Source organism: Choloepus didactylus, chromosome 19 (assembly GCF_015220235.1).
Source record: "Choloepus didactylus isolate mChoDid1 chromosome 19, mChoDid1.pri, whole genome shotgun sequence".
Lineage (NCBI taxonomy): Eukaryota > Metazoa > Chordata > Mammalia > Pilosa > Megalonychidae > Choloepus > Choloepus didactylus.
In genome coordinates, this window is record NC_051325.1 from 42,130,458 (window position 1) to 42,201,452 (window position 70,995).

General features: G+C 48.4%; 2 protein-coding genes across 2 annotated transcripts in view; both read left to right on the forward strand.

Annotated features, from left to right (window-relative positions):
- The first annotated feature begins 26,314 nt into the window (after positions 1-26,314).
- On the forward strand, positions 26,315-52,698 carry BPI (bactericidal permeability increasing protein). The gene is made up of 15 exons (XM_037812017.1): positions 26,315-26,463; positions 28,802-28,916; positions 30,105-30,230; positions 31,685-31,846; positions 33,025-33,088; positions 37,549-37,612; positions 39,012-39,103; positions 41,383-41,559; positions 42,600-42,659; positions 43,641-43,808; positions 44,883-44,950; positions 47,096-47,138; positions 49,743-49,806; positions 50,735-50,811; positions 52,330-52,698. The coding sequence occupies exons 1-15, from the start codon at positions 26,355-26,357 to the stop codon at positions 52,366-52,368; spliced, it is 1,428 nt and encodes a 475-aa protein (XP_037667945.1). The 5' UTR covers positions 26,315-26,354; the 3' UTR covers positions 52,369-52,698.
- An 11,909-nt stretch (positions 52,699-64,607) lies between these two features.
- Positions 64,608-70,995, forward strand: part of LOC119515850 (lipopolysaccharide binding protein) — an 18,793-nt gene continuing 12,405 nt past the window's right edge. The window contains exons 1-5 of the mRNA XM_037812059.1: positions 64,608-64,765; positions 66,651-66,765; positions 67,880-68,008; positions 70,017-70,172; positions 70,740-70,803. Of these exons, the coding sequence (XP_037667987.1) occupies positions 64,648-64,765; positions 66,651-66,765; positions 67,880-68,008; positions 70,017-70,172; positions 70,740-70,803 (582 nt within the window). The 5' untranslated portion in view covers positions 64,608-64,647. The remainder of the gene's footprint in view (positions 64,766-66,650; positions 66,766-67,879; positions 68,009-70,016; positions 70,173-70,739; positions 70,804-70,995) is intronic.

A 70,995-nucleotide genomic window follows, 5' to 3' on the forward strand; every position in this document is an offset into this window, starting at 1 on the left:
ACATGGTCTCAGATCACCCTTCACAGTACAATGACAACATCTTTTTTTTGACATCCCTATACAAATCCCAGTGAAGACCTGGATTGGCCTTGCTTAGGTCAGTCACACATGCATTCCTGAACCAGTCGCTTGGTCAGGGTAATGAGGGCATTCTGAGTGGCTGGAATAGAGTCTATGCCCATCCCTGGGTGGGAGCATCATGATGGTTGGCTCTGCAAGGACCACTGCAGTGGGGAGAAGTTAAACCGGAAAGCCAGGAGAAGGGGGCTGGGAACACAGGCTAAGTCAAAAGTTTTGGTGATCATTGCCCACTTCATAAACACTGGGAGGTAACAAGACAGAAAAGACATGGTTTTATCCCTCAATGATCTCTCTTCTCACAAGGGAAAATATGATGTTTAAATGAGTTTCCCAGCTTCTGGGATGGGAGTGAGGGACACCTGTGGACACACAGTCCCATCCTCTCTTATGATGCTGACAGTCTGGTGGAAGGGGCAGAGATGGAAACAACTCATGGGAACCAAAACCCTCAGATTCCCTAAAAGGCACTTAAAAATGTACCTTGTTGGCTCCTCCTGGATCAAGATGGTAGAGTGAGATGCCTCAGGGCTCCATCCCACAGAAGTTTTGAACAGCCAGTAAGAACTGGTAGAAACATCTTTCTCAAAGCTCCAGAAAACAGTTAAAAGACCACAGCAACTGGGCAAGCACTGAATCAAGCAGAAGGCTGTTTAAAGGCAGTAGGATCTCATGGCACCCAGGCTGGTTCTCCTCTACCCTTCACCAGGTCAGCACAGAGCCGGAGATGCCAGTGGGATCTTTCACACCAGTTCTGGAGGGAGCAGAGTAACCTGTGCACTTTCTGGGAGCACGTATGTCTAGTCCAGTCTATCTGGTGGTGGCCAGAGGGACTTGTTGTTCCAGAGCTCTCCTACAGAATGCCGTGGGAGAGGTGTCAAGTCGTGCTGCCTGGGCAAAGGATGGCCAGCTGTAGGACATACGGGGTAGTGCCTGGAACCGTGAGGAAACTGTTTCTTAGAGAAAAAAGGATACTCAGAGACGTGTAAACAGGGGAATTACTAGGGCCCAAGCATGCCACAGACAAGACACACAGACAGAAAGTACTAGGCAGAATGGGGAGTTAGTGCATAATGGGTGTAGGTTTTCTGTTCGGGGAGACGGGAAACTTTTAGTAGTGGGAGGTGGTGAGGGTACCTTGTGAATGTGATTAATCCCTTTGAATGGTATGCTTGGGAGCGGTTGAGATGGGAAAGTTTGTATTGTATATATATATTCCCACAATTAAAAAAAAAAAAAGAAAAAGCAACTAGGAGATAATGACAATTAATTGCAATACAAGATCCTGGATGGGATCTAGCAAGGGAGGAGAAACAGCTCAAAAGGACATTGCTGGAACCAAGGACAAAATTGGAATATAGACTGTAAGCTTTATACCAATGTTAAATTTCTTGATCTTGATAACTGTACTTCAGGCAGTTACATAAGTGAATATCCTTGTTTTTAGGAGAGTACATGGCAGTATTAAGTGTTCAAGGAGAATGATGTGTACAACTTATACTCAAGTGGTTAGTAAATGAATTGGTAAATAGATTGACAGACAGACTGATAGACGGATAGAGAGAATGATACAGCAAATGTGGTGAAATATTAAAATTGGTGGATCTGCGTATCTGAAGGGGAAGAGGTAGGTTGGAGTGCTCTGTGTAGGGTTTGTGTATTTATTTTTGTAAATGTCATGTATGTTTGAAAGTATTTCAAAACAAGAAGCTAAACAACAACAAAAAACTGTCCTGGTTTATGGCAGGGAGATACACCCAGACAGAGATGACACACGCAACGTCACACTGTCCAGCCAGGGACAACTATTTTTCATACTTGGCCTGCTCCCCAAACTGCCCTCATGGTGCAGGGGCTCATGGTATACATTTAGAGGCCCTGAGTTCAAATTCCTGCCTGCCTCTGATGCTCTGGGAAATCTTGGGATTTTGCCTAAAGTCTCTGAACCTTAGTTTTCTCACCTGTATAAAGGCGCCAACATCCTCTGCTTTGCTTCCCTCCCATGGCTGCGGTAAGGCAATGGCCATGAACAGTTGTCAAGTCCTGTGAGGGGTGAGGCCATGAGAGGCAGTTACCGAGGGCCCACTCTGGGCCAGGGGCAGTGTGCTGGGTACTGGAGGGATGAGGGTGAACTTGACAGGCAGCCCCTGCCCTCGTGTGGCTCACAGTCTAGTAGGGGGGTCAGACTTTAATAGTGAATAATGCATCATACAAATCGTGGTAAAAGTTCACATATCAAAGGAAGCAGACAGATTATGGGGGGTCTGGGGGAGCTACCCTGGTTGCTTAAGCTGAGATCCATAGAGAGAGGAAGAGTTAACTAGAGAAAGAAGTCAGAGAAGAGCATTACAATGAGAGGGAACAGCATGTGCAAAAGTCCTGTGGTAGGAGAGCATATTGGAGGCACTGAAAGAGGCAGCGGGTGGGGGAAAGGGGCACGAGAGGAAGTGGAAAAGTAGATAAGGTTTGCAGACAACAGAGAATAGTTTGAGTTTTCTCTTCAGAGCCACGAAAAGCCATGGCAGGGATTTAAGGAAGGGAGTTACATGATCAAATTAGTTTTTTCAAAAAGATTCCTCTAGCTGTTGGATGGGGGAGACAGTAGAGGAGGGGGCTGTGGAGACTTTCCAGCAGGAAACATGCGATGGGAACCGCCAAGGACAGTGGAAGCCAAGAGCCAGAGCTCCAGGGGAACTGGGGGCTGGAGGCCCCAAGGCAGGGTTCTCTGAGGGCTCTTATGCACCCCCTAACCCATCCCTTAACCCCCACCCCTCTAGGCCCTGCAGCCCCTGGGGTTTCTCTTTTCCTCCCAGTTAGGCTCTTTCTTGTTATTGTAGGACCGACTCCATGGATGACTCATCAGGGACTTGGGTTTCTTGTCCAGACGTCTCTCTTCTTCTTGCTCCTTTGGGCTACTCGAGGCCTGCAGGCCTCACCCCTCAGCAGCTGGGGAGACAGCCAAGGGTGCCCCCCAACCCCAGCTGTGGGGAGGTCTAAGAGGAAGTGCTGGGACTCTGCCAGCCTCAGGCACCACTCATGCTTTCCTCCCTCTGGTTTTTCTCCCCCTCTTCCCTACACCAGGCGATTCCCTTTCTACACGTTCTGTTCATCCTTCCAGGACCACCTCCTCCTGGAAGCCCTGCCTGGTGCCCCAAGCATCTTCCCTCCCCTGCTCAGTGACTTGTCATCCACCCTGTAGAAATGATCCAGTCCCTGTCCCTGCCCCTGGGGAGCTCACCTGCTGGCGAGGGTGGCAGAGGCGTGCACTGATGGACCTGTGAACACAAATAAGGAGGGAACCAGTGACTTCCCCTAAAAGTGGACTTTAGAGGAGGTTTCCCAGAGGAATGGATATTTGCTCCTGGGTTTTGAAGGAGGAGTAGAAGTTCACTATGGGAAGAAAGATGAGAAGGCATTCCAGGTCAAGGTAACCGTGTGTGCAGTGGCACAGAAACATAGAAAAGCATGTGTTTGAGGTAACTGCAAATCATTTCTATAATGTGTGGAACGGTTATGGTGCAGAGAAATGTTTGTTGATTGAAGAATGAATGTTTGGGGAGGGGACATTGAGCAGTTCAGTGTGGCTGCCTCAGAGCTACAAACTGGCAGCATATGGACCAAATGGCAACAGTAAGTGTGAACAAACAAACTACAACAACAAACTTGAATAAGTAGTCAAATCCTAAAAATTGGAAGGCTTCACATAAAGTTCTAGGGCTGGATGGCAGCTTCTCCCTTCAGACAGGCAAGTGCTATCCAGCTCACCACAGTCCCCACCCGATTTACTTCACTCATTCACTCATTCACCTGGTGGACATTGGAGTTTGCTACCCTCGGTCTAGATGACATACCCTCAAGGTTCTGAACCACGAGCTGCTCACAGCTGGGCACACAGCAGGTGCTCAATTCATGTTTGTTGGCTGCATGGATAGATGGTGGTGGTGGTTTTAAAGCATGTCCACAAGTTTCTTAGCACTTCTCCCTTCAAAAGGTAGAGCTTACTTCCTGGTTGGGCTTAGAGGCCCACTTTTTTTTTAAATTCAATTTTATTGAGATATATTCACATACCATACAATCATCCAAAGTGTACAATCAGTTGTTCATAGTACCATCATATAGTTGTGCATTCATCACCCCAATCTATTTTTTTTCTTGAGTTATTTTTTTTATTAAATTCAGTTTTATTGAAATACATTCACACAGAATACAATCATCCATGATATACAATCCACTGTCCACAGTATGATAACATAGTTATGTGTTCATCACCACAATCTATCTCTGAACATTTTCCTTACATCAGAAGAACCAGAACAAGAATAAAAAATAAAAGTGAAAAAAGAACACCCAAATCATGCCCCCTCCTACCCTATTTTTCATTTAGTTTTTTGTCCCCATTTTTCTACTCATCCATCCATACACTGGATAAAGGGAGTGTGAGCCACAAGGTTTTCACAATCACACTGTCACCCCTTGTAAGCTACATTGTTATACAATCGTCTTCAAGAGTCAAGGCTACTGGGTTGCAGTTTGATAGTTTCAGGTATTTACTTCTAGCTATTCCAATACACTAAAACCTAAAAAGTGTTATCTATATAGTGCGTAAGAATGTCCACGAGATTGACCTTTCTACTCCATTCGGAATCTCTCAGCCACTGAAGCTTTATTTCATTTCATTTTGCATCCCCCTTTTGGTCAAGAAGATGTTCTCAATCCCACGATGTCAGGTCCAGATTCATCCCGGGAGTCATATCCTGCATTGCCAGGGAGATTTACACCCCTGGGAGTCAGGTCCCACGTAGGGGGGAGGGCCGTGTCAAAGGCCCACTTTTAAGGAATTGAATGTGGTGAGAGTTATGGTGAGACTTTCACGACTGGGTCATAAAAGGCATTGTGGCTTCCACTTTGCTGTCTGGGAGCACTTGCTGCCATGCTGTTGGGACCCTCAAGTGGCCCCTTGGAAAGGCCCACGTGGTGAGGAACAGAGGCCTGTGCCAGCTTGCCAGCCGTGTGAGCAAGTCACCTCGGAAGTGGCTTTTCCAGCACAGTCAGGCCTTCAGAGGATGGCGGCCCCAGCCGACACCCAGTTACAACCTCCTGAGACCCTGAGCCGGCACCACTCAGCTAAGCTGCTTCCAAACACCTACCCACAGGAACTGCTGAGACCATAGATGTTTGTCGTTGTTCTAGGCTGCTGAGTTGTGGGGTAAGTTGCTAGGCAGCAATAGTTAATTAATACAGATGGATGGATGGATGGATGGATGGATGGATGGATGGATGGCAGGTATGTTGGATGTGGAGGAATTTCCAGTGGGAATGTAGGGAAGGGTCAGATTCCAAATAGGTTTGTCATCCTGGAGAGCCAGAAGAAGCTTTTAATCCTGGGGTGCCATGGTCCTCTCTAAGTTTTAGGCAAGTCACTCAGGCTGCCTGGTAGGGGAAGATGAGTTGATGAGCCATGAGCCGGGAGATCAGCAGGAGGCTATCCTGTGTCTCTAAATCCAGCTTCCTCAAGCAGCAGTTGCACCCCAGTCCTTCCCACCCTGTGGTCCTGGCTCTGTCTCCCTGGGCCCCAGCTGGCCCTCGAGTGGTGGAGGAGGTCACGACTTTGGCATTTCTCAGAGGCCAGTCCTCCTCCTCACTCAGAGCCTTCTTTGTGTGGAGGAAGCGGTTGCTCCCTTGGCTGGTGGGGACCCAGGGCAGGGTCAGGGGCCCGTAGGAACCCGAGATGCAGAGTGAGGAGCTTCTGGCTCTCTGTGGAGACCCTGCTAGGGTATGACCGGGAGCCACAGCCACCAGCCCCCCATGGGGTCAGGTCGACTCTGAGATCCAGTGTATCAGGTTTGATTAAAATGGACCAGCACGTGCCATGGGGATTGGCACCTGCCCACTGCCCCCTAGTGCACATCTGGCTGAGGGGCATGGACTGGCTACCAACTCAGAAGTTTCAGGTCATTGTGACAAAGGGAAAGAGAATGCAGCAAATCGTGCACTGGTTTTAAGGACTTTCACCTAGAAGTGACAGAGATAATTTCTGTTCACATTTCATCAGACACAGAAAGCCATTTGAATTTTGAAGTCTTAGGTCAAAAAGGACAATGTAAAATGTCTCATTAATAATATTTTAAATTCATTACAGTTTGAAATAAAATTTTAGATATAGTAGTATAAATGAAATATCTTATTAAAATTAATTTCCCCTGTTTCTTTTTAAAATATGGTTACTAGAAAATTTTAAATTACCTCTGTGGCTCACATTGTATTTTTATCAGACAGCACAGCTCTAGAGGAATATTCTCCAGGCAATTTTCCATGAATATAGTTTCTCATGGTCACCCTTCTTATGAGAATTAGGCAGCAGAAAATGCACAGTTGTACAGTTAGACAAAAACTTGGTCTGTACCATAAACAAAGTCAAAAGACAAATGATAATTTGGGAGAAATTATTTGCAATGTAGATATGAAATAAGGCCATATCTAATATACAAAGAGCTCTTTAAAAATCAAGAAAAACACCAAACACCTAGCAGAAAAATGAGCATGACATGACCAAACAATTCACAGAAAATGTAGATACAAATGGGTTTTACACTCATGAAACGTTTTGATGCAAATCAAAACTGCACAGAAATACCATTTCTCACCTATCAAATGGGCAAAAGTTCAAATATTTGACAGGATATGTGAGCTTTGAGCAAACAGCCACTCTCATACATGGTTGGTGAGAACGCCAACTGGTACAATCTTTATGGAAGAGAATTTGGTAATCTCTAACAAAACTACATATGCTTTTACTCTCTGACCCAGCAATTTTACTTTTAGGATTTATTCTGAAGATGTACTTCCACAAATACGAAACAGCTTACTCCTTGCAACGTTATTTGTAATAGCAAAATGTTGGCAATACAAGAATGTCTGTTCACAGGACTTGTAGGGTGAATGAGCTGTGGCAGCACTTGATGGCTACAGGTCATACAAATGATCCTATGAACAGATAGGGAATGACTTCCAGGACATAGCATTAAGTTAATATCAGGGTGTAAAGGGCTGTATATATAGTATGCTACCTTTCATGTAAGAAAATTTAAATATGTATATTTTAATTAATTAATTAATTAATACAAAGAACTCAGGAAAGATAAATCAGAAACTTATTAAAATGGTTACTCATAGGGAGTTGGTGGGAATACAATGGAGAAGAAAGAGATGGGAGGGAGATTTCTCTGAATTTTTTTTTTATATAGTTTTGATTTTGAGCTATGTAACTATGTTTTCAAAAATAAAATTCAATAAAAAAGAGAAAAATGTAAACCCTAAACATGTATCCAAAGGGAAACAAGTGAGCTTAGCCGTTTGTCAAATTAATAATATAATCACCCAAAGAAAAGAATTAATTCAAGTATCTTTGGCCCAAAGATTCTGACCCCTTAGTAAGGTGTATTCTAAGGACAAGGAGAACTACAAAGAAATCCTGAACTTCACTTATAGTAGTTGGTAGAGATATTCATGTTATAACTCTGAAACTATTATTTGCATATTATGTGATAGAAGAAGTAGGTAAAAAATATTGACTGTGGGAACCAAGCTGTAGAGAAAAGAAGTTAAAAACATGGACCTGAGGAAAAATCTGTGGATTTAGTTTTCAACTGGAGACAGGTGGGGGGTGGAGGGGGAGGGTGTCCAAGGCAGCCAGCAACTCGGCTTCCCCAGCCTTGCTTTCCCGCACTCTGGAAGTAGGTGTATGAAATGGGGGCGCTCCTTGCGCCCCAGCCCCCGCCCCCACCACCGCGGCAGCTTGGCCTGCTTTCCCACGTCCCTGGGATTCTCAGGCATTGAAATGCCTCCTCCTCCAAGCTCGGGCTTCCTCTACTCCTTTCTCACGGGATGGCCCTTTCCCTCTGTGGCCCCAAGAACACCCCAGGCCTCTTCGCTACGTGTAAAAAACCAGGCAGATGCTGCAGCTGTGGCGCCGCAGCGGGGAGGGCTGGGGTCACTCCCGCCGGGCGGAGAACTCAGCCCGCCATGAAAGGCCTGAATTGTCCTGTGCAGCTGTGCTTGCTTTTCCTCCCCTTCCAGTCTGCTGCCCCGACAGGGGAGGAGCTGAGGGGAGACGGTCACTTTTCTTCCTGCCTGTGCGCCCCCACCCCCAGGGAGTCTTCCGGGGGCCCTCGAACACTGCTTTCCCCTTGTGAATTCTTGCTAAAGCCGAGTATCTGGTGTGCAGAGTGGGCAGGGGCCTTGGAAGCCACAGTGTCCAGCTCTGTGCCCCCAGGGGGTGCATTACATGCAGATGTCCCCCTTCCCCCACAACGGGGGCAGAACCCCCAGGGCCAGGGCCCGGAATTACCATTTTATTAAATACAGCTGATTAGTTAGACCCCAGGATCCACAGATAGGGAAAAGCTGGAAGCTGGGGCCAGAGAAGGACGGGCACTTGCTCAAGGTCACAGATCAAGTCCCCCGGCTGGACCCAAGGAGATTCATTCATTCACTCATGCAGGCATTCAGGCAGCACTGACTGTTCCAGGCCCTATGCTAAAGATTTACCAGTGAGGGTGTTTGCTCACAAGATGTTCATAATAAGCAAGTGAGCAAACCACAACAATGCTTGGGTTTGTGTGTTCATGAGATGATGTTTTACACTTCTTAAAAGTGCAGTGACAAGTACAGCAATCAAGAGATGTCCAAGACAACTCTAGCAATGGGGGGGTGGGGGGGTGGGGGAGAAGGGATACTAAAAACTAAAAAACTTGACAGGAGGCAGAAATCCCCAGGGCTGGAGGTCGATTGACTAATGGCAGGGGAGACGGAGATGTCCCGGAGATAGATCATCAGGTAACAGGTGGGAGTGGGGCATCTCTTAGATAAGGGCACAGGAGGAAGAGCAGGATTGGGGAAAAGACACATTTAGTTTTGACTCCTCAGCCCCAGGCCCCTGTGGGACATTAGAGATCTGGGGCTCCTGGGGCTATAGAGATCTGAGCTAGAGAAGGGGGTTGGAGAGTTGGCAGCAGGATGGGGGGATGGGGAAAGAGCTTGAGATGGCTCAGGGCGCTGAGAGGGCAAAGAAGGGGGCCCAAGACAGAACCCAGGAAGTCCCAGGGCTTAAGGGGTGGGATAGGCCCCCATTAGGGGAAGAGTTGTCTAGGCCTCAATGAGATTAAGTGAAGCCAAAGGATGTTTCCACGGAGAAGAGATGGGCAGTGTAACAGCTGCTCAGAGATCTACTAAATCAACTACTAAAATATGACCACAGAATTTTGTCAGGTGTTGAAGAGAATGGCATAGCTCTCTATGGATTGATTTGGAACTATCTTCAGGGTTGTATTAGTCATCTACCACTGTGTAACAAATTACTCCACAACTCAGCAGCTTAAAGCAGCAATGAACATTTATTATCTCATACAGTTTCTATGGCTTAGGAATTCAGGAGTGGCTTAGCTGAGCGGATCTCACTCAGGGTCTCTCAGGAGATTGCAGTCAAAATGTTCACCAAGGCTCCAGTCATCTGAAGGCTTGACTGAGGCTGACAGATCCACTTCCAAGGTGGCTTAGTCCCATGGCTGATGAATTGGTGATGGCTGTTGGAAGCCTCGGTTCTTCACCCCATGGAACTGTCCGTGGGGCTGCTTGAGTCTCCTCACAGCATGGCGGCTGGCTTCCCCTAGAGCAGGGATCCAAGAGAAGGCAAGGCAGGAGCCGGAAGTTCTGTGACCTAACCTCAGAAGTCACACACACTCATTTCCACAGTATCCTATCATGGTCAGCCCTACTCAGAGAGGGAGGGACTCTGTGAGGGAGTGAATTCCAGGAGGCAGGGACCATTGGGGTCATCTTGGGGGCTGCTTCCTCGGGTGAAGGAAGTCAGAACTTCAAGCGCCTTCCTATTTGTGGAAGTTTTTAAAAGGCCACCCATTGACATGAACATATGATACGTATTTGCTTTTACTTTCATAGAATATCTCTGGGAGGATATGCTTTTCACCGTTTACCCCTTAATATTTTCTACATTTTTTCCTATTCTAATTTATCCTTATCTATCTCTCTATGTATGTTTGTGTATATATGTATGTATATATCATCTATCTGTCTATCTATCTATCTATCTATCTATCTATCTATCTATCTTTCTAATTATCAAATGATCAAAAGGAGTGTTCAAGTGTTCATTGAGTTTGGCAACAAGTTCTTTCATTGTTCCATCAACAAATATCTATTAAGTTCCTGTTGTGTTCCAGCACTTTTCTTGGCCCTGGAAATGGCGCAGAGCAAAGCAAAGTTCGGTGAGCCAAGAGTCCCACTCTCATAGGCCAGACAATCTACTGGGGAAGTCAGATGGTAAGCAAATAAGTTTATAGTATCTAAGGGGGTGAGGAGGGTACTGAGAGAGAAAGTAAGGCAAGGCAGCCTGTACGCCAGGGGGAAGGTGTTGCTATGATACATGGGGTGGGAGGTTGGGGGTCTTTAGTGCGATGGGTGGCCTGAGGGCAGGAAGTAGATGCAGAAGGAGTGGAGAGTCCGGGCCAGGGAGACAAATGAGGTGTTGAAGAGGGGAAGCTGAAGAGGGGAGAGAGAGTGGTAGCTGGAGCAAGGCCTGGAATCAAGGGGGAGTTTTATCTAATTTTATGATGGGAGAGTCTTGGGAGCTGAGAAGATGCCAGAAAAAAAGAGGCTGGTGATTTAGAAAGGGAGGGCAAGACCCCAGGTGGAGGGCCGAGAGAAGGCAGGGAGGAAAAGAGGGAGGTGTGTGCATGTGAGTTAGGGTGTGGGGTGGAGGAAAGCGAAGTTGAGCCGCTCCCCTTCCGTGGTGACAGAGGCAGACGAGGAGGAAAGGATGTGACCTGCAGAGAGGACAGTGGAGGGGCAGGGGCTGGCAGGTTTGGGAGGTGGCTGAGGGGCGCAGGGAGTTTGAGTGTATGGGGGACTCCCAGACCTCCCTCTCAAGCCCCCACCAACCCTGTAGATTCTTTCCTTCCTGTTTCCACCTCATCTCCCCCAGGGACCCTCCTTTGACGTGTCTGTGGGCCCCACCCTCCCCACAGCTGTCCTCTCTGATCAATGGATGCTGTGTTCTCCCCAGCCCCCCACTCCACAATGTGTCCCCCTTTGCAGGGGTCACATGGTCCCACCCCCAGACTCTCAGGCCCCAAAACACAGACCCTTGGTGAAGACGATCACCATCTGGCCGCGGAGACGTTCTGCCTCCACATCTATGACAATATTTGAAATTCTCAAGATGCTGTATTTATGTCTTATCATGTTCTTCAGATTCCGGCCTCCCAGTGGCTCCCCACTGGTCAGAGAACAAAATCCAAACACTAGCCTGGTCTCCAGGGTCCTGTATGGTTTGGCCTCTGTATTGCTTTTAAAAATACATGTATTGTGAAATCATTTTAGATTTACAGAAGTTGCAAAGACAGTGTAGAGAATTCCAGTATACCCTTCACCCCGCATTTCCTAATGTCAACATCTTACATAACCATAGTATACGCTAAATAAAAACCATTGTGGATTTTTTCATCTTCTTTGTGAAATATGCCATAGATATAAAGGCATATATGTAGTTTGAAGAATAGTGATAAATTCCCTTGAACCCACCAATCTGCATTGTCCTTGAAGCCCCTTCCATCAAATCTCCTGCCTCCATGCCCCTGCCCCAACCCAAGGCAATGTATTCCCTTGCTTTTCTCTGTATCTACACTTACCCCCTATATGAAGATCCCTAAGCAAAAAATTCTTTAGCTTTGTCTGTTTTCAAACTTCTTATAAATGGAGTCAGACTAAATATATTCTCCTGTGACTTGCTTTTCTCCCTCGACATTCTGCTTTCAAGATTCATCCATGTTGACACAAGCAACTGAAGTCCATTTTCATGGCTATCTAGTATTTCCTTGCCTGCATTTTATGCAGTGTGTCTGTTTTCTAATTTTAATTGATTTTTGAGTTGTTTCCAGTTTTTTGCTGGTATAACAATGCTATTGTGACCATTCCTGTATATGTTGCTGATATACAGATACGGGGGCCTTTTTTTGGAGTAAACACACTACAGGGCAGGCATCTTCAGATTTACCAGAAAACAGCAAACTGTTTTCTAGAGTGACTGCCCAGTTCACACACCCACCAGCTCTCTCTGGATCCTCATCATCCCTTGGTGTCCTCTGACTTTTTAATTGTTGCTAATCCAGTGGGCATGTATTGATGTCTCATGTGGCCTTAATCTGCATTTCCTTGAATGATAATGAGGTTGAGCATCTTTTCTCATGTTTATTGATTATTTCTAACCTCTTCTTTTATGAAATTCCCGTCGTATCTTTTGCTCATTTTCTATTGTGCATTTATTAGAATGTTTCTTGTTGATTCATAGGTGTTTTTATATATTCCAGTTACTTAATCTTTGGCTAGTTATGTGTGTTGCAAGTAGTTTATTGCAGATTATGACTTGTCTTTTCATTCTCTTGATGGGGTCTTTTGGCGAACAGAAGTTTTCAAATCTAATGTAGTCAAACTTATCAAATATTTTCTTTGTGGTTTAAACTTTTTGTATCATTTAAGAAATAATTCCTAAAAGCATTTTCCATGAAGATACTCCCCTACATCTTCTTCTAAAGTTGAAAAATTTTCATCATTTACATTTAAATCGTTAATTCATCTGGTATGGATTTTTGAATGCAATTTTATTGGGAATATTTGCACACCATATGGGATGGATTTTTAATACATGGTATGAAGTAGGGAGTCATTTTCTTTTTTTTACCATATGGGTTGCCAATATTCTGGCACCATTTTATTGAAAAGACCATCCTCTCCTCCCATATCTGCAATACAGGTTGTGCTGTTTATGAGGTTTTTATATATGTGTAAGGATAAAAATGTTAAAGAAAATGTAAAACAAAATTAAATGATATGCAACTGTTTGTCCCAACCATTCTATGCCTAGGAATTTATCCTAAAGAAATAGTTGTAAATGTAAAAAAAAAATTAGCTCAAGGATGTTTATTAGAGGAAAAAATTGCAAAACAATCTAATTGTATATCCAATAAGAGTGGATAGTTTAAATAAATTTTTTGTATTTCTAAAATAGAACATTGTGCAGTAATCTAAAAAAAATGTGGTAGCTCTTAATATGGTCATGAAAAGAAATGGAGAAAACCAGATTGAAATGTTCAAAATATCAGATTTAGAACCACATATCTAGTATAATAATTTTTCTGTAATCTAGAGGTAATATATGTTGATAGATGCATTACAAAGAAGGAGGAATTTAGGTTAAATGTTAGCACTTTATCTGTATTGTTTGATTTTTTTTTTAACAATGATTTTGGACAGCCATAAATAAAACACATTAACTTTTTCCATGTTAAAAAAAAACGATGTTGCATACACTCCTGAAATCCAGCAATTCCACTTCCAGGCATTTACCTAAGAGAAATGAAAATTTATGATCACACAAAAACCTGTAGGTGAGAGCTTATAGCAGCTTTATTTATAATCATCAAAACTTGGAAACAATCCAGAAGTCCTTCAACTGGTGAATGGATAAACAAATTGTGGTACATCCATATAATGGAAAATTACTCAGCAATAAAAAGAAACACTGCTGATACACACAACAGCACGGGTGAATCTCAAATGCAATTATGACAAGCAAAAGAATTTAGACTCAAAGGCTACATACCTTATGATTCCATTTATATGACATTTTTGAAGAAGTAAAAGTACAGGGACAGAAAAGATATCAGTAGTTGCCAGGGGCTGGACAAGGGGAGGAGTTGACTAAAAAGGGTCACGGAACATTTGGGGGTGATAGGACACTTCTAAATGTTGATTATGGTGGTAATTACTTGACTAAGGGTTTGTCATAAAAAGAACTTGACACTAGAGAGGGTGAATTTTACTGTATGTCGATTACACCTCAATAAAAAATGTGAATTGTAAAACGGTGTTGTGTATAATGCCTTTGTAGATCAAAATAAGCCAATAAAATGAAAACCAAAGAAAAACAGATTGCATAAGAATATTTAGTGATACAGAAAAACATCCACAATATGGCCAAATGAATAGCCACGTCACACAACTGTATACCAGCCTTTCATGGGCAGGCAGACACACGACATGTACACTGGTAGAAAGAAAAACTGCTAAACTCCAAAAATGGTGTCCATGAGTCTCTCCGGGTGGATGGGTTATAACTGATTTTCATTGTCTTTCGCTCCCTGTATTTTCTATTTTTCCCACGATGACTATACTTTGTCCTGGCTCCTCGGAACCGCTGGAGTCCAGGGCTGACTCGAGGCTCCTGGGAGGGGACAGACACACCACAGCTGGGAAAACAGCAGCCCTTACTGAACAGAGCCTTGTCCTGTCAATGTTTATATTTCCTCTCTGGGGGGACAAGGCAGGAGCTTCTAAGAGGTCCTTTCCCTCCCTGGCTGCTTGGCTCCGGCAGATACAGTGTGAGCTCAAGAGGATGGACTCTGGTGCTAACAGGTTTGAGTCCATCACATATCAACTGAGTGACACTGGGCCAGTTACTCAACCTCTCTGTGCCTTGGTGTCCTCCCTGGAACATGGGGATGTTGAGTGTGTATGTGAGCACATGCACTCATGTGTAAAGAGCTTAGAGCGACGCCTGACATCATGTAAGTGCTCAGTAAAGGTTTAGGGAGATTGTTGTGTAAAACCCAGCTGATAGATACATGAGTCTACTGATCCCATCTCCAGGAATGTGGTGGTCACAGTCATGGTCTTGACACTCCCAAAATATTTTTACTCCTGAAAGCCCTTCACTTGTGTTTTGGGGTCTCCTAAAGGGAATATTCCAGTCTGCAGAAATGCTTCCTATGTTTCCTCTCTTCAACCACCCTCTTCCTCACCACAATGGCCACCATTGCACTGGGGATCTCCTGCTCCAAATTCCCTTCATTCCGCCAACACGTGTTTATTGAGCACCTAGTATATGCCAGATACTGTTCTAGGTGCTTGGGGTAGATCAGGGAAGAAATCAGATAAAGATCCTGTCCACAAAGAACCATTTCTGAGAGCCAGCCCAGATCCTTAGTCTTCTCTCCCTGCCCCTTTCCTCCTTATTCTGCCACCCAGAATCCAAGAAAATCATGCCACCCTCCTCAGCAGGTGGGGGTGGTGATGTGTGTGCAGAGGAAGCGGCCAAGTCAGCAAAGCCAGAAGCCCCTTCAGCAGACAGGGCTCCAGCAGAGTCTGAGCACCCTCCGTCAGCAACAACCTGTGCCCCAAACGAAATGGAGAGTGCCAGCACCTGCCTGTCCTGCAGTATGGGCTCAGCAAGTGGAGTCTCAATTTACAGTGGTCCTTCTGCCCCGAGTTGGATTGGCAGCAATTTCCAGATGCAGAGCCACACTGTTTTCATTCTTTGGGGAATTACAGCACAGGGCAAGATGCATAGTAGGCTCTTGGCTGCTGGCAGGGTGCTCTGGGGTGCCCCATGGGCTGATCTCTTGCAGAGGCCATGGATGGCCCAAGTCAGAGTCCACTGGTGTGCTGGGGAGGTGATGGGGAAGCTCACCAGCTGCCAGGGATTTTTTCTGTGTACATAACAGCACAGCCCTCCATACCCTCTGGCACCCTCACCTGGCCGGTCTCCACCCATGTAGTCCTCAAGGTATCTCTGTGAGCTCCATGAGACACCAAGAAAGACATCAGGTTTGGACTTATTCTCAGCTCAACCTGTCAGTAGCTCTGAGACTTGACAACCTGCCTGACCCTCAGGGTCTTTATCTGTAAAATGCGAATGTTAGCCACTACTTTGGTGGAGAGGATTAAACGAGATGGTGTACGTGGAAGCATTTTGCAGATGCTTATTTTCCCTTTTCTCTCAGAAAGGAAGCCTCCACCTTCGGACTACTGGGCCCCTGGCCATGGACCCCAGGAGACAACTGCCTTTTGTGGTTCTTGTCACCTGTGGTCACCTCAGTTACTCAGAGCTACACCTGCATTGTATCAATCAGGGTTCCTAATTGCCAGCAACAGAAAGCAACTGCAGCTCCTTTGAGAAAAAAGGAACTTATTGAAAGGATATTGACCTACAGAGTCACAGGAAATTCTCCAGGCCTCTACCCTGAAGCCTAAAATTAATTGAGACACACTCTTAGCATTGTGCCTCACATATAGTAAGTGCTCAAAAAAAGTTATCTAAATAATAATAATAATAATAATAATAATAACAACAAAAGCACATCTTATCTGCCCAAAATCCTCCAACAGCTCCACCTTGTCCACCGAGGCAATCCTGGCCTGTGGGTTGGGAGTTCTTAGTGCTGGTGGTGGGGTGCAGGTTCTGAACTCTTTCAAAGGGTCTGCAAACCCACATCTCCATGAGGCAGTGTCTGTAGGCCCAGGGCGGGGTGGGGGTAGGAAACACTCTCACTCCCACCCTCTGCTGCTCCTCTGCTCTCCCCATCCCTTCTCCTGCCCCTAGGAAGCTGGAATTGCTACTCTGATCGGCTGAATCCTAGGACATTAATTGACCTTGTAGCTAGTAGGCGGGAGTCTCTGTGGCTGAAGGCCACATACTCGGGTGTGCCCTTTCTCTCTGTTCTTCCACTTTGTGCCAGGCTTGCTCTCGTACTCTCTCCCTCCATCCCTGCCAGTCACTGTTAGGATTTCTCTTCTGGGTGTCCAGTCTTGGCCTGGCAGGGAAGGGTTTGAGCCGTGGGAGGCCCCACTTCCAGCTTTTATTCAAGCCCTGTCTCAGCCATCAGCTCCTGGCCCAACAAATCATAAATCAGTCTTTTGTTGCTGCGTGGACTAGTCCCCTGTGGCCTCTCCTCCCCATGTGTTTTATGGGAGCAGGGTGCAGGGAACCAGCAATGCAAGTCTGGGGCCTTCCGAGGTCCTTCCAGCCACATACTATTAACTGTCATCTCTGGCTCCTCAGGTCAAAGGTCTGTAAACTGGGGACTAGAAAAATGCAAACTCATTTAACAGGGTTGCTAAATTTGTAGTGGCTTTTTCTCAATCAGTGGGCTTTGCAAATTTAACGGCCATCCTGCTACCCACCTACCCCTCCAGCCTGCACAGTCAGGAACGCACATTGGGTCACCCTGCTTGCCCTGGGCCTGCCCTGCAGCCAGTCTCCTGGGGTTTCCCTTTACACATCTGTTAAGTCCGTGGGACCCTCTTCCCTACAGAGCAGGGCACTGGTCTTTGATGGTGACATACCCTCCAGGCCTGGAGTTGCTGAGAATCAGGGAGGTGAGGCCACAGCCTGAGCAATCAGAGGGGGCACTTTGAGCCACACTTCCTTCCGCTTTTGCAGGAATGTCTTGCCCAGCTGGCTGAGGGGGCCTTGAGTGGCACCGCTTCCTGGCCTGGGAGAACCCCCGAGGTTCCCCAGCCTGAACACATTCAGTCACCTGACCCTGAGGGGCAGGCTTCCCCCGACCCCTGCCTGGCCCAGGCCTGGTGGGCAAGGGGCTGACTTTTACTTGGGGTGAGCTTAAGATGCCGCAGAAGGGCAGGAGGGCAGGGTGGGCTTCCTGGGGAAGGGTATTGCAGGCAGTGGGAACTGCATGTTCAAAGCAGGGAGGCATAACGCAGCTTCACATGTTCAAGGTGATTTTTCTATTAGTCTTTCTGAAGGTGTGGCTTGGGACCCACCTGTGTGAGAATCAACTGCGAGATTCCCAGACGGTGTTACTTACCTTCTACGTCAGAATCTTGGGGGTGGAGGGTGAGAAGGAGGGAAGTGGGGGAGCCTTGGGAATCTGCAGAGTAACAAGCACCTGCGTGATTCTACTCAAGGTACAGTTTGAGAACCACTTTGGGGGGGGAGGGGGGTTGGTGGTGTAGAGGGCCCTATGAGCCAGTTTAGGAAATGGGCTTTGCCCCAGGGTGACTCAAGCCGAGAAGAGACTGTGTTGGTGTGTGGCTTCTGCGAGAGCTCGCTGACAGCTGGGGTGGAGAGGAAACGAGGGCAGCGAGCCTGGGACACTGGGAAGGAGCCGTGGCACTGACCCGAGCCACCCCCTCGCCCAGGGCCTCAGCAGGGGCCCAGCAGAGCACCTGGAGAGAGAAGCCCCACCCTGAGGTCCCAGGGGGTATTTCTGGGGCAGTGTGGCCAGGCCTGGTCCCAATTCCTGGGGAAATGAGGACAGGCAGGAGGTTGCAACGGTCAGCAAACCCCCTCTACACTTCTTTCTTCTCCTGGCTAATCCCTGCTGAGGCTGAGACCAATTCTAAAACCACAGTCCCAGATTGGGCACAGATGCACTGCTTGCTGAGAAGCAAAACGTCCCCAATGCCTGCACCAGCTGCGGCCCTTCCTCCCCGAGTGCCGGAATATCTGAGGGGCTCTGGCTGCAGTGCACACCCTCTGCCTCCCCAGGCCTGGGCCCTGGGACACTTTCTTAAAAAATATATAATTTGAATAATATAGTGATAGCTACCACCTTTTCCCCTCCTAGTGCCCCGGGGATTCAGCCTGTTCACCGGGGTGGTTGCTGGGGCTGGAAATTTGTCAAGAGATTGGCCTTATAAAAGAGGCATTGAGAGTAATGGAAGCCAGGAGAAGGGGTTAGAAAATGGAAAGAGGGAAGGTTGGAATACATTTTGTGATGTTGAATTGGAACTGGAGGTCTCAGTGTAAAGTCATCGGTTTTAACACGTAGAGATAGTTACATGTGTATATGCATGTGTAATATGTGTAGATTATTATCTAGATAGGTACATATCTGCATGTATATATGCATATACATATGTATATACTTGCATCTGTTTCCTAGCTCTGTCCATTGAGAGGGCCTAGAAGCAATGACACCCCAAAGGGCTCTCCTGACCCCCACATATCAGCTTCCAAATGGCAGCTTCACTGGAAGAAACTGGAGCTTCTTGTAGCAATAAACTATGAGGTGAGCCTGGAACACCTTGTAGGCTCAGAACATAAGGAAGTTTTCAAAGAATAATGGGAATGTGTCAAAAAGATACAGGAACTAACTTGAAGGAACAACCCCTGGCCAAAATGGGACAATTTGAGCATCAAAATAAATAATGATAGTAAAGGATTGTAACCCATTAAATTAAATAGGAGTCTATGAATGAATAAATGGGGTAGAATAGAAAGCCCTTCCTTCTAGTAGAAAGACAACTAATGAGTTTAGAAGGAATTACTGCATTATAACAATTGCTACCTCATAAAAGAAATAATTGATTCAGACTAGAATCATCCATGATTGCTAAAATTAGTGAGTGAACACTTGATAAGAAATAGTAAGTTTACAATCTCTACTTTTAATACTTACTAATAACTTTGCAGCAGACACCATCTTAATCAAAAGATCAACATTAATCTCACCAGTCATGGGGCAAACAGATGTGTGCCTCCAGATGTGATGCACTGAGAAGAAGACAGCGTCACTTCTGTGGCACCCCTGCCAAAAGTGCAAAAACTGAACCCAATGCTGAGGAAGCAGAGACAAATGCAAACTGATAGAAATTCTTCAAAGCATCTGACTTGTTCTCTTCAAAAATGTCAAGGTCATGAAAAACAGGAAATAATGAGGAACAGTTCCAGATTAAAGGAGGCTAAAAGATATGACAACTAAATGCAACATGAGCTCTTAAGTGAAAATGCGAATGGGGCCCGTGGACTAGATGGTTGTACTATATTAATGTTTATACTGTGATTATGCAGGAGCGTGTCCTTGTTTTTAGGAAATACACATTGAAATATCAGGTCTGCACTTACTCTCAAATATTCTGGAAAAAATTAAATATACACATACATAATGATAAGGCAAATGTAGTAAAATACTAATAACTCGGAATCTGAGTGAAGGGTATATAGGATTTTTTTTGCATTATTCTTGGAGCTGTTCTGTAAGTTTGGGATTTTGAAATAAAAATAAAATATTTTTAGAAAGTGACTTAACAACCAAAAATTATACTAAAAATAGCTACCATGATTGGGTGTCTACTGTGGGCCATAAGGCATTCGGTCATTTAATCTAACATTATCATTCCTAATTACAGAAGTGGAAACAGAATTTCAGAGAGATTAGTGACTTGCCCAGGGTCACACAGCTCATAAGCAACAGAGGTGGGATTTGAACCCAGGTTGAGCTGGCTTTAGAGCCTACATTCTCAACCCTTTAAGAGATGGACCAAAGGGTAAATAAACAGATGACAATTACAGAGGGTGGCAAATATGGAGATGGGGCCCGAAGGGAACCAAGAGCAGTTGGAAAGCTCCAGTTGGGAGGTGACATTTGAGTTGGCCTTGAAGTATGTGGGGAGTTCTCTGATATGGGAGGGCACAGGGAGGCTTCTGTGGTATTCAAAATGTTCTATATCTTGATTTGGGTGATAGCTGGGTGTAGACCCGTGTAAAAATGTAGATTTAAGAGTGTGCACTTGACTGTATATGTTATACTTCAAAACATAGTTTTTAAAATAAAATATATTCCCCCATGTACTATTAAAAATCATCTTGATCCCTATCAGGGCCACCTAAACCATCCTTTGGGGAAACCGGGCTGAGTACTCTCCAAGGCCTCTTCTTATTTTGATTCAATAACTTCCCCAAAGTCACAAAGCTGAGCCAGAACTTGAACCCAGGACTTGTGTGTCCAAGAGCACCATCCCTTGTCTTCGTACTTGCCCTTGGGGGAAGACACAGAAGGACACAGTCTCAGAACTTGCAGGGCTCTTGGGGATCACCCAACATCCCTTTCTCACTTCTTCACTGTGTGGCCTTGGGCAAGTTACTTAACTTCTCTGAGCCTCAATTATCTAATCTGAAATGTAGCCAATGGTATCTACTATCAGAGTCAGATGAGGATTGAAAGAGAATGTCAGCCAAATGCTTGGCTTGGTTCCTGGTGGGGATTAAGCTGTTCTTATAGATGAGGACCCTAGAGTCCAGAGAGCAGCAGACAGTAGTCCAAGTTCACACAGGCACTTAGGGGCAAAGCCAGGGCTCAAATCCAGCCCTGTTCCTCACTGGCCCCCCTCTTGTCCAGGCCTACTGTGTCCCCAGCCAGTGCTCTCACCCCCACAGGGCAGGGTCAGGCAGGTAGTGGTTCTTTTCTAGCAGAAGTTCTCTAGGGCTCTGCTGAGTACACACACCTATTTCCTAACGTGACTGAGGGGAAATATCTCTGGGTGTCAGTGATCCTCAGACATTTGGCAAATTCCTGTGTGCTTTTCTTCCTGTGATCCTCCCTTGGTGTGCAGAAGGAAGAGCCTGCATGAGCCAACATTGTGACACAGGCGAAATTCATCAGTTGTGGGAAAAAAAGGAGAAGTGGAAGAGACACCACCCTCTCCACCTTCCCCTGGGAGAGCCACTTTACTTTCTGGAGGTCTTTATTTCTTTAGGGACTTTGAACCACTGTCTAGTGTCCTTCCCTTTCTGTCTGAAGGTCTCCCTTTAGCACTGCTTGCAGGGCAGGTCTAGTGGTGATGAATTCCCTCAGCTTTTGTTTATCTGGGAATATCTTAATTTCTCCCTCATTTTTGAAAGAAAGCCTCGCTGGAGAGAAAATTCTTGTTTAGCAGTGGTTTTCTTTCAGCACTTTTTCAGTATTTTAACCCACTGCCTTCTTGCCTCCATGGTTTCTGATGAGAAATCTAATTGGGGCTCTCTTGCACATAGCACGTTGCTTTTCTCTTACAGCTTTCAGAACTCGTTCCTTGTCCTTTACATTTGATAGTGTGATCAGTATATGATGGGGTGTATTTTTCTTGGTGTTTATCTCTTTGGTGTTCTCTGGGCTTCTTGGTTGTGTATATTCATGTCTTTTGCTTAGTTTGGGAAGTTCTCTATCATTATTTCTTTGAATGTTCCTTCTGCCCCTTTCTCTCTTTCTTCTCCGTCTGGGACTCCCATGATATTTACATTGATGTGCTTAACAGAGTCTCAGAGGTGTCTTAGGCTGTTTTGATTTTTTGTAATTCTTTCTTCTTTCTGCTCCACAGCCTGACTCATTTCAATTTTCTTGTCTTTGAGTTTCCGAGTTCTTTCTTCTGCCAGCTCCATTCTGCCTTTGAAACCCTCCTGGGAATTTTTCATTTCAGTTGTTGTGGTCTTCAACTTCAACTTTCTGTTGGGTTCGTTTATAAAATTTCTATCTCTTTAGTAAGATTCTCATGTTGTCAATCAGTGTTTTCCTGATATCCTTTAGTCCTTTCTCTGTATCTTCCTTCATCTCCTTGAGCATTTTTTTGTTTTTGTTTTTGTTTTTTAATTTTATTTTGAAATAAATTCAAAGTTACAGGAACAGTTGCAAAAACAATACAAACCCCATACACAGCATACCCTGACCCCCCTCCCCCGATACTCCTATTGTCGGAAATAAAGCGGTACCTGTAAGGGAATAAACGCTCACTCGGTTCTGGAGGAGAAAAGAATTTATTTACGATCTTGCAAGATAGGGCATCCAGCCAAACACGTGGAAGGCTGGCGCGCCAGAGGAAGAGAATGGCGATCTTTAAATCTCCTACTCCTAATTCGCAAGTCCCTCCCCTGTTTCCCCATTGACTGGGTACTACAGAGGTTACAGCCTATCCGAGAACACTAACTAATTCATCTTTTGAGATTTTAATTTGTACAGCCTATCCAAGAGAGCCAACTAGCTCATTATTGAGATTTTGAACTGATCAGCCTATCCCCCCCCCAATTTTTTTTTTTTTTTTGCTGTGAGTTCCCGCCTCTGATTTTACCTCATATCTCTTTACATTCCAGTAACTATGGTCACTTTTCCATATAAGGAGCAGGCAGATTTTCTCTTCTCTTTGTCTGGGGTTTGTTTAAACTGGTTTTGCCTCCATTTCCCTTATTCCATGCTGTCTCTATGTGAAAACTAAACTTATTCCTTTCTTACACCTATCCATCAACTTTAACATGCTGTGCTTGAGCATTTTTAAGATCATTTTTAAAAAGTCTTTGTTTGGTATGTCCACATTCTAGCATTTAGTCTTCTTAGTTGGTGTTTTCTGGATTTTTATCCCCCTCCTTTTGATGGACCTATTTCTTTGTTTTCTCGTACTCTTTTGTTCCATGCTATTTTAATATTTTAAAATGTTAACTCTGTGATTTATTCCCTGAGATGTCTGTTTCTTGATTTTGTAGCCAGTTGGTGATGAAACAGCAATTTGGGCTTCATCCCTCCTACAGGAATGCAGTGTGCAGGGGCCTTCCTGTCTTTTCTGGGCCTGTGTCTTGTCCTGGGCTTGTGCTTGTTCATCGTTTTGGAATTCCCTGTATACAGGGGTTTGAATGCCCCTTTGTGTCCCAGGAGGCAGACCTCCCTCTCCAGGTATTTAAGGCAAGCATCCTTGGCCCCAGACTGTCCGTCTGGATAGTTTCTTACATTCCTGGAGGGCAAATTCTTGGGAGGGGGCACACGCCAGAGAGACATTTCCCAAGTTGGTCTTTCCCAGCCAAAACAGGGCTAGGGACCCCCGAAGGGGACACAGACTGGCTCCAAAGTGCCCTGGAGAGGGGATTAACCGCCAAGGGCCTCTTCTACAGCTCCCCAAAGCTGAGCTTTCTTGACCTGCCCAGCAAATCAGCTCTTCAGCTAACTGCCCCCTGCAGCCCTGAGGAAGCCGAGGGACCTTAAGTCTCCTCTGCTGCAGCCTTTGTCCAGGGCAGACTGGAACAATTGCCACCCTCAGAGCTGGGCCCCCAGCGATTCAAAGACCCCCTGAAGTCACTGTGATCAGTAATCGGTCATGCCCATCCCTGGTTTGGGGAAGCGGATTTTTAGGTACCTTTCTGTCACCAGCGAGCTAGCCAGGGGCTGGACCCCACCGCCACCTGCCGCAAGAATGGAGGATGGGTTCCAGTTACCGCTGTGCAGAGTGAGCAATTACTGGTCTTGACTGTAATTTACCAGCCTCTTCCTTCCACTCTTCCCTGGATGCTGTACTGTGTTCTTCTCACCCTGGAGTTTCAAAATAGTCATTTCGGACATTTCCTGCCTGTTTAATAGTTGTTCTGTTGGAAGGACTGAGTCCTGGATCTCCCTACTCCCCCATCGTCCCATAGTTCTCTTGAAATGTGCTAATTTTTGAAGCCAATGTGAGTTGGGGGTTTTCTGTCACTTGACATGGGGCAGAGGGTCAGGTCTGAAGCAGTGGGGCCCCTCTGGCCTGCGGCAGTGCTGAACAGGCCAGTGGACTCGTCTGGTTCTGGCTGGGCATGAGCCATTGGGAAGAAGCCAGTGGGAATGGCTTGTACGGAAACTTGCCATTTTTTTTTTTAAGATTCTGACTTTATGGCAGTGTACGTCATCACCACATGAGTTTCATCTCAGTGCTCCTTCCCTGCCCTGCTAGACACCCTCACAGATGCAACATCTGCCTGGGACCGGGGGACACAGGAACTTTGGGCAGAGCTGGAGGTGTTCAAAAGTGTGCAAGATAATTTTTCAAAAGTCCAATTTTATGACAAGTCATTATTCTACATGTTTTGGCTCCTACTTAGAGCTATCTTCCTTGTACAGATGCAAAATCTGACAGATGGGGGTGCAGGTTGTTTGAAGGAAGGCAGAGCTGGGGTGAGGACCCAGAGTGACAAGTCCTCCTGGCAATCTTCTCTACATAAAAGGTGGTGACAGTGACTTAATTGCCTTGTGACTCAGTTTCCTCATCTCAAAAATAGAAAATAATCATGCCTCTCTCATGGGTTGTTTTCAGGCATATAGTAGATGTTTTGTACATGGCCAGTATTTCATTCTTAAACAAGCAGGAAGGATTCCAGTTGCTACAGATGAGGGCAGGAAGGGAGGCTCCTTTAGAACAAAGCAAGGGGAAGAAGGGAAAAAAAACAAAACCCTCAGGAAGTCTCATGCTCTCCTGGCTCAGCAGGTTTCATTAGACTCTCATAAAATCAGAGCCAGGGAGGCAGGCGCCAGGGGGCTGATGGGGACCCAGCGGGAGGGAAGCTGGCTGCCCTCTCCGCGGCCCCGCCCCACCTCTCATCACCATGGAGACCGGGCTGCCTGCCCAGCAGGGTTCCAGCCCACCCGGGGCCTGAGGCTGTTGCCAAGGGAGGGGCAGGGGCTGAGCAGACAGACACCTGCTTGGAAAGCTGAGCTGGGGGTGGGGAGTGTCCAAGCCCCTCAACTCCCAAGGCGTTGAAGGACCCAGGCTGTGTGGGATGCCTCTGGTGGCCCGTGTTTGGAGCTCAGCTCTGCTGGCAGCTTGCTGCATGATGGGGGGCAACGTACGTCCCCCCTCAAAGCCTCAGGTTCCGCATCTGTGAAAGGAAGGAGTGAAAATGTAATTTTAAAAAGCTTGGTTAAGGAAACTGGAGGATAGGCAACAGTGGAATATGGTGCAAGTGGAAGGATGTTTAATGCTGGGGAAAATATTCACCACAGATTTATTTTTAAAAAGGCATGTTACAAAAGTGAGCAGTGTGATCCCATTCTTGTCTGTTACAAAAACAAAAACAAACAAACAAACAAAAACTCTACTTGTGCTTGCCAAAAAAAAATACAAGGAGAGGGGGAGAAATACTCTAAACTACACATGCGATTTTTATTCTCTTCTTGGTGCTTTCTCAAATTTTGGCCAATGAACATGAATTACTTTCGAAACCAGAGTGATCTTAACCATGGACTTAAATGTTCCATTTGGGTGCTTAGTAAGCAGGGGCTGTGCGCCAAGGGCTTTAAGTGATTTAAAGCTCCTTCTGTCTTCACGGTGATCCAGGGAAGGATACCTACTAGTATCATCCCCACTTCACAGAAGAGGAAACTGAGGTTCAGAGAGGCTAAGCAGCTTGCCCAAGGCCTTTAGGGAGTGGCAGAGCTGAGGTTTGAAACAACAACTAAGATGTTAGACTCCAAAATTTGAGCATTTACTCACTGCCTCGAATGACTCTCAGGACAAGAAAAAGCTACATGTTCCATTTCCTTAACATCTTAATGTGGAAAATATCAAAGAAATCAAAAGTAGAAAGAATCGTACAGTGAACCCCATGTGCCTACCACCCAGCTTTTGCACAGCCCTGAGATGGGGGGATTTGGGTGGGGGTTCAGAGAGGGGGTTGGGGTGCTCAGGGTCGGAATGATGCCCAGGGGTCTCACTCCACACACACACATGGAACCCGGCTCTCCTCCTGGCTTCCTCTGGGGCTGCTGAACCACCCAGCATGGGGACCGCAGACCCCAGCCACGCCCCGTTCCTTCCTCATTTCACACTCAGGTCACTTGCGTTTCCTATGCGCCTCCTTTATAGGCGCCCACTTCCCTCCCAGGCCCGAGGCTTTGGCGGCTCTAGCGGACGGAGCCATGGCCCGATGGACCGCCCTGGTGGTGCTGGCTGCGGTGGGCACGGCCGTGGCGGTGGCCACCAATCCCGGCTTCGTGGCCAGGATCACCCAGAAGGGCCTTGACTACGGTAATCGGACGTCTTCCGTCCCTCCCCTCCCACCCCTGAGGTGAACTTATTGAGCACGAACTGTATGCCAGCCCTTTAAAGCCAACATTCTTATTTCTTATTAACAACATTGACGGGTGGGTCCACTGAGGCTTGGAGAGGGGACGTGGGACATGGGGAGCTGGATTTGAACCCTGGTCTTCCCTGATGACCCAGTAGAAATATAAACTGCAGAACAGCAAGTTCTGCAGACCAAGAGAGAGAGAGCAGACCGCCACTGGTCAAGTGTTCAGGGAAGTCATGGCAGAACTCAAGGAGAACTTGTATCCCACCCCTGAATTCCTACCCTTGCCCTGCAGGACACCCCAGAAACTGAGGGATGCAGACAGCAGGCCCCGCATAAGCTGGGAGGAAGGAGCATGCCCTGCTCTGCACCTAGATCTAGGATGGCCCTGAAGGTTTTCTGGGAGCAGAGACTTGGGCTGGGGCTTTAAACCTACAAGTCCTCATGCCCTGTTATAGCAGCTTCAGTTTCCCCTTCTGCCTGTGTCCCATGTGGCATTCCAAGTGAGTTTTCTGAAATGCAGCAAAATCTGTTCTCGTCTCTCCCCTGCTTACATGTTTTGATGGCTCCCTAGTGCCCTCCGAAGATATCCTCACCCTTTGGCATGCCGTGACTTTCAGATCCTGGCCATCCCAGGTTTCCTTTCCCTTCCAAGCAGGAACCATGTCTGTGTTGTTTACTTTTGACCCCCCAGAAGGCCTACCCAGGGCATGGGTTCTGGGATCAGAAGGCCTGGGTTCAAATCCCGCCTCCACCACCCATCAGATGTGTGGCCCTGGGCAAGGCACCTCACCTCTCTGAGTCTCAGCTTCCTCATCTGTGAAATAGGGGCAATAATGGGACCTACTTCCTAGGATTGTTAAGATTCAGTGACTTAATACATGTACAGAGGCTGGCACAGAGTAACAGCTCGATAATGTTTACTACTACTTCTGCTACTACTATCCCTATTTTCTTAGCTGACTCTTGGAAAACAGAAGGCTCGGACCACAAAGGCTCAGGCACCCTCCAACCCCAGGCTTACCTTCCCTGGAAGTAGCCCTTGCCCAGATCACTCCTTTGTTCCTCTTTGTACTTCCTGCTCACCTCCTTGGCAGCTGAGGCAGATATGATGGCCTCAAGTTATAGAAAGAGCACTGGACTGGGAGTCAGGAAAACTTGGCTCCAGAGTGCCGGTATGGAAGAGCTGGAAGTACGTGGGCATGATAGTTAGCCGGCTCAGGGTTCAAGCCTCAGCTCCCTCATCTTTCTACTGGCTCCTCTCTAGCTCACATATTTGCCTTGTAGTTGGTTCTCTGAAGCTGTTAAATGCGCAATAGCTTATGGTGGAATTCCTGGCATTGGGGAGTTCGTTTCTTGAATCATCCAACAAATATTAATTCAGTGCCTTCTAAGTGCAGGGCACTATGATAGATGTAGGGGACAGGTCAGTCACTAAAACCAACATTGCCGCTGAGCTTACATCTAGATGGGGAGAGGGACTTTAATCAAAGGGCCATGGATAAGTGGTACCTGGGGCTCCAAAGGAGGTCTGTAACTCATGAGAATGGTAACAGGGGGTTGTTCCCAACCGTTGAGTCAAGGAAGAGCTGCTCAAGCTGGCTAGAAGTTGGCCAGGTGAAGGTGGGAGGGAAAAGGTTTCCAGGCAGAAGGAACGGCATGTGCCAAGAGGCCCTGTGGAGAGACGGATTTTAAAAGCCAGAGGGAGTGGGATATCTGCAAAGGCACAGCACAGTGCTGGGCATGGGGTCAGTATTTAGTAAATACTTGTAGAGTACTTGACTGGATTTTGGGGTGATATTTTAGACCACATGTTGGCAAACTGCAGCCTACAGACCAGATCTGGCCTACTGTGTAATTTTGGATGGTCTGTGAGCTGAGACTAACCTTCACATTTTAAACAGTTGAAAAAAAATCAGAAGAAGAATAATATTTATGACACATGAAAAATTATATGAAATTCAAATTTCAGTGTCCATAAATGAAGCTTTATTGGAGCACAGGCCTGCTCATTCATTTACGTGTTGTCTATGGCTGCTTTTGTGTGAAAACGGCAAAGTCGAGTAGCTGCGACAGAGACGGTGCGACCCACAAAGCTGAAAACATTTACTATCTGGCTCTTTAGAGAAAACCTTAGCTGATCCCTGTTTTGGACCCCTCCAACTGCACCTCAGAGGTGGGACCCTACGGGCCCCTCCTATGGACAGGGCCAAGGGCCCGGGCCTGTCCTGACGTTGATCCGCCCTTCCAGGCTCACAGGCTGTGCCCTGACCGCCCCCTTCTCTCTCCCCTCAGCCTGCCAGCAGGGAGTGATCGAGCTGCAGAAGGAGCTGGAGAAGATCAAGATCCCCGATATCTCAGGAAAGTTTAAGATCAAGCTTTTAGGGAAAGGGAGTTATGAATTCTACAGGTGAGGCCTGTCTGTGCTGAATCCTCAGTGTGCAGGAACTGTCGTCTTCTGGGGCCATCCAGACCTAGAATTGCAGAGCCTCAAACTCCTAAACTCAGGGAGGTTAGGATCCAAAAGGCAGTGTTTACACTATCGCAAGGAGATACGCTGCCCGAGCTCAGCTCGGAGGAAGCCACAAAAACCGTGTCTTCCAGGCACTCACTATAACTCCCAGGGTACATGAAAGCCAAAACACTATGCCAGCCCATGTATCAATTATGATTTGGGTGGATTTCAAGGACAAAAAAAATCCTAATCCGAAATGGCCTAAGCTAGAATTTAATGGCTCCCATGGCTGAAAAGTCCCCGGCATTGTCTGGCTTTAGGTTCAACTTGAGGTGGGCGCAAATGATGTCACTGGACCCTGTTTCTTTCTCACCAGCTCTCAGCATCCCTTCCTTGGGGAGTCCCAGGTCTCAGGGAGGGTGTCCCCCCGCCAGCATCTCCTCCTTTATCTCCTCAACACTCCCTCAAACTCAGCTCAACCCAAAGCCCTAACTAAGAGTGACTCTGATTGGTCCATCTTAGGTTGTGTGCACACCTGAACCAATCACTCTGGCCAGGGTAATAGAATACACTAATTGGCTTAAGCTTGGGTCAGAAGCTCCATCCTCTGAAGATGCAGGTAAAACCAAAATGAAATAGCAGTTCTGTTACCATAAGAAGGGTGTGTGGCTGCTGTGCAGAAAAACCGTTAAGTGTTCTCTACAGAATTTTACCCGCCCCTTCATTCAACAGATATTTTTGAGCACCTACTAGGTGTCTGACTCAGCAGGCTCTGGGGCTATAAGAGTGAAAACAGAGACACACCCCACCTCTTTACAGAGCTTGCAGCCAATGGGAGAGCGTTCATTAGCTTCACTGGTTATCACATACCCTGCAAGACAGAGAGTGTTGTTCCCATTTTACAAATGAGGAAACTGAGGCTCAGGGTGATTAAGTGGCCTTTCCGGGTCACACAATCGTAAGTGGAGGAGCAGGATTCAAACTCAGATGTGTTTGACTTCAAAGCCCTCCCACTGCACTGTCTTCTGGGACCCCCTGGGGTGGACGGGGTGAAGGACCAGGGTGGGAGGGGGAGATGAGTCTGCGTTAACCAAACCCTCGTGTGGGCACCCAGGAGGCTGGCTGAATTTTTCTCCTTTGCAGCATGGCTATCCGCAGATTCCAGATGCCCAGTTCCGAGATAAGACTGGTGCCCAACGTGGGCCTTCGATTCTCCATCAGCAACGCTGATGTCGAGATGAATGGAAAATGGAAGGCACGGAAGTTCATGTGCGTTTCTCTGCCCAGAGCTATTGGGTATAAGGGTGAATTCTTGGTGAGATTTGACAGGGACTAGGGATGGATTCCCAGGAATGCCCAAATTTGGCCTCACCCATCACCCTTGTCCTTGCAGAGCTCCTGAGGGAATTTTCCACATAAGAAGATTCAACCAAGTAACTCTTTTTAACAGCTGAACATTTGTCTGACTCCTCAATGCTGGACCCTGGCAAGGCTGAGGGGGAGCCTGTGGCTTAGGAGGAGTCTAAGTGGCATCTCCAATGTATCAGTTAGCTATCACCATGTAACAAACCATCCCAAACTCAGTGGCTTAAAACAACCACCATGTAATATCACTTTCGTATCTGGGGGTCAGCTGAGGTTCAGCTGGTCTAGGCTGGGCTCGGCTGGGGTAACTCTGCTCCCCATGGATCTCTGCTCCTTGGACCAGTGGGCTCGCCAGGGCGAGGTGTTCTCTTGGTGATGGCAGAGGTGCAAGAGGACAAGCAGAAGCATGCCTGTCCTCTTAAGGCCTAGGCCCAGAGTGGCCCACGGTCACTTCTACCCATGTGCCCTTGGCCAAAGCAAGTAGTGTGGCCAAGCCCAAAGTCAGGGCCTTGGTAAGGGTGTGGATGCAAGGATGGGTGAAAAATTGGAGCAACTCACCCAAACTACAACTTAGAATCTAAATATTGACCGATCACTTTAACACCTTCTCCTTTATGGGGAATCTAGAGAGAGGAAGGAGCAGAGGGCATTGTAGCTAAGGAAAAGGACATGAGTCTGCCCTCCCTTATAGGGACTGGGTCTGTCCACTTCCCACAACAAGAAGTGCTTCATTCTTCACTTGGGCTCTTCAGCATCTAACATTCCACTTGTTGATAAAATAATAATAACAATAACCCTTCATCATATTATAGACAAGTTGACAGATTACATTCATGTAACCTGATTACATACATTCTGTAATCTGGTTACATACAATCAGATTACATACATTCTTATCCAAACCTCATTTCATCTCTAAGGGAAGAGTTATTAATCCCATTTAACAAAATGAGCACATTAATTAATTAAAGTCATTGGCCCCAAATCACCCAGTGTTTTAGTGGCAAAGCAGAGACTGACACTCAGGTGTTCCACTGCTGGTCCAGCATCTGGGTGAGGAAAGTGAAGCTCAGAGAGGTTAAGAAATGTGCCCAGGGCCACACAGCATTAAGTCACCAAGGCAGTGGTTAAGAGCAGAGTTGTGCCAGGAAGACATGGGTTCAAACGTAAGACTAGAATCCTGGCTGTACCACTCAGCTGCTGTGTGACCTTGGGCGAGCTCCTCCCCTCTCTGAGCCTCCCCTCCTCACCCTGAGTGGGGATAACAGCAGAACCTTCCTCCCAGCATTGGTGTACAGTTTGAAAGCAGTGGGGAATAAAGCGCCTGCTCCAAATAATTTCTTTTTGTTGTCATTTAGCAAAATCAGTGGCAAGTTTGACCTGAGAGTGGACGGCATATCCATTTCCGCTGACCTGAAGCTGGGCAGTGACCCCGCCTCTGGGCACGTCACCGTTGCCTGCTCCAGCTGCACCAGCCACATCAGCGGCGTCCATGTGCACATCTCAGGCGGCAGCTTGGGGTACGATCTCTCGGGGGTTAGGTGGGGGGAGGAACCTCAAGCAGAACTGTCCTCAAGGTGACTGTCCTGTGGTCAGAAAACACGTCTGGAGTGCCACCTCCACTCCACGACTCGCTCAGAGTCTCCAGGTGCAGGGGAGGGGCAGGGGTCCTCAGATGAGGCAGACACTGTCCCCACCTCGAGGGATGACTTGCTCGTTAAGCGTCCTGCAGACTTGAACGACTACTTACCATGACCCGGGCTCTGTGCTAAGCACTTTATATGCACTAAGTTTCAAATCCTCACCACATATCGTAGGCATCCATCCATCCATTCATTCAACAAACATCTACTGTGCACAGTGCTCAGGAAGCAGTAGCAGGAGCACTGCAAATCTAGTAACAGCGAACATTGATTGGAGGCTTAGTATGGCCAAGCACTGTTTCCAGCATGTGCAGTTTCTCATTCAATCTGTACAATGACTCTATAAGGTTGGTCTATCATTATCCCACTCTCAAGGAAGGAAACCGAGGCACAGAGAGGATAAAAAATAACTCAAATTCCCATAGCTAGTGAGTGCTGAGGAGGGTTTCAAACGCTGGAATAGCTGCCTCCAGACTATTAATTACACAGTTCCTGTCTTCTTGAAGCTTTCAGCCCAGTGGGGAAGACAGACATTAACCAAATCATCACATTAATGAATGGTTAATGGATAATTATAAAAGGAGATGAGAAATAAGAAGGGGTACATGGCGCTGTGAGTGCACAGAACAGGGGGATCTGACCCAATCTGGGGGCTGGCCAGTCCTTCCTTGAGGAAGAGACATTTGAACTGAGATGAAAAGAGTAAGTAGGAGTTAACCAGGTAGCTTTGAGGACAGGGGCGTTTCAGGCTGAGGGAGCAGCATGTGCAAAGGCCCTGTGGTGGGACGAAGCTCTGGACACAAGAGACCGTGAGCACCTAGTGTGGCTGGAGGGCAGAGAGGAAGGGGAGTGCTGCAGCTGAGACCCAGGCCGGGTTGAGACGCTGACCCCAGAAACAGATCCCACACGCACAGGGTGAGAAGCGCCTAATGGGGTGTGCAGAGTTGGGACCCAGGGACAAGCTTGCCTAGTTCTACTTGGAGGGGGGAGGAAGGCTTCCTGGATGAGGGGACATCTGGGAAGCCTCATGCATGTCCTGGGGTGTCAATCTCCAGGTGGCTGATCCAGCTTTTCCACAAAAAAATCGAGTCTGCACTCCGAAACAACATGAACAAAAAGGTAGGTGGGGCTCCGCGTCTCGTCGGTGGTCAAGCGGGAGCGGACGTCAGCGTCCACACGCCCAGTGCATCATGGTCACTTTATTCCCACCCTAGAGCCCCTCAGCAGTCCTCACAGACCTTTGAAACCACAAATCCAGCTCTAAAAGTCAGCCATGCATATTTTACTGAGGATCCTACCAAGAGACAGAGAAGGGGCCATATCACACATACCACAGCAGAATTTCCCCCATATCCACTTGAACCACCACTGCTCTGCCCCCACTGTCTCTCCCTGCAGAGAAACTACCAACACTTCCCTCCCACCAGCCCTCTGTTCCCATCATCTCCTTCCCCCACCCTCCCCTGCCCACCCCAAATTCCCCTCTTGGTGCTCCCCACCCAGAAAACATGCAATTGATTAAGTCTCAAGCCTGGGCTTTGGCCAAACCCCACTTGCAACCCATTTCTTGAATCTGGAACTGTTACAAGAGATGGGCACCAACTAGTGTTTCCCAGCCCTGCCATACTCTGAACTCCACCAACCAGCTTCTCCAGCTGAGAAGAAGGGCCAATAATTGGGCTGGTTTTCCATTAACAAAACATCAGCTCCCAGAAATCACCTGAGCCTGTCTCATAGGGCAAGCAGCTCAAGACAGTGAACTTGGCCTTTCTCCAGAGAACAGTGGGTAGCCATTGAAGGGTTTAGGCAAGGGGGTGACATGGCCAATCTGTGCTTTAGAACAATTTCCATGTCTGCTGTGAGAACAACTGGAGGGGCCAGGAGTGGAGGCAGGGAGAGGCAGGGAGGCTACCACGGAGGCTGGTACAGTCTTCTAGGAGGGAAATGTCGGCTTTTGGTCATGGCTCTGACAACTCAGGTAGGAAAACATCACTCAAATGTGATAATCTATCTGAAAGCACTTGGCCAAAAGTTAAAAAAAAAATGCATGGTTTTCCAGCTGCATAACAGTGGATTAGAGAATGGGGTTTGGGGGTCACATCCTCTAGGTTTTAGTTCTGGCTCCAGGGCCTAACTGTGTGATCTTGGGCAAATTTCTCGACCATTCTGAGCCTCAGTTTCACCATCTGTAAAACGGGAACATTAATAGCTTCTTCACCAAGGTTTTGTGAAGATTAATGAGATAATGTAGGCAATGTGCTCCTCTGCCAAGCAGACTCACCCACCAGCTCAATTCTTTTTTCTAATTGAGTAATAGTATGAGGAGGACTGTGATATATAAAATTCATAATTAATAAAACAAATTGTTTCTTAGTACCACCCAAGAGTGGCTCCTGTACAGAAGCCAAGCTAAAAAGTGATAACACTGCTGCTGCTGCTGATTATGACAAGAATGGGGGTGATGGTGAAGATGATGGTGATGAAGATGATGATGATCACGATGAGAATGAGGGTGATGGTGAAGATAGTGGTGGTGAAGATGATGATGATGATGAGAATCGGGGTGATGGTGAAGATGGTGGTGATGAGAATGAGGGTGATGGTGAAGATGACGATGAGAATCAGGGTGATGGTGAAGGTGATTGTGGTGATGAGAATGAGGGTGATGGTGAAGATAGTGGTGGTGAAGATGATGATGATGATGAGACTCAGGGTGATGGTGAAGATGATGGTGGTGATGAGAATCAGGGTGATGGTGAAGATGATGATGAGAATCAGGGTGATGGTGAAGGTGATTGTGGTGATGAGAATGAGGGTGATGGTGAAGATGGTGGTGATGAAGATGATGACAATGATGAGAATCAGGGTGATGGTGAAGGTGATTGTGGTGATGAGAATGAGGGTAATGGTGAAGATGGTCATGGTGAGGAGGGTGATGATGATGACGACATGTGCTGAGTGTTTATAGAGAGCTGGCTAGGAACACTATATGGATTCTAGCATTTAATCCACACATAGTTCCTAAGGGGTGAGCCATGATTATCCTTTTTAAACATAAGGAAACTGAGGTACACAGAGAGAGGAAGTGATACTGGTGGGATTCAAACCCAGGACACCCTCTCCAAAGGCATAGCTCTCAATCATAACAAGGAGTACTGGCTTGAATGAATGAAAGAATGAATGAATGAAGTGTCAGGGCTCCATGACTCCAGGAGGGGCTGGAAGTGAAGAGGAGAGAGCTGAGGAGTCCACCTTGCATCTGCGAGAAGGAAGAGCCCCAGTCCAGATAGGGTGTGTAGGGTGAGGGGGAGCCAGACTCCCAGCTGTGATTTCCTGTGGTTTGGAGCCATCTGTGGGCCTGACAGGTGAGCAGTGTTGGAGGCCGGCGGCTGACAGGCAGCTCAGGTGTCCAGCTGTGCCCCAGCCACCAGATGTGCTGGGCCAGCTCCTCAGGAAACAATGTTCTAGGTCCTCTTGGGACTTCCAGAGTATGATGATAGAAACACACTCTGGGGAAACCAAATTTTTTTCCTCCCTTCTCCATTTTTTCTTTCCTCCCTTTCCTCCGGTGCTCCATTCCTGGATAAAATGACCTGACTGGCCATGGGGAAGGAAGGGGAACAGAGGGGCGGATGGTGGGGCCAACCTGAGGAGGAGTAACAGCCTGAGGCATGTGGTTTGGGAGGTGCTGGCCTTGGGGGTCCTCAGGAGAGGCCTGGCTGCAAACCAGACCCGGCATTGGCCACAGAATGGCAGCAGTGGAGATACCTTTGCTTGGGTTCGCTCCAAGGCAGATGCCCAGATGAGGATTTCGGTGTAAGAAGTTTATTTGGGAGGGGCTCCCAGGCAGCGCGGTGCGGGAGGGGGGAAGGGAGTGGGGAGAGGTTACAGCTGTGAGCAGCCAGGGCTCAGTCCTGCGGGGGCCTCTCAGAGGCCCGTGTGAAACAGACTTCAGGATTGTCCCAAAAGGGGTTAAGGAAGCTGGGGCATTTATGCACCAACTCTTACCCCTCTTTGGTCGAGGGCTGTTCCTAGGGGTTTTTACTCCTTGGAACGTCAGAGCTGGGTCCATGGGCGAGGGAAAGCCCCCAGGAGAGAGGTGCAGGAGCTGGAGGCAGAAGACTTGGAGGTGTGGATGGGCCAAGGGGCTTGGGGTGTAGCACTGGTATCGTCTGCTCCAGGGGGCTGTGGGTCTGCCTGCTATGGCTCAGGGACGGGGCATGGAGAGCAAGGAGTGGAGAGCAGAGAAGCAAACCCTGAGAGCTGCAGCATTTACAGGGACAGAAGAGGAGCTCACAAAAGGTGTGCGGGGAGGAGTGAGGGAGACATGGGAGGAGGGACTGGAGAGTCCTCGATCACAGAGCCCGAGAAGGCGGGAGCCGTCAGCCATGCCAGGGGCTGCCCAACAGCCAAGAAAGGCAAGGCCAGAAGAGACTCATTGGCTGACCAGCAGAGGTCATCTGTGCCTTGGGGAGAACAAGGTGGAGAGGGTGAGGGTAGGGGCATCTGACCCCACCCCCAGCCTCAACCCCTTCAAGTTGGGGAAGGCTGTGGTTTTAATCCTATGTTCCAGCTCTCTATTGCTCTCAAACAAACAGCCGCAAATTTAGAGGCATAAAACCACCACCCTCGTAGAATGATCCTGGATTCTGTGGGCCAGGAAACCACACAGGCATGGTGGGGTGGCTTAGCTTCTCTGCCCCACGCTGTCTGGGGCTTCATCTGGGCAGATTCAAAAGCTCAGGGAATCATCTGGGGGGAGAGACTCCTCTCTCACACATCTGCTGCCTGGGCTGAGCTGGAACTGTCGGCCAGAGCAACTATTCGTGGCCCGGGACACAATGTCACTTCCGCCACTTTCTGTTGGTCATGAGCAACTCACAGAGCCTGCCCAGCTGCAAGGGGAGAGCTCCTTGACTCCATTTCTTGGTGGGGAGTGTCAAGGTCACATTACAGAAGTGCAAGTGGAGTGGAAAAACACAACCTGCCACATTCCATTTGAGAGATGAAGATGTGGAGAGCTAGAGAAACGGAGTACCAACCTCAGTGGCAAACTTGGCTTGTGACCCAGATCTCAGACGAGCGCATGTTCTCCTGAGAGTTATGTGGGAGGGGGTCAGGGAGGCCTTCCCCAGCCTTACACTGCAGAGGTGAGGTGCCCACCCAGGCTCTTGCAAAAGGCCTGTCCACCTTGCTCTGGAGCAGCACAGAAAGGGGAGGGCTGACCACTGACCACTTCCTGTTTGTTGTTTTTTTTCACCATCTCATTCCACAAAAGATCTGAGATGGTAAGAGCAAACAAACAAAACCACATTATAAAATAGAAAACAAAAATGCCCATCAGGGAAGTTCCTCACCAGATGGGGAACACAGTGCAGATTTGTAGGTCATACAATCATGTATAGTTACTTTTCCAAACTGCATGTTGGCCTTTGAGCTTTCTGGTGGCCAAGGAGAAAAGGGAAACTTGATTAGATACATGATTTTCAAGGAGACATTCAAGGAAAACAAAGCACGTCCTGGAAGGACACTTTCCACTATGGCAGACCCTCACTGATCGATTCTTTGGTTCTCCCCAGATATGTGCAACAGTGACCAGTGCTGTGTCCTCCAAGCTGCAACCTTATTTCCAGACTCTGCCAGGTGAGGGCTAGGTGGGGGTCAAGGAAGGCTGGGTTGAAGGGGGAGGGGTGTGGAAGGCAGGGTGGGTGTTACGGAGCCAAGAGGTTTCCGAGACAGGCCCAGACCTGGGTGGGGATGGGTAGAACAGGTTATTTTCGAATGGCACCTGGGGTTGGATCCCTACTGAGCCAGATCCTTGTGGCAGGTTCAGAATTTAGATGGAAAAGCAGCTCGTACCCCACACATTCTCCACTCCTGCAGAGCCAAAGAGCCGCATTTTCCCAGCTCTCTGAGACCAGAGCCGCATGGCTGGCCCGAGATCTGAGGCTGGTCACTTCTCCTCTCTGAGTCTCAGTTTCCTGATCCTTAAGATGGGGACAACAGTCCCTGCCCTTGGTAAACTGCAGCCAAGGAGGATAGCTGCCATGGCCGGGGAGGACTCCCTCTTACCGAGGGCTCACCTAGTACCAAGCGCTCAGCAGAAGTGTCTTTTCCCAGCCTCCCAGCACCCCACTAAGGTAGGTGTGATCTCCCTGATTTTACAGACGGGGAAACTGAGGCTCAGAAAGGAGCTGTGGCTTGCTCAAGGTCCCAAAGTCAATAAGAAGCAAATGCAGGATCCAAATCCAGGTGTTCTTATTCTGGAGTTTGTGCCCCAAACTGTGACCTGGGCTGCCACCCTGCAGAGCCTGGCATGGCAGGCACCTGGTCATGCCTATTTAATTTGAATTTCCTTCCTCCAGGTACTGCCCCCAGCCCCTCCCAGGGTAGGACCCACCCTGTACTTGTTCAGTGCAGTGACAGTGGCCAATGTTTCTTCCCATCAGGCAGGAAAAGGATTTTGGATTAAGTCTCAGCTCTGTCACGTGCCAGCTCTACCAACCTGGACAATTTGCCGTTTCTGAGCCTCAGTTTCTTTCCCTGCAACATGGGAAGGAAGGGTTAAAAGGGGAATTGAAATTATTTAATTCTCATTGATTACTGTGAGGAAACAATTGAGACCTGAGCCAGCCTGGGCTGGGCCTGGGGTCTTGCCACTACTCTGCAGGGGACGTTTGGCATGCACCTCATTTAATCCTCCCAGCACCTGTGAGGTCACATTCTATAAATGACAAAGAGAGAGGCTCAGAGAAGCAAAGGGACTGGACGGAGCTGGTGAGAGGCTGAGTTCCATTCCAGCCCAGGCCTGTCTGTTCCGTTTAGATACTCATCTTGAGGCTGTAGGAAGAAGGGAGTGGGATAATGTCTGTGCATATGGGGTGTGGGTTCGTTTTCCTTTGAGGGGAGCTCATTTTCATGGAGGGCTTCCTGGAGGAGGGGGTGGGGCTGGAACTGGCACAGCAGTTCCTGATCCCGTGCCCCAGACCCCAGGGACACTGCTGTGGGGAGCCAGTTCAGGGTCCATCTCTTTTCCCTCTAGTGACAGCCAAAATAGATGCCGTGGCTGGGATTGATTACTCGCTGGTGGCCCCTCTGACAGCCACAGCCGACTACCTGGATGGGAAGCTGAAGGTGAGGCTTACACGGTGAATCACACACCCTCCTGTCAGTGCCTCAGGCCCTCCCGGGGCTCCCTCTCACACTCGGAAACGTGGCTCCCCTCACCTCCTCTTTGCCCTTTGCCCGCACACCTCCTCAGTCACCCCCTCCTCTCCCTGCTCCAGTCACTCTGGCCGTCTTGCCATTTCTTAAACACACTATGCTCGCTCGCTCCCCAGGACTTGGGCATTTGCTCCTCCCTTTGCCCAGGCGCCCCTTGCCCCCCAGTACCCACAGCCCTCCTGGGCTTACCACACATCTTTGCTCAAATGCCCCCTCCCCAGACAGGCCTTTCCTGACCACTCGCTGAAAAGCTCCTTCCTCTTCCCCTGCATCCTGCTTTATTTTTCTCAGTAGGATTTATTGTGTGCGTGTGCACACACACACACAGGACTTATTGCATGCATGCACACACACGCACACACACACAGTCTGTTTCTCTCACTAGAATGAGAGAGAAGGGGATGTGCCTCCTTTGTTCACTACAGAATGTGCAGTACCTAGAAGTATGCTTGGCATTGACAGGTGCTCAGTAAATTTTTGTTGGGTGGATGGATGGGTGGAGGATGGAGGAAAGGAAGGAGGGAGGGAGGGAGGGATGGAGGGATAGAGTTTCACGTTGTGCCACTCCCCTATTCGCTCACCACGGGCTCCAACCAGAGATATCCGCCTGTGCTTCCTCAAACCCCTGCAGCTGGTTCCCTCCGCCGGGCCCTAGACGAGGGCCTGGAGCGCCTCTCGCTGCCAGGGCCCACCTCTAGCCGGCTGGCGGCTTCTTACGCTCCGGGTGGGTCTCTGCTCAGTGGCCCTTCTAGCGCAGCCTTCCCCGGCCACCTGGCCAGGGCAGGTCCCCTCTCCCCAGAATTCATTCTGGAGGTGCCTCATTCAGCAGGTGGCTTGCTTGTTTGTTTACTGTTTGTTTGCCGTTGTCTGCCTCTCCCACTAGACTGTGAGCTCCCCAGGGGCAGGGGCCAAGTTGGCTTTGTTCACGGCTGTATCCTCATCCCCTGGAAATGAAATAGATGAATGAAGAAAAAAAAAACACATTAGGTGTAAGAAGGAAAATTTAGAAACTACAAAGAAGCAGAGGAATAAATAGGAAGGGGAGGAAGGGAGGAATGCGGGAGTCATTACCCAGATCTTACAACCCAGAGATAACTACCATCAACAACACAAGTTTAGATCCTTCCAATCCTGCCTATGCCAAGACAAAGGAAAACATCCACACACACGCATACACACATAGAGACATGGAAACAAATGTACTCACGCACGCACGGTCCTGCAATGAGTCACACGATACATGCTCTTTTACAACTTTTAAAAGACATGAAAACGTAACGTATCTTTCTGTGCTACCAGGGATCATGCTCCTGCAGGCCCCCTGCCAGCTGTGCTGTCTTTCGGCGGGTGGTGGGCAGTGCCCCCTCCTGGGACATTCTCCATTCATCCTCTTTTAGTTGCAGCTCTGCCCATCCTTGAGTATTTCCCAGAAATTGCTGGGCCAAATGGTGTACTTAAAAAAAATATATGTAAGTGACACAGCAAAGTAAAAGATTAAAATATTAGTACATCATAATCATCGCTAGCAAATCGGGAAGGTTCCCTTCACCCCACCCCACCCCACCCAGGCTCCTGCACACAGGTCCTGGCTGTCGGCCGTGGAGTGACGCCCCCCGGTTCCCTGGTTCTAAGCATTCACGTGCACGCACTCTTCAGAACTGTATAAATGTATATCCCCCGGCAGTGTATGAACACTTTCACCAAAAACTATAGAGTATAAATTTAAAACACTTAAAATGGTTTACGTCTCTCTTTAAAAATTTTGCTAATTTGGTAGATTTTTTTTTTTTAAAAAAGGAGTCTCATTGTTCTTTTACTAGGTTTCTGTGCTTATTAGCAAGGTTGAGGCTGAGACAGTGGGGTGCTTAAGGGTGTGCTCGCTGGACCCTGGAGGCCGGGGTTTGATTCCTGGCTCTGCCATTTCCCACCTGGGTAACCTTGGGCAAGTCACTTAACCTCTCTGTGCCTCAGTGTCCTCTCCTGTCAAAGCACAGTTACACCTACCTCCCACGGCTGGCGTGCAAAGCACTCAGAAACTCACAGGGAGGAGGCTTTCGATGCACAGGGGCCACTGCGTTTTCTTCTGTGAATGCATGACCCGTGTCCTCAGCCCCACTTTTCCCTGAGATGGAGCCGCGGGTGTTATCCCTGAGGTTCTCCTGGGTTCACTCTGTGGCCTCCGCCCTCAGGGGGAGTTCTTCAGGCTGGCCGGCCGCACCCCATCCCCCTTCACCCCGCCCGTGCTGGCCTTTCCCATCGACCACGACCGCATGGTGTACCTGGGCATCTCTGACTACTTCTTCAACACCGCTGGCCTTGTGTACCATGAGGCCGGAGCCCTGCAGCTGACCCTCACAGACGATGCGGTAAGGCCGGGCTGGGGGAGGATGTGGGAAGAGCACTGGACTCAGAGTCCAGCAAGCCTGCTGGGGGAGCCCGAGGTCTTCCCGAGAGCCAGCCAGACCTGAGTTTGGATATCCACCTCACTCCTCTCCAGCTGGGGGAGCTTGGGCAGTTACTCAACCTCATCTATCAAACGCCAGTAACAGCACCTTCCTCAAAAGGTTGCAATGAGGCTTAAACGAGATATTAAAGCATGGACACACTTGGCACAGTGCTTGGCATGTCAAAGAACTCAGTGAACAATAAAACTAGCAGCTCACACTGACCGAGTCCTGCCGCAAGCCGGGCTCCGTGATCCAGTCTAAGTGTCGTGTCACATTGTTGTCATCGTCTTCATTGTCTCTATCACACGGTCATGGTCGAGGCCCACTCTGGCCTCAGTTCACCCATCTGTAAGGTGAGGAAAGGACCATCCTCTCCAGAATAGAGAAGCAACCTGACCCCAAGGCGGTCACTCACCTTGTGTGGTTCCTTCTATGCTGCTCCTGGAATGTCCCACGTGCTCCCTGCACATATGAACAAAGACAACCCAAATGGGAACAAGCCAGCCACTTGTTCAGAGCAAGGGAGACAGACACCATCACTTGCCTTTGGCAGAGACTCAAAGGCAGGCGGGGGTGGGGGGTGGGAAAGCTCTACCGTGGACAAAAGTGAGGGCTTCAGGTGTGCTCTGACTGCAGGTGGCTGCTGTGGGGAAGCTGGGGGAGGCCACCTAGAAGCTGGGCATCCTCAGGGACCAGTCTGAGGACCATATTTGGCTTTCTCAGGGATAAAAATAATAGGGCAGCTGGCAGTCACTGATCAAGTCTTGACCGTCCTCGGCTGATTGCTGCAGAGAGTGAGGTTTGCTTCCTGGGCTGAGGTTGTGGATCAGAATTCTGTTGTCATATATGATCTGGTCACTGTCTGCTTGTCTATTCAGTCTCTCATTCCCATATAGAATTTGCCTTCACACTCCATCTATAACATAATCCCCCAATCCTCTTCTCTTCTCTTGTTAAAGATTCCAGAGAAGTCCAGATTCCAACTGACAACTGAGATGCTTGGAACCTTCTTACCACAGGTAAGTAAAGGGCCTGGATCCTTTAGTCAGCTCAGGAGGTGGCCTGGGGGTGCTGGGGGGTGCTGGGCTCCACTGAGTGGCTTCACGAGTCCTCCCCTCCCTGGGGTTGGAAGAGAATTCCTACAGCCTGTCCCCCATATGGAGAAGCCCCAAGCACCCAGTTGGCCAGGAGAGATCCTAGATACTAGGGATCATCCCACTCAACACATATCTATTGAGTGTCCATCGTGGACTGGGGCTGGGCACCCCCAAAGCAGACTCAGTGTCTGCCCTCCTGGAGCTCATAGTCCAGTGGAGAGAGAAAAACAGTATTCGGGTGCACCAAACAATTACAAAGACAACGACAGATGGTCATAAGAGAGGCTAACAGGTGGAGGAGTTAGACGAGGCGGTCAAGGAAGACCTCCCTGGTGGTGCTACTCCAGAAATTTCTCTACTGGAGGTACTGGTGGTGGTGGTGATACTGGGGGTAGATGGAGCAGGGGAATTGCCTGGAAGCTGCAGGTGCATAACAATCACAATATTTTTCCTCGGACTGTGAGCTTGCCTGGCGGAGGATTGGAAGCTCACCTAGATGGGGATCAATAAGGCCCTTGCCATTGTCCTCCTGAAGCTATTATTGCACTTTGAGGAGGTGACATTTGAGCTGAGACCTGAAGGAAGGACAGAGCCAATTTTGCTTAGAATGGGGGACAAGCATTCAAGGAGAGGGACCAGAAAGTGTAAAGGTCTTAGATCAGAGCTTGCCGGTTTGAGCTGCAGAAAGGAGTTCTGTGTGGCTGGAGTGGAGGGGGGCAAAGGGAAGAGATAGGTGCATGAGGCTAGCCTGGCACCAAGTGCCAGATTGCGCAGTCATCTGGATTTATTCTAGGAGCTGCGGGAAGACACTGGAGGCGTGTAGGCAGGGGAGGGGCATGACACGATTTAGAAACATTTTCATAAAACCTACCCCTCTGGTTGGCCACCCTCGCGGGGCTGCAGGTGGCCAGGATGTTCCCCAACATGAAAGTGCAGCTGCTCTTGGCCGTCTCCTCCCCACCACGCCTCACCGTGAGCCCCGAAGGCCTGGCCTTCATCCCCGACCTGGAGGCCCGGGCCTTTGCCGTCCTCCCCAACTCCTCCCTGGCCCTCCTCTTCCAGCTTGGCATGGTAAGCTGCCCCAGGCATGGGCGATGAGTCACCCCTGAGCCCTGAGCCACTGCTCTCAGCTGCTCCTCGCTCCCACAGGCATTCAGTCATTCATTTGTGTATTTGTTTATTCATTCAATCACTCATTTGTTCAAGTTTTCATTTACTCAGTTACCCATTCTGTCCATTCACTTGTAATATGTTGTACTGTTTCCAATTCATTCACTCATATCTTTTGTGATTTCAATTATTCATTGGTGCATTTTGTTCATCCATTCATTTATTCATTTGTGCATACGTTTGTTCATTCATTTCTTGGTATATGTGTTCATTCACTCATTCACACTCATTCATCCCTTTTATTATTCATTCAATTATTGACTTAAATAGTCTATGCCCTTTCTGGTTGATGAGGCGTTCATTTGTTCAATTACTCATTTATTCATTTATTTGTATCTTTGTTTGATCATTCTTTTTTATATTTGTTTGTTCATTCCTTTATTCATCCATGCATATCTTTGTTCATGCCTTCATCTGTGTATTTGCTCAATCTTTCATTTATTCAAATTTTCATTCCATGTCGACTTGTGCGTTCAGTCATTTGACCATTTCACCACTCCAGAAACATCTGATAGCAGCCACCACAGCCATGAGGGGTACAGTCCAACCCCTCTCCCCACCTCGAGGTATCTCCTGTCTGCGGGGCCCATACAGGCTGTGAGCCACCATCTCCACTTTGCAGAAAAAATGGGGCCTGGGGGGCTTAGTGACTCACCCAGAGTTGTGCAGACAGTGAGCAGGAAAGCCGAGGTGGGACCTTGGTTTTCAAACTCAGGGAAAAGTTGCTGAGTTGAATAAATAAATGCATGGTTGTGAGAAGAGGGCTAGCCCAGACTCCAGCCTGCAGTCCCTGTCACACGGTCCCTCTGGGAGTGGCCCTGAACTCTGAAATGGAGGAGAAAACGGTAACCAGCTAACAGCCCGGGACTTCCCTGCCCGGGGGTTCTGGGGTCTGACAGGCGTATGGTCTGCAGGCCTCGCAAAGCCCTGGGCTCCTGGGGCAGGGAACTTCACCTCTGGGTCGTTGCTTTGCAGCACACAAACGTTTTTGTGGAGGTCGGTGCCAGGTCTGACAGGATCATTGGAAGGCTCACGCTGGGCAGGTGAGTGGGCTGGTGGGGCAGGAGGAGGGGGCTGCTATCCATCCTTGGTGCCCATGTGGGAGCCAAGGCCATCACTTTCCTGTTCATTCACCATGTTTAAGCCTCAAGTGATGCGAGACAGGCACAATTATTCCCATTTTGCAGAGAGTAAAATCGATGCTCAGGGATGACCTGACTGGCCCAGGGTCACCAACCGTCTTGATTTGCTGGGAGGGCCCCCGTTTTAGCACTGATCATCCTGTGTCCTGGGAAATCTCTCAGTCCCAGGCAGACTCACCTGGCTGGGCAGCACCAGGCATGACTCCACTCCACACCGAACCACACAGCCCCCCACTGCCTCCTGCTGCCCCATGTTCCCGGCCTTCCTTGGCACTTGGAAACCCCCTTCAACATCTTCACACCCCATCCTAAGGCAACCCTGCCAGAGGATTCCGGCTTCGAACTGAGCTGGCTTTGGATCCTGACAGAGGAAGTTGTGGCTCTGATGTAAAGTTGTGCATTTGAAGCCCAGCTCGCCTTGGCAAGCACCAAAACTCTCCAAACTTCGGTTTCCCTGGCTGTAAAAGAAGCCCTGGAAGAGATCTTTGCCAGTAGCATCCTTGTGATGTTCACATGTGGGTAGTGTTCAGAACACCGCCGGGAGGCAAGTGCTCAGTAAGCAAGAGGGAAAGAGAAAGAGGTGCACAGAAAGAGAGAAAGACAAAAGTGGGAGAAGAGACAGAGGGACACAAAAAGAGGGAGATGGGGTGGGGTGTAGAGACACCAAAAGACACACACACAGAGAAAGACAGAGGGAGCAACAGATGAAGAGGGATGGAAAGAGGAAAGGGGAAGACAGAGAGAGAGCAAGTGTGTGTGTGTGGGGGAGGACAGAGAGGAGACACCCAGAGATACACGGGGAGGGAGCAAGAGAGGGCAGAAGTGAGGACCCGACATTTAGACTTGGCACCTGCCTCTGAACCGTGTTCGCACTGGTGGAATTGAGTTCTGACCCACATTCCTGCCACTCCCACTCCTCTCCGGCTCGGCACTGTCCTTCCCAACCTTGAGCTCAGCCCCTGAGGTTGACATTCTCCTCATTTCTCTTGGCCTCATTTTGACAAGTGTTACACTTCAGAAACATGTGGATTCAATTTTCCCTGGAACCCCCGAGGGCCTCTCAAGTCGAGGAGCTGGGGAGGAGACAGCTGGGTGGTGGCTGAGCCCAGACTTTCTGAAATACGCAGGGGGTGGGGTTGGGGGTGGTGAAATCCCATAGTGCAGGGATTCTGGGGTTCCCAACTTTGGGGGGAACAGGAGCAAGTTTTCAAGCTTTGCCGAGTTTTGGAGACAGCAAGGGCTTTGGCATCAGAGAGCCCTGGGCTCGAAGTCCTGCTTTGGTAAATGTTAGCTGCGTGACCTTGGGCAGATCGCGTGATTGGAGTGTCACCTTCCTCATCTGTAAAATGGATCCTTGTCTCTTGAAGTTTTGCATAAATTCAGTGGGACAAAGTACCCAGCACAGTGAATGACAGGCGTTCAATAAACAGCTGTATATTCCTCCTTTTTTCCTGAGGTCACTGTTAAAATGCCATGAAGTCTGTAATGGGAGCATGATTTATTGGCTCCTACAATGGAAAAGTCCAAGGGTTTCAGGCAAGGGTAGATTCAGGTGCCCAAATGATGTCACGAGGACTGTGACTCTCCATCTCTTGGCTCTGCTCTCCTGTGTTGGCTTCAGTCATAACAGGCTGTCACCAAGTAGTGGCATAAATGGTTACCAGCAACCCCTAATTTGGGTGAGGAAAACAGAACCCCTCATTCTCAGAAACTCCAGCAGACTCCCTGAGACCGGCTCTCACTGGGCCAGCATGGGCCATGGGTCCCTCCCCGCAGTGGTCACTGTGTCTTGGAGGCAGCCTCTGCCTTTGGCCAGGTCTGAGGCATCTGCCCCAGAGGTCGGTGTGGGGTCAAGAGCACTCAAACATGGGGAGGGGGCGACTCCCCCAAAGGGAAAATAGAGGCCTGTGACCGGAGGAAGGGGGAATGGGTCCTGGGTGGGAACAAGCTGGTGTCTACCCAGAGCAGACCCCTTATCCCCAGCAACTGGGCTCTCATACGGGCCAAGAAAATAGTGGTCTCCATCTCCTGCTCCCCTTCTCACAGGCTGTCCCTGGAGCTGAGGCACTCGAATGTTGGCTCCTTCTCGGTGAGTCTGAGGCCCTTGGTGGCTTCCTTTTTCCCCTGATCTGGGGGTCTGGGGGTTACTCCAGGATCCTGGCATCCTTATAGGAGGTCACTGGTTTGTTTGCATATAATTTGCATATTAAATAATGGTGGGCAGAGCTTTGGGGCTAGAGAGACCTGAGCTGGACTCCCTGCTCCACCGCTTACTGTGTGGCCACTTCCCCTCTTTCAACTTCAGACTTTCCCCAAGAGTCAGGCCTAACCCTTTCTACCCAAGGTAGCGTGGTGAGGTTTAAATGAGTAGATGTGCACGAGCCAGTGCAGAAAACCTGCACAACGGATGTTGGTTCAATGAACACGTGAATCATTTTATGGCGCACCTGCCACATGCCAGGTACTGCCCCAGGTAGAGGGGCTAGGCTCAGAGCCTTACAATGTGGTGAGGGCACAGAGAAGAAAGTCATGAAGATCATTTCAATCATGATCAATGCTAGGAGAAACAAAACAGGGGTGGGGTAGGAAGGGATGGGAGGGTTGAGGGTTCAATGGTGTCATCAGGGAAGACCTCTTGGAGGAGGCAACGTCTGGGCTGAGAATCTGTTGCAGGCGGAGGGGACAGCAGGAGCAAGGGCCATGTGGTGAGAGCGCGCTTGGTATGTCTGAGAAACAGAGGGGAGGCCAGGGTAGCTGGAGCCGAGTGAGGAGGAGGTGCAGGAGGGGATGCGGCCGGGGAGGCAGGCAGGAGCTGGGAGGGGAGATTGTTCTCAAAAGGCAGTGAGAAGCCAGTGAGCTGTTTCTTGCAGGGAGTGACATGATCTGATTTATATCTTCATAAAAGATCCCTTTGCCCGGGATGGGGCAAGGGTCCAGGAGTGGATTACAGGGATAAGAATCAGACCAGAGAGATCATGGAGCAGCTGGTGCTTTGCCCACGTGAGAAATGGGGACTGGGATTAGGCCAGGAAGGAGAAAGATGGGGATATATTTTGTAGGCAGAACTGGGCGAGAGATTTGATGTATGTGGTGAGGGAAAGGGGAATCAAAAACGACCCCTAGATTTTTGGCCTGAGCAGCTGGGTGAATGTTGAAATCGTTGACTGCGATGGAGAAGGGACAGGTGGGGAGGAGCAGGTATAGCCTCAGCCCAACGTGATTCCACTACTGGAGAATCACTGACCATCGATAAGTAGACTGCCCTCTGCTGCCCTCACCTGGGGCGTGGACGGCGAGCTGCCCGTGTGAGCAGCAGCTCGATGCCCTTCAGCGCCAGCCGTTCAGGGCAATCCCTCGGGACTTACTTCACAGGCCACTGTGCATCGACTCTGTCCATGGTGTCTAATACAAGTAGCCTGAGTCCCCTAGTGGGCTCATTGCTGAACTCCAGTTTCCACTGCCCCAGAGAACAATTCCTTAGATCCCTGAGTTGCCCCCAAGTTCCCCACCTAGCGAGTGCCCTTGTGAGTCACCCAGTTCTGAAATCAGACTGTCCCAACATCCCTCCAAACCTGATGAAAACCCACCCAGTCTTTTCTACCTGATGAGATAACAAACAAACAGATGGGTGGAAAGCAACCTCATTTTATTTTCATGGATTTATTAGTGCTAGCGTCTCACTCACCGTGGCTTGACTAAGTCAGTAGCTAACTTCTGCTTCTGCAGAAAATAAAAATTTTAAGCTCCCAGGATTCATGGTAAGAAAGTCACCACATTTGATGCGCCCAGGAAAGTGTAGCCTGGGGAAGGAAGCTCAATTGTTCCAGAAACGACAATGTACATATTTACAAGTTGTAAATGTCAGCACTGTAGGCAATTATCTTGAAGGTTTTACATCATTTTTGAATTTTTTTTCTTATTGCCAAACCAAAATATACACTGTAGAATAGTCAGAACCTACAGATTTGCAAAACGAAAAAAATAAAAACCATCCATACTTTCGTCACTTAGTTAATATTTTGGAAGATATTCGTCCTGACTTTTGGCTAAGCACATTTAATTAAAAAATGGATTACGTGGTTTCTATAGCTTGCTTTTCCTTACTTAAAAGTGTCATGAATATCTGAGTTGATACATTTCTACAATATCGTTCTTAACAGTTGCATAGTATTTCCCAACATCAAAGGGCCATCATTTCCCCCAATTGATTACCCCATGGTTGGACATATAGGTGGCTTTTAGTTTTTTGTTTTGGTTAAATTTATTGCTTTGGTGAGCATTCTTGCATCTAAATTTTCCTTAGACTAATGATCATGGAGGCAGGTTTGCTGGCCCACACGGCACACACATTTTTAAGGTTTTTGACGAACAGTGTCAAATAGCCCTCAAAATGGTTGAACCGATTTGCCCTCTAGCCCGCAGTATCTGAGAAAATTTTTTTTTACACAAAGGTTTTTCACGTTTCAATTTACTGTCTGATGAGCCTCTTTAACCTTTGCCTTGCACCTGACAGTTCAGAATGTGTTTTGCACCTGGAATCCTTAGCGCAAAAGAAAGCATTTCTGTGACCTTGGTCAGGATGCCTTGTTCTCACGTCACCACTGTGTCACTGCTCTGCTCTCAGGGGTCCGGCTGGTGGGGGAGAGGTCGGTCGGAGTGGGAAGAGGGTGACGCAGGGCCCTCTGGTTTCCAGGTTGAACTGCTGCAGGCTCTCATGAACTATTTTGTGCCTGAGATTGTGCTTCCCAAGGTTAACGGTAAGGAGCTTGGGAGGAACAACTGATTTTTGTCCTGGGGGAAGCAGGTGAGGATGGGTGGGGAGGCTGCCCTAGAGACTCCCACTCCCGGTTCCAGTTGTGGGGGTGGAGGTGGTCCCCTGAATTGAACCTCAAATGGGATGGGCAAAGGGAACTCACAGGTGTTGTGTTCCTACAATGTGCTCATCCATTTTTTCATCTAATCCTTACGAGAGCCCCATGAGATGGGAATTGGAGAAATGGATGTTCAGAGAGGTTAAGTAACTCACTGTAGGTCACAGAGCAGGTGAGAGGTTGATGCTGGATCCCCATGCTGGTAAAAGCTTCAGACAGACCTGCCGCTAACCTCTGCAGAGCCACAGGCTGGAGTACAGAGGCCCCCATAACATGGGATGAGGACATTTAGAAATTATAAATTAAGTCAAAACATTATAGAGTATGATCCATCTTGCTAATTTGACAAATGCAGCTTGACAATGACTGGGGAGTCCACTCTAAACTCAAGTTCAGAATTCCTGGTCTCTCCAGAGTTCTGTGTAAAATGTGGTAGTATACGGAAGCTGGTCCCCTGACTGCTGCCCATCTCTGGCTTCATCCTAAACCTTGAGGGGCTTCCCACACACACAGGTGGGGACCCATAAGCACATGTCCGAGCTCTGTCCACACCCCTGCAAGCAGCCGCCCTGGGGATGCCACCTGGGCCTCGTGAACAGCAGCAGGGCAGCCACCCCCAGGAATGCAGAGTCCCATCCGGAGCATGGTGGAGGAGAGGGTGGGAGGTGCAGCCTCCTTTCGGGCATGTTCACCCATGCCAGTGCCTCCCTGGAGCCAGGCATGTCGGCTTGGGAAGGCTGCAGACCCTGGATCTCTTGTCACCCACACCCTCTGCTTTCTCTCCCCTGGTCCTCACCGTCGGCTTCCATTGCAGAGAGGCTGCAAAAAGGCTTTCCTCTCCCGCTGCTCGCCCGCCTCCAGCTCTCCAATCTGGTGCTTCGGCCTCACCAGGTGAGTCCCAAAGACTTCTTTTCACTAAATCTCCCATGAGAATAGTGATCTCCCACTGAAACGCTTCCTTTGTGCCAAGCACTGTATCAAGCGCTTTCTACTCTTACATCAACCCTGGGATGTAGGTGCTGTTAATAAACAGAGGACAACCAAGTCTCTGAAAGGTTAAATAACTTGACCAGAGCCACACAGGTACTAAATGAGGTCCAGATTCAAAGCCCAACTCCCTGCTTTTAACCATCGGCCGCATGGTTCCCACACGACACTAGGTAAAAACGAAACTCATTTGGTGACCAAAGAGCCCCTTTGATAAGGTAGATGCACTTAAATACTTGGCAAATGCCTATGGCATGCCTTCTTTGCATCCAGCATCTTTCTGGGCACGGTGGAGTATGAAACGTGGTCAGTGTCTGACAGATTTAGACACTCAGGCTTCCTCTTGGCTTCCACCCGGCCTGACCTCCGAGCAGAGCTTGACGCTAGTTGCCCCTTCCCTTGGCATGCTTTCTTCTCTAAGTCTGGAAGATGCCCTGGCCTCCTGGTTTTCCACCCACCTCTCTCCCTCGGCATTGCAGTCTCCTCACTGTTCCCACTGCCCCTTCCCAGCTGGGGTTCTCCAGGGGTCCTCCCTGGGCCCCTTCTCTTCCCCCATGTTGGCTTTTCCTGGTCACTCTCACTGACTCCCTCAGGCTGAACGGCCTTCTCCATGCCATCCAGTGTCCCGGCCACCCTTCCAGCCTCCTTACTGCATCTAAACTCCTGACTTGGGCACTTGCCGATTTCCTCAGTGTCTCCAGCATCCCCTGAAACTCAGTGCGTCCCAGCGATAGCTCTGCCATGAAGCCATCACCACCACTGTGTTCCTTACCATGGTCGATGGCTTTCCTGGTAATCCTGTGTCCACCATGGGAGCCCACCCCCCCCACGTTCCTTGCTCTCCCTTTGCCAAAGCCCAGCAAATCAGTCCCCGCTTCTTCAGACCAGGATGCTAATGAGGCTAAGAGACTGTAGAAAAATAGCTGAGAGGGCAGAAGGAACACAACCTCCATATCTCCCAAGTTTTACCAAGTTCATCCTTGGAAAAAAGATTTAAAAGGCCCCATATCAGAAATGTTTCCATTTCTGAAAATTCTGAGTGAAGGGCACAAAGGAGCAAAGAGAAGTTGTTTTGCAGCCTTCATTGGAACAAGGGCTCCCTTGAGCTGCCAAGAGGCAGGGGTGACATACGAAGGCCTCTGAAACATCCGGGGGGTCTCCGCATCGGAGACGGAAGCAGCTGCCAGGGAAGCTGCTGACAGATTCACGGGCCTGGGCAGCCATTGATAAGCAGGCCCCAGTGGCGAGGCCCCCCATGCCCCAGCTCACCTCTGCCTTTCTGTCAGCAGACAGGCCCTGCTCTACTCTCTCCTTCACAATAGGCAGGCTCCCAAGGTTTCCTTTTTAATAACCCAGCAGCCCCCACACTTACAAAAAAGGGGTGCATTTCCAGCTGATGATGCTGTTCCCATCTCTCCCTAGAATTTCCTGCTGTTTGGAGCAGATGTCCACTACGGCTGAAGTCGCTGGGGACACTGGGTCTGTCAGCTGCATGGGGGGTGAGGGCTGCCAGTGCCTGCTCCCAAGAGGCCTGAGGGACACAGGCAGTCTTTCTCCAGTCGTTTCTCTCTAGATCTTTACGAAGAAACCCTTGCAAACTTCTCCAAACTCAGATTCTGGAATGATCTAAACATGGGAACCTTGTTCATTGGGAAAATGTGTTAAGGATTATGAGCTTTTCTCAAGAGCTAAGGCTGCACAAACATTTACTCCAGAAATGCATTTCATATCCTTTTTGTGCTTCACCATAAAAAAAACAAAACAAAACAAAACTTTTTTTTCTCTGTGGAACTCTGTGTGCTGATGTTGTTTCCTGCTTGTGTCATTCATTCATTCATTCATTCATTCATTCATTGGCTATAAACAGTATGGCCTGCAGTGTCATTTAACAGCATTATCACCTCTTTTTCTCTCTCTAATTAAGCTCTTGAGCCTCCACATCTCTACACTAGCAGAAAGTCCTCTTGCTACTTTTTGAGGATGCCCCTCATTACACTCTGAGAGTACTTGGGTTCACTCAATGCCAGGCATTGAGAGTCTGGAGAGGGGATCCGTCCACTGGGTTGTTGTTCCGGTCTTTGCCACATGGTGTCGCTGTTGAACAGCAGTTCCGCACAGCCTGTCTTCCTTGGTCCACACTTGGCCTCCCTGGGGATGGCTCTCTTTGTCCTCATTTTCCTGCCCAGCTCTTGTGCCCAAAGCAGAACCAGGGTGGAGAACAGAGGTCACTAGGGTTTCCAGCCTCAGCCTCATTCCTGATGTGGAGGCCAGATCCCCAGCCCAAATGCCCCTTGGACTCTGGGTGAGCTTCCTTGGGGACTCTGGGCCATTTCGTGCCATGGGACATCAGATGAGCCTATCTCAGGCCATTAGAGGGTATCATATAGCATTGAACTTCATATCCATGGAGCAGTCACAGAAGGCCTCTCTGAGCAAGTGATATTTGGGTTGAGACCAGAAGGATGAGCGAGAGCACCCACTACTCAAAAGTCATGCAGCAGAAGGTGAGATGGGGGTGTGGGTGCTGGAAAGGGTGTGACCTGACCAGATTTAGTTTTTAACATGTTTTGTTGTGACTTCTGAGACAACCGGGCAGGGCAAGAGTGAAAGGGGGCAGGCACAAATTAGCCGTCTACTGCTGACATTCAGACTTCAGTCCGGATGGTGATGGTCAAAATGGAAAGAAATGTTTGTAACAAGGAAAAGCAGATAAAAGGTATTTTGAATTTTTTAAAGAAAACTGCACATGTCTGCCAACATCATTGATTCTCTATGAAATGGGGGTAGAGATCTTGGGGCCAGCAGGAGCAGGGCGGGACACTGATTGAGCACCCGCAGGAGTCAAGTACGGCACATGCCTGCTCTCCCCAAGCCTCACAGCACTCCCTGCCCTCCAAAGTGGGCATTGCTCAGTCCTTTAAATTAAGTCTTTCTCCAGATCACACAGCTGGCAAGTGGCAGAGCTGGGATTCTCACCCTTTCTGCCATTCGAGCTCATGCTCTTTCCACCTGACCAGATGCCAAAATCTTGTCTGTCTGTTTGATGCTTGGCATCTTCAAGGGCAGGACTGCTCTGTGCAGTTACATAGGTCGTGCACTGTAAAAAGGCACCAGAATGAGGGAACAAAATCCTTTCTCTGATTTGTCCGCCAAGAGGACAAAGGCTAGCAGAAGCCCCAAAAAGGAACAGAAACGCAGTCAGGACTGCTAGTGGGAAGAGATCATGGGGCAGCCCAACATGGGATGAGGCTGGGAGGCTGTTAAGGACTCTGGATTTTGTTCTAAAATATAAGAGTTTTGAGCAGGAGAATAACACAATCCAATGCACGTTTTTAAAAGACCCCTCTGGCTGCTGCAGAGAGAATAGTTGGAAAGAACACGGACCCAACCCTGCCTTCTCCAACTCCCCTTCCTCTCACATCATTCTCTTTGGAGATAATTGGCCCCTCCCACCCCCTACCCCCTACTTGCCAAAACATTCAGGCAGCCCCCGCCCCACTCTCTATAGAAAAATCTCAATTATTTCTTGGACCTCAAGCCTGGCAACTGGAACCCAGTGTGCCCTGCAGGTCTCTCTCTAATGGCTGTGAAACAGGCAGTTGTCTGGGAGTTATGGCTGGAGGAGCACTCCCCAGTGCACTCCTTATCACCTGCCAAGCTGCCTATAAACCCATTATTTGAGCAAATTCTCCCTTCAGGCTCAGTACTGTCTGCTCTGAATGACTGCTCATGTATACACAGTCTCTTTTTGGGGTGTTGAAAATGTTCAAACAGTAGATCGTGATGACAGTGGCACAACTCCCTGAAAATACTAAAAACCACTGAACTATACTCTTTGAATGGGAGAATTTGTTATAGAATGTGAAATATATCTCAATATATATATAAAAATTGCCCACCCCAGGCTACCTAAAAGCTCCAGACTGCCATGGGAAACTGTGCTGACAGTAAGCGTGAGCACAGCTGTAGAAATGTTGAGCTTGGAGCAGCCTCCCTTCTGGATTAAGCCTTGACCTCCTGGGCTCCTTTTTGGAATGCTGTCTGCAGTGTTCCCAGGGCCTCGGTGTTGTAAATGCACTTACTGAACCTGAAGGAGGGGTGCCCTCACGAGAGAGAAAAGGGAAAGGTGGGTTATGGGGAGATGAGTCTCTGTGTGCACCATTTTGAGACAATCGAAGGCCATGGACAAGCTGGGTGTTCTCCCGATGCATATCAACTCATTTAACCCTCATGACAACCTCCAAGGATAGACCGTGTGATCCCCATTCTTCAGATGTGGAGTCTGAGGCTTAGAGAGGTTATGTGGCTGCCGAGGTCACTCAGCCCAGGCTACGGAGACACCCAGCTCCTCCTGCATGACTTTCCACGTATTACTCAACTTCTCTGATCCTCTCTTTCTCCCTCTGCAAAGTAGAGATAAAAACTGTGCTCAGCTCACTGGGGAGAGGTTGTTGGCATGAATTAGTGGCACAATTGTTGACCTCATGGCACAATGGTTAAGACATCCTGGGTTCAAATCCCAGCTCTGCTATTCACCAGCTGTGTGACCTTGGAGAACTTACTTACCTCTCTGAGCCTCAGTTTCCTCATGTGTAAAGTGAGGATGATAATAATACCTCACAGTTTTGTTATGAAAATTGTGTGTGTGTGTGTGTGTGTGTGAAATCTGTGGCTCAGGTCCTGAGAAATAGTAGTCAAAGTTAGCTCTAAATATTATTAAACCCAGTTCTTCTCACTAGACTGTAAGGACTGTATCTGGCTTGCTACAGTTGTATTCCTAATGCCTGATATACAGTAAGTACCCAATAAATATTTATTAAAAAAAAATCTAGGATTTGAACCCATTTGCATGACCCAAAGCCATGAGGTCAGTGATTCTCGAAATGTGGGCCAGTGCTGCCTGCCTGGTGGGGCCTCATCCGAGGAATCAGAACCCCTGGCTGCCCAAAATCTGGGTCCCTTCTCTCTGACAGTGATGGGCTCACTCTGTGACCGGGGTCAGTCCCTCTCCTTCCCTAGGTTTGCTCCCCATCTGTAAAAGCAAGAGTTCTCTGGAATTCCAGGAAAGAAATCCAATAAAGTGAGCTCTGGCAAATATTAAAGACTCTTTTCTTGCTGAGACATTTTCATTGAACAAAAGCTTCTTAGGGCTTCCAAAGCCATCAAGACTGAGCAAAAGAAGGTGAGTTCTGGGATTGTAGATGCTGCCAATTGTAGAGGCAAAGAGAGGGTGGAGGGAGATATGGGAGGGTTCCCAAATCCCTTAAATTTCCCCATGGGGTGAGGGGCTGTTGATTCACAGGCCAGCCTGGCTCCAGGGAGCCTCCTAGCACCCCAAGTAGTTGATGTACACACAATCCTCAAAGCACCTGGATCTTCACATATTACTATTCAAGTATGTGTGTGTGCATGTGCATGTGTGTGTGTGTGTGCAGTCTGCAGGCAATGGGGCTGTGGGGTCAGGGGAGGGGTTGGTATAAATATCAAAACTCCGACTCCAAAGGACCCTACAGAAATCCAGAGCTGTGGTGTCCACAACAAATTGCTCTCTTCCATCACAGCCGTTCGTCTCAGGGGTGTGGACACTGCCACAGGAAACTGCCCGGAAAATAAGTGTGAACGGAGTTGTAGATCTGTTGAGCTTGGAGAGAACTTGGAGGTCCTCCAGGCCCTTGTTCTCAAAGATGAACCAGGACCGTTGTACACCTTACCTGGGAGTTTATTAGAAATGCAGTCTCTGATCCACCCTGACCTGCAGAAACAAAATCTGCATTTAGACAGGATCCCTGGAAGCTGTTCCAGCAGATCCCTGCCTAAGAAGGGCTGTCCTGGTCCAACACCCTCTTCTGCCCTGGGGGATGGGGAAAGGAGAGAGGATCAGAGAGGGCTGTGGTTTGCGCAAGGTAACACAGCCCCTCAGCACGCCTGGATGGGGCCGCAGGCTTCCCGGCCCCCAGGCCTCCACATTGCATCCCTCTGTGTTTCGGCACACGTCCTTCCCGCTTCCCGGACCACCCTGTCTCCGCAAGCAAAACCTCCATGTGGCCGTGAAGATCAGCTGGGATGTCACCTTCTCTACCACATTTTCCTTGGTGCTTCCACAAGCGGCTTTCTGTCCCCTCCATATGACCTGTACCGGCTTTAAAAAAGGTTTCAAAGCTGTCTGCAAGAGGAAAGCATTTGCTACAAAAGATCAATAAGTGCAGAAGAAATGCTCAGTGTTACTGATTGCGTCAAACAGCGTCCAAGCAGGAAAACAAGAGTCCAACTGAGAAGGTTCTTGGGGTTTGAATTAAGGGGCTATTTGTGTGTGTGGGGGGTGCTTAAAGGTCCCTACAAGGCGTGTGGAGACACCGTGGGTGAGGGGTCGGGGGAGCGGCAGAGCCACAGCCAGAGGAGGGAGCAGGGAAGACGTGTCTGACCCCTCCCTCGCCCTGAGTCCTGACTTCCTGTCATGCTGGCCCCTGGCTGAACCCAACCAGAACCTGTGTGCCAAGAGTGAGGCCGAGGGATCCAAAGGGCTCAGCCTCCCAGGACAAAGGACAGAGAGGAGGAGAACAAGTGTGGGGGAGACTGCCCAGAGATTAACCAGAATTGTAGTAATTAAAACAATGGATGTGGGGAATAAAATTAACATCCACACGTACACGCTGACATGAATAAATAATTGGTTAAATAAGTAAGCGGGAGAGAAGGCACAGCCCTTACAGAAGAATTCCAATTAAGAGTAGAAGGAATGAGGGAGACACAAAATCACCCTTAGGCACCAGTCGGTAGTAATTGTTGCAGGCAAAATCCACTGGATAATAAAATTGGGGGACAAAAGTTTAAGGAGAAATAGGATATTTGCATAGTCTCAAGGTATCTATTAATTACAGAGGAAAGAGGTAACTTTGCAATGGAGAAACCTGGCAGACATGACCTTGACCCACTGATCAAGGTCAACAGCATTCGTGCTGAGCCACAGTGACATCATGACCCCCAATACGGTGCCCTGTGAGGACACAGTGTCACTTCTCTGGAATTTTTGCCAAAAATGCATGGCCCCTATGTAATTGTAGGAAAACATCACATGAACCCAAATTCCACATTGTACAAAAAAATTGAGTAGTACTCTTCAAAAGTGTCAGGGAAAGTCACATAAAACTGAGACACAGTTGCAGACAGGAGAGGACTAAGACAATGACCAAATTCCAAGTGGGATCCTGCACTGGATCCTGGAACAGAAAAAAGACACTAGCAGGAAAACCGGTGAAATGCGAATTCAGTTTGCAGTTTAATGAGCACTATTATGCTGAGGTGAATTGCTCAGTTCTGATAATTATTTATGATTAAGCAAGATGTAATCTTAGGGGAGGCTGTTCTAGTCTGCTAATGCTGCTTGAATGCAAAACACCAGAAATAGATTGGCTTTTATAAAAGGGGGTTTATTTGGTTACACAGTTACAGTCTTAAGGCCATAAAGTGTCCAAAGTAACACATCAGCAATTGGGTACCTTCACTGGAGGATGGCCAATGGTGTCCGGAAAACCTCTGTTAGCTGGGAAGGCACGTGGCTGGTGTCTGCTCCAAAGTTCTGGTTTCAAAATGACTTTCTCCCAGGACGTTCCTCGCTAGGCTGCAGTTCTTCAAAAATGTTACTCTTAGTTGCACTTGGGGTATTTGTCCTCTCTTAGCTTCTCTGGAGCAAGAGTCTGCTTTCAATTGGCCATCTTCAAACTGTCTCTCATCTGCAGCTCTTGTGCTTTCTTCAAAGTGTCCCTCTTGGCTGTAGCTCCTCTTCAAAACATCACTCACAGCTGCACTGAGTTCCCTCTGCCTGTCAGCTCATTTATATGGCTCCACTGATCAAAGCCCACCCTAAATGGGTGGGACCACGCCTCCATGGAAATATCCAATAAGTTATCACCCACAGCTGGGTGGGGCGCATCTCCAAAGAAACACTCAAAGAAATCTAATCAAAACTGATAATGTCTGCCCACACAAGATTACATCAAAGATACTGGCGTTTGGGGGACACAATACATTCAAACTGGCACAGAGGCTGGGTAAAGATAGACACTCTCTGTACTAATTTTGCAACTATTCTGTAAATCTAAAATTATTTCAAAGTAAAAAGTTGAAAAAATAGATGTTGTGGTAAGCAGAATTCTAAGATGTCCTCCAATGACCCTTGCCCTTACAGAATCTCCTCCCTTTGAGGGTAAGCGGGACCTATAAATATGGCAGGATATTACTCCATGACTATGTTACATTCTATGGCAAAGGTCAAAGGATTTTTCAGATGTAATTATTGTCCCTGATCAGTTGGCTTTGAGTTCATCAAAGCAGTGATTTTTGTGGGTGAGCCTGGCCTAATCAGGCGAGCCCTTCAAAAGAGGGCTGAGCCCTTCCCTGAGTTCAAAGGCTGTAAGAAACAGAGAGATTCTCTCCCTGGCTTTGAAGAAATAAACTTCCAGGTTGTACCTCATGGCAAGGACCTGAGGGCACCTCCAGGAGCTGAGAGCAGTCCTTGGACGAGAGCTAGCAAGAACCTCAGTCATGTGTCACAAGGAAATGAATTCATCCAATGACCTGAATGAGCTTGGAAGCAGATTCGTTCCCAGTCAAGCCTCCAGATAAGAATGCAGCCTGACTGACATCTTAAAGCAGAGGGCCAAAGTAACCTTTGCCCAGACTCCTGACCCATGGAACTATGAGATAGTAAAAGTGTCTTGTTTTAAGTTGCTAAGTTTATGGCAATATGTTATCCAGCCATAGAAAATGATCAAAGTTGATCCTTTTTTTTCCCACAAATTTGCAAAGATTTTAATTAAACAAAAAAACTCATTGCTAGTGAGGATGCTGTGAACTGGGCACTCATCCACTGTTGGTGGTAGTGTGGCTGGTACAGCCTTTTTAAAAATGTTTGTCTACAGGGACTACAAGGCTTTAAAATGTTTCTGTCCTATAACCCCATAGGACAACGTCTAGGAATTTATTCCATGAAGATACTCAGTAATGAGATTAAGTTTTAAGTAAAATGCTTACGGTAATATTTTTTATAATAGTAATAATATGGTAAGAAATCTAGCCCAACAAACTAGTTATTGGATGAATGAGTAAATGAGTGTGTTGATGGGCACTCTATCAAAAATTACAACCCCCCTCCAATAGTCCCTGCTCCCTACTCTGCTTTATTTTTCTCTCTAGCACCTCTTACCATCAAATTCACCATATGTTGTCTGTCTACCCCCCATTAAAGTGTAAGCTCCAAGCAGGCAACTATTTCTGTTTTGTTTACGGCTGTATTCCCAGTGATTAAAACAGTCTGGCCTATAGTAGTTGCTCAATAAATAGTTGTTGCATGACTGAGGACATGAATAAGTGGAGGTGTATAAAATGAAAAATCCAATGCAGAGAATTGTTAAGAAGGTTGAAGTAGCCAACAGAGTAGGTAGAATATTGCATAGCCTTAAAGTTGTGTTTTGGGGAGGTGTTTGGTAAGAGAAACACTCATGACATGATGGAAGGTGTGGTGGACTGTGACGTGCCCCTTCAGGGCATGCTGCCACAGACGGCCTCAGCTGTAGAAGGTCTCCTGACCGAGGTCACACCCTTTCCAGCGTGCCTGCATCTCCAGGTCTAGGCGACACTCCCCTGGCCCCCTCATTCTAACTCGGGTCAGCCCCCAAGGGTCATCATGCCTCGGAGCTCCCCTTAGGGTGGGCTGAGGTTGTGTTGAGACTGCGCAGCTGCTCCTCCCCCAGCCTTCTCCAGCCTCCTTCTGTTCCCTGATAAACCTCTCAATCAAAATCTGCTCCTTGGATAACCCAACCTGCAACATGTGGTTAAAAAGACAGGATAGGCAAGTCACAAATACACCCCGAGAGAACAGACCTGAGAGGAAATGTGCCCATGTGTGAATACTCTCACTTCCGGAAGGTGGCATTGCTCTAACACCTGTACATGCCAGGGACAGGTGTGAGCACTTTACGAACATCAGCACGTTCAATCCTCAGAGCAACTGTGGGAGGCAGATGCTGTCATCATCCCTGTTTTACAGGTGAAGAAACCGAGTCACAGAGTGTCCAAGGTCACCCAGCAGGTGATCTGGGATTCAAACCCAGGCCACCTGGCCCCGAGACTGAGCTCTTAACCACACTGTTTTCTGCTCTGTGTTCTTGTTCTTTCATCAGTTTTCTGCTCTGTGCTGGAAAGAATTCCAGGCACTGGGGTTTCCCAATTCTGGGTTTTCCAAATTCTTTTCAACCAGCACTTTTATGGTCGGAAAACACTAACACCCTTCCTGTTCAAAGGGGGAGGGTTTTCACTGGGGTAGGGCCAGGCGGTGGCAGGAGCAGCGAACCCTATCACCTCCCTGGAGGTGGACGGACAGACAGCCTGGCTGGAGAAGCATCCAGAGCTTCTAACCAGCCTAGGGGTCATCAGCAGGGACCCGGAGCCGGGGTGGGTGTCTGTGGGGGCGGAGGCCTGGCCTGGGGGCACGTGGCACCCTAGCCCGGGCAGTTTATGGTCCAGAGGTTGCTGCTGTGGGAAATTCACAACTCTGCTAATGCCCCCCAAGCTGCCTCAAAGTGCTGCCAGAGGAAGAGTGGCACCCGTGTCCCCGCCAGGTCCCCACTCTCTGTCCTCCACTCTCCGAGCTGGATGGGCCCCCTGGCACCACCTGCTCTGCCCTCCTTGCTTACAGAGGAGGAACAGGAGGCCCATAGAGGAGAAATGCCAGCCCAGGGTCCCACGGCCAGACAGGGACTGAGCCAGGCCATGGCCATGGCCCTGGGTCCTAACTCCCAGCCCAGGACTTGGCAGGCCAGGGCTCCGGTGGTGGATGGTCCTGGGTACACCATTTGTGGGCCCAGGAGCCCCTCTTTGCTTCTCTGGGGCACGGACACCCTGCACTGGAACCCAGAGAGGAACATGTTCTGGACCTGAATGCTGCCCTCTCTTTTTGGCTGTGTGATTTGGCCCATTTACTTTATCTCCTAGGCTCACTTTACACATGTCTAAAAAGGGGCCAAGGAGTCTACCGGATAGGATGGCTGGGGGTGGGAGTGGGGTGAGGTGGCGGCGGGCAGTGTAGGATTACAAAATGTGGAGCAATTGGTATCCCAGCTTTGCCACTCCAGCTATGTGGCCTTGGGCAAGGTCATTTCTTCTACAAATATTTACTGAGCAACCCCTATGTGCCAGCCACTGTTCTAGGTATTTGGAAGTCAATGAACTGCAGACAAAAAAAAAAAAAAAAAAAAATATTTCTTTCTAGTGGAAGATAAAGACTATCAACAGTGAATTTTAAAAAAAGAAATATGTTATTTGGTATATTAAATTGTATAAAGGGTTATAGGAAAGACAGAGTGGAGTCAGGGAGATCAGGATGCTGAAGTCAGTGGACAAACTCCTCTGATAAGGATAAGGTCTAGCTCATAGAGTTGCTGGGATTATTCAGTGAGATAGTGTATGTAATGTTCTTAGTGTAATATATAGAAAACTTTCCATAAAGATCACTGTTGCTATTTTTAACTTAAACTTGAAATACCCTGAGCATGTTCAGTGTTCAAGACATATTTGTTTCCTTCTAGACAGCATTTTCCAGTGACTTTGTTCTTTAATTCCCTATCTCATGGAAAGGAGCTTATAAACTAATTCTCACTAGGGTGTAAATGACTAACAACAACCTTATCCTTCCTATCTGTCAGAGGACAGTGGTGGACTCGGGGTTCAGAGAGTGCTTCCTTGACCTCCTGGATTCAGAGAACTCTGTGATCTTGGACAAATCACGTCACTTTTCTGAGCTCAGTTCCCTTTCTAAAATGGAGATGGAACGTACTACTTGAGTTGCACTGCCCTTCTGTTCCTGAGACTCTGCAAGTGCTTCCCTGCCTCCAGGACTTTGTCCTGGTCCTCAGTCTAGAATGGCTCTTCCAAACACCAGCTCCTTTTCATCCATAGGGACTCAGCCCAGCATGTCACCTCCCTGACCATTGTCTCAGGATGAAGCCCCAGACCTGGGTTCAAATCCCTGCTTAGGTGACTGTGGCCAAAATCACTTCACCCCTCTGAGCCTCTGTTTCTTCTTCTCAAAATAAGACTAAGATATCCAGCCACAGGTCCATGGTAGGGATGCAGAAAAGGCAGACAGGGACCTCAACAAACCTCAGCCCAGGGGCAGGAACAACAGAGTGCAGAGGTCAGGAAGGCCTGGGCTCTAGGGTTCCCTGGGCTTGAAGTGGTAAGTTCTGATCTCAACCACAATTCCAGTGCCTTTTATGACCCATCTTTGGAAGCCACTTAGTTACTCCTGCCACAGTCTATTTGTTGAGGCAGTCATAAGGATCTGCCCAATTTCAAGGCGAGGGACATAGACGCTACCTTTGGATGGGAGGAGTGTCAAAGAATTTGTAGATACCTTTATTGTGAAAGGACCACAATTACCAAAAAGCAGAGAGGAGTCAATGCTACAATGGAGGAAGTGCAGAGGATTCTGGAACCTCAAAGGAGGACCTTTCTCTAATCCAAGGAAAACATGGGGAGTAGTCAGGGAGGGCTTCCTGAAAGTGGAGGCAGAACAAAGCTCACAAATATAGGGAGTGTTGGGGCAAAACCCTCAGAATTAAACACAACCTCCCTATGAAATTTTTTTTCCAAAATAAAATCTTATTTATTCTCTTATTCCAAATACAATATATGCCACAACCTTCCAAGAATTTATAAAAATATTAATAAAAAAATACCAACAAGCAAAATGATTGTTAAAGTACCCATCATCTTTGCCATTCAACCAGAGACAACCCATCATAACTTCCTGCTAAATATTTTCCAGGTTTGTAGACATGGAAACTAATTTTTAGAAAATATCATTTCACTATATGCTATCTGTTCCAGTTTGCTAATGCTGCTGGTAAGCAAAATACCAGAAATGGATTGGCTTTTATAAAGGGGGTTTATTTGGCTACAAATCTACAGTCTGAAGGCCATGAAAATGTCCAAATGAGTATACCTTCACCAAAGGAAGGCCAATGGTGTCCGGTAAACCTCTGTTATCTGGGAAGGCACGTGGTTGGCGTCTGCTGATCCTGGACTGTGTTCCAGCCTCTCTCAGCTCCTGTGCATTCTTCAAAGTGTTGCTCTTGGGGCGTTTGTCCTCTCTCAGCATTTCCAGAGCAAAGTGTCAGCAAAAGTCTGCTTTCAAAGGCTGTCTCCAAAATGTCTCTGTAAGCTGCAGCAGCAAGCTCCTTCTGTCTATAAGCTTTTTATAGGACTGCAGTGATTAAATCAAGACCCACACTTTAAACGGCTGTATCGTATTAATTTAACCAGTGCTGTTTTGTTGAATACTCTGGGCTGCATCCCCACTTCTCCCTCGCCTATTTAACATAGCAGAGCAAACAGTATCTGAGAATAGTCACGTATTTGCTCATGGACATAATTATGCACTGAGTGTTAAGTTCCAGAAGTAGAATTGCTGGGTCAAAGGGCATGCCGGTGTCTAAAGATTTGTCAGTTGCCTTCTAGAAAATTTTATCTCCAGCAAGGTTTGAGGTGCCTATTTCCCATGGGGGAGGATGACCTGTGACCCCAACAGTGTCGCAAGCACAGATCATCTGCTGGGCCTCCCCTTCCCGCTCCCGGGAACCCGCCTCTCTCAGGAACTGCCCCCAGCCCTTGGGCCTGTGCTACTTAAGGGCATCCGGGCCCAGGTTTTGTGACAGTCCTGCATGGACCCACTGGGGATCCAGGATGATTTCCGGGGCCCTGCCGTCTCTGCTGCTGGGATTGCTGCTCGCGTCCACCCCAGGGACCCTTGGCACCAACCCCGGGCTGGTGGCCAGGGTCACCGACAAGGGCCTGGAGTATGGTAAGAAGCTGTGGCTGTCGGGCTGGGCTCGGTTGACCCACTCACCCTGGGCTTCTCAGAGTATGTGGGGGGCGCAGCCGGGGTGCTCGCCCTCCAAGGCAGGCAACTGAGGCTCCGATTCGACTGGGGCATGCTGCTTGTCTTAGTTTGGGTGCCCCCAAGAAGACCTGGAGAAAGGCTTTGGGAGGTGATTCCGGGAAATACTGCCGAGAACGGGGCCGTGGGCTGGGGAGGGAAAGGCAGCCGTGGTTGTGCTATCAAACCAGCTACCACCCCAGTTCCACTGGGAAAATTCTTTGTGAAGTTTCTAAACACATGCATTAAAACTAGAAGCCAGAATCGTGGTTAGCTCTGGAGGCAGTTAGAAGCCTGGAAGGGGCACAAGGGAGTCTGGGGGTGCTAGGAATGTGCTGTATCTTGGACTGGCCAGTGGTCATATGCATGCAGACAAGTTAAAAAATATACTTAGCTATACATTTAAGATAGCATACTTTAGGTACTTTATGTATGTTATTACTCATTTAAAAAACTGGGAAAAGTAGGACTATAAAAAAATGCTGAAACAAAAAGTCTCAGAATTATCCCATCCAAGGGGAAGGGAGCTGGGGTATTTATACACCACTCCCGCAGAAATTGCTTGAGTGCTGTGTGGACAGGGAGGTGTCAATTCCCCAGCTCTTCTGTCCTGCGGCGTATACTGACTTTCTGTAGTTCCAGGACCCAGAGCCTCCAGGCTGAGAGGCAAATGCTAGCAGCTGGGAGTCGGCTGTCACTTGCAGAAAGGACTCCAGCCTACAGGTGGGCACTGACAGCCTGTGCTCCTTACATCCCTGGAGCCTCAGTTGCCATATCTGTTAAATGGGGTAATAACATTCCCTCCTGTAGGGTTGTTGGGAGCCCAGACTGGAAGAGGGAGAGAAGTCAGGGAAGGCTTCCTGGAGGAGGTAATCCCTGAGCTGAGGTGGAAAAGACAAGTGGGAGATAGCCAGGACCGAGGGGTGCCATGCCAGGCTGAGGGACCAGCATGAGCAAAATCTTGGAGGGGTTCTGTTAGGGTAGAGGAAGGAGTATACGTTTAAGAAAGGTGAAAAGGGGAGGCCAAATAGGCAGAGAGCGGTTGTCACATGTGCACCCGTGATCTCCTGGAGGGCAGAGACCGGGTCCCTCCTGTCTTGGAACCAACAGCAGAGCCTATTAAATGCTGTTTCTTTTGAAACCCTAAGTCGGGAGGGCTTGTCTCCTATTCCTTCCCACTGTGTGAATGTGCCGTGTTTATTTAACCAGTCCTCTAAAGTGGGATGTTTTGGTCCTTTCTGGTTTTTGATCATAAAAACTCTGCTTTGCTGCTCCAGGCATTTACTGAGTGTCTGCTGTGTGCCTTTTGGCTCCCTTAAGCCTCACATCACCCCAACGAGGAGAGTATTGCTACCGTGCCACTCAACAAAGGGGGAGAGTGAGGGGTGGGGGCTTCCAGAGGGTCCGCCAGCTAGCAAGCTGCCTCAGCCAGGTTCTAACCCTGCTGAGCCCTAAAATCTTTACAGTTTTCCCCGTCCAGACTCCGTGTCCTGGAGGGTAGCAAAGAGCACCACGCACCCAAGCGAACAGTTCTCCTCCCCGGGAGAGTGGCCGGCAAAGGTCTCCCATTTCCTCATCTGTAAAATGGGCGTGAACATAGCACCATGTTGGTTATGAGCATGAAATGCGGTGACACCCCTGCGTGTTTCTCACGCTGCCTGGCACACAAGGGCTCAGTAACCTGTAACTGCAATGAACACTAATAAGGAAGTTGGCCTTCCTCCTGGGGGCAGGTGGGAGTCACCGAAGGGTTTAGAGCAGGGCAGAGAGGCAGGCAGAGCCAGCTGACTCCTGCTTCTTTCCCATGCAGCGGCCAGGGAGGGGCTGCTGGCTCTGCAGAGTGAGCTGCACAGGATCAGGCTGCCCGACTTCTCCGGGGACTTCAGAATCAAGCACGTCGGCCGCGGGCACTATGAGTTCCACAGGTGGGGCCCTCGTTCCTGCTGGGGTCCCAGGAGGCTGGGGGAGGGGGCTGGAGAGGGAGGGGGAGCCCAGGATTGGGTCAGGGGACCTCTCTAGGGTGGACAGTAGGATAGTTCCTGTCCTCAGGGGTTCAAGGGGAAAATTCTGAGAGGGAATTTGGCTCCTCCATTCATTCATACAGCAAATATTAATGAAGACCTATTAGCCATGTGACTTTAGCCTCAGCTTCCTTATTTGTAAAATGAGGATGATACTGATACCTCCATCAGAGTGATAATCCAGGCTGCAATCTGGGCACTGGATATAGTCTGGAAGGGGAAATAGGCCTTAAACTTTAACTTTAGGAGCCCAACTATTAGAGCTGAGGTTTGTACATTTCGGGGAGTCAGGGAAGGCTCCCCAGAGGAGGTGGCATTTGAACTAAGTCATTAAAGGATCATTAGACTCTTGGGTAGCTGGTGATTTAAAAATTAATGTTTGTGGAGGGCTAGGCAATGCAGGGAGGGCAATCAGGCCCACAGCATATCACACCCCTCCTTGCTTACTGCCATTGATCGTTTCATTCCTTCCTTCCCTCATTCAGTCCATCAGCAAACATTTGTTGAGCACTTACTATGTGCCAGGCAAAGAGAGGCAACTCAATCATTCTTTTCTCCCCTGACCCCCCCCCCCCACCGCCAACGCTTTGTGTGTCTTCTCTCAAGTTCCTTGACAGGAGGGCATGGTTAGGGGAAAGAGCCATGGAACCAACGGGTATGTCTACAGGCCCTACTCAGGATCCCAGAACCCAGGGACTTGAGGTTCGTGGGGGCTAATCCTGACCGTGTGACCTTGGGCACTTTGCATCCCTTCCCCAAGGTTCTATTCCCCCTCTGTGAAAAGGGGATAAGAACAGTGCTGAGTCCCCAAGGCTAGTGGGAGACATAAATTACATAATGAAAAGTGCTTGGCAGGTGGATGCCGGCACACAGCAGGTGCTCGGCGGTGGGGGTGGCCGGATGCCTGCCTGAAAGCTGGTCCTGCTGGTCTTGTCCCTACCGGGGGTCAGAGCAAAACAAAAGTGGAAGCGAAACCCCTGGTGAGGCTGATGGCCCCTCCCACTGTCTCTCTCCCCAGCTTGGAAATCCACAGCTGTGAGCTGCGTGGCTCCACTCTGAGACCCCTCCCCAGCCAGGGCCTGAGTCTCTCCATCTCCGACTCCTTCATCCGGGTCCAGGGCAGGTGGAAGGCACAAAAGTCATTCCTGTAAGTTGACTCTGTTCTTAGGCCCACCCCTCTTGGCTCGGGTGTATCCTTATGTTCTAGTTTGCTAATGCTCCTGGAATGCAAAACACCAGAAATGGATTGGCTTTTATAAGGGGGTTTATTTGGTTACAAATTTACAGTCTTAAGGCCATAAAGTGTCCAAGGTAGGGCATCAACAGTAGGGTACCTTCACTGGAGGATGGTCAAAGGCTTCCGGAAAACCTCTGTTAGCTGGGAAAGCGCATAGCTAGCATCTGCTCCAAAGTTCTGGTTTCAAAATGGCTTTCTCCCAGGACATTCCTCTCTAGGTTGCAGTTCCTCAAAAATGTCATTCTCAGTTGCTTTTGGGGTGCTTGTCCTCTCTTAGCTTCTCTGGAGCAAGAGTCTGCTTTCACGGCCATTTTCAAACTGTCTCTAATCTGCAGCTACTCTCTCAGTTTCTGTGCATTCTTAAAGTGTCCCTCTTGGCTGTAGCAAGCTCACTCCTTCTGTCTGAGCTTATATAGTGCTCCAGTGAACTCATTCAGATGCACCCTGAATGGGTGGGGTCACACTTCCATGGAAACTATCCAATCAGAGTCATCACCCACAGTTGGGTGGGGCGCATCTCCATGGAAACACTCAAAGAATTACAATCAAATCAACACTGATACGTCTGCCCACACAGGATTACATCAAAGATAATGGTGTTTTGGGGGGCATAATTCATTCGAACAGGCACACCCTAGTTCATTAGAAAGCCACGCCATGGACGGAAAGGAGTCCAACCCAAAAGGGAGATGGATCTGAGTCCTGATCCTTGGCTGAGTCACTTCCCCAGATATACACCAGATTTGAAGACTTAGTAGGAAAAAAGTATGTAAGAAATCTCATTAATTTTTATATTGATTACATGTCAAAATGATAATATATATCATTAGAGTTGATTTCACCTGTTTCTTTTTACTTTTTTCTAATGTGGCTACTAGAAAATTTTAAATTATATACTTGAGTCGCATTACATTTCTAGGGGACAACCCTGCTTTAGAAAGAGGCTCAGTGTGTACACGTGTGTGTGCACATACATACTATTTCCATTAAAGGAATCAGGCCACATTCTTTACTTTTTTCACTGAATTATCTTAAAGATCTCTTCAAATTAGCACATGAAAACCTACCTTTTTCTCTTTAAAGGCTGCATAGCATGGGTGTTCCTTGACTTATTTTAAATGTCTCTGCTAGTGGACATTTAGGTTATTTCCAGTTGTTGTTTGTTTTGTGGTTTTTTGGCTATACCACGATGCTTCAGCAAGCCCCCCCCACACATATATCTTGGAAGGAGAGCCACTGAATAAAGGTTTAGAAGTGGAATTACTGGGTCAATGAGTATATGTTTTGAAATTAGGATAGATCCCACCAATTTGTGTTCCAGAAGGCTTGTGCCAGTGTGCTCTCCCAACAATAGTGTCTGGGACTTCCTCTTAGCCTATTCCTTCACCAACACTGGGTAATATCAAACTGCAAAATTTGGAGATGAAAACTGACATCATTGTTATTTATTTTGTATAGTTTTTCATATGCATATTTTCTATTGAACTTCCTATTCATATCTTTGATCTTTTTTTTTTTTCTTTTGGGTTGTTTTGCTCTTTTTTTATTAATTTGTGTAGGTTTATTCTTTGTATATTAAGGAAATTAGCTCTTTGGCTGGCTTCTGATGCATTTTTCTTTTACTCTGCGTATTGCATTTTCTTTTGTTCACTGAAGTTTTAATTTTCTATGCTGGCAAGTTTAGCAACCATTTCCTTGTTGGCTTCTGAGATTTGGATCCTGCCTAGAACGGTACATCTCTGACGTTAAATAACTAGACTCAGGTTTTCTTTTGGAGCTTATATAGCCTCATTTGTTAGTCTTAAGTCTTTACTCCACCTGGTATTAATTTGGGGGCTTCATATTCCTCTCCCCTCCACCACACACAGTGGAGGACTCCGGTCTAGAAATCAACCATTGCTTCTCTCGTCTCCTCCAGGAAATTGCGAGGCTCCTTTGACCTGCATGTTGAGGGCATCACCATTTCAGTGAACCTCCTCTTGGGCAGTGAGCCTTCAGGGAGGCCCACGGTCACTGCTTCCAGCTGCAGCAGTCACATCCACGACGTAGAGCTGAAGGTGTCGGGGGGCTTGGGGTAGGTCATCATCAGGACCCTAGCCGACCCGACCCCTGCTTGCAGCCCCTGGCCCATGCAGCCCAAGGCCTGGCGTCAGATGGAAATGAGGATCCAGCGTAAGACACCATTAGGTGATGCTTTGGGGGACCCTGCTGAGATTAACAGGTGCAGATTCAAGTCAGGGGTCTTGGTGTGACATTTAAACACACACACACACACATATACACACACATCAGGGGACCCTCCTTAGACAAATGACATTTGGCTATTGGAGAAGCAGTTTTTTGGCCAAAGAAGGGTTTGTGAAAAATATACGGGTCCTTGGACAAGTCATTTCCTCGGTTGGAGTCTCAGTTTTCTTGGATATAAAAATGCAATTCCTGAGCCCCAGCCCCACACCCCCTGGATTTGATGGGGGTGCAGCAGGGGGGCCCCAGGTGCATGATCAAGGAGTGGGCAGAGCAGTTCTGGGACCCAGAAGGGCACCAGGATGGAGTGGGGAGGGCTCAGCCAGATCCTGGTTTTCCCGGCCATCTTGGTGCTTGGTGGCAGGCAGCCAGCTGCACACTGTGGTCCTCTCCCCAGGTGGCTACTGAATCTCTTCCACAACCAGATCGAGTCCAAGTTTCGAGATGTGTTAGAAAGCAAGGTAAGAAGATCCAAGCCACTGGGCGTCTGCCGAGCTGCATGAGGGCTGGGCAGAAGTCCTCACTGACCGCTGGCCCTGGATGGAGCCCCAGGCACTGGTTCAGACATACTTGGGCATAAGGCCCAGGGAGGACAAACCATTTGCCCAAGGTCACAGAGCTGGTGTGTGGCAAAGCTGGGGGCACAAGTCCAT

Excerpts from the sequence above, each read along its gene's own strand:
- BPI (XM_037812017.1), top strand. The coding sequence starts at position 26,355 with ATGGCCCGATGGACCGCCCTGGTGGTGCTGGCTGCGGTGGGCACGGCC. Across the intron at positions 39,104-41,382 it reads ACCTGGATGGGAAGCTGAAG|GGGGAGTTCTTCAGGCTGGC; the intron begins GTGAGGCTTACA and ends CTCCGCCCTCAG. Across the intron at positions 50,812-52,329 it reads TGGTGCTTCGGCCTCACCAG|AATTTCCTGCTGTTTGGAGC; the intron begins GTGAGTCCCAAA and ends ATCTCTCCCTAG.